The sequence below is a fragment of the Malus domestica genome, chromosome 11 (genome assembly GCF_042453785.1).
Source record: "Malus domestica chromosome 11, GDT2T_hap1".
NCBI classification, from domain to species: Eukaryota; Viridiplantae; Streptophyta; class Magnoliopsida; order Rosales; family Rosaceae; genus Malus; species Malus domestica.
In genome coordinates this window covers 20987654-21059742 of record NC_091671.1, presented here as the reverse complement: position 1 = coordinate 21059742, position 72089 = coordinate 20987654, and the positions used below count along the sequence as shown (strand labels likewise).

The window sequence follows — 72089 nt, the reverse complement described above, 5'->3', positions numbered from 1 at the left end:
AACTTATTAATTCTCAACGCCCCAAATTAACCATGAATTGCATAAATTAATTCTCAGATTTCCCTAGGTTCATTGAATTGAATGGAATACGCATTACAACCAAATTATTCTTATCAAGGACCCTAACTATGGAATACGCATGATAGAGACACATATCAAAGATCATTAAGTTCAATGGAAATCATAAGCATTGACGAGGCATTCATAACTATGGAATACGCATGTTACTCTTGCCAAGGATTTACTTAACACAATCGTGACTAGCGACTTTTACTACTTATGAATATAAGTTCATAACGATTAGGTGAAATTCCCTTATACTCTAGCATCATATTTATGCATGCAAACTAAGTATGCATCCCTAATCAACATACATAAACATGTTATCAATCAAATAGATAAGTAAATCGAATTCATAACTTATGAAACGCAATTAAAAGTAATCAAATCATATTGTAAGCATTAACATGGTTTCGAATCCCCCTCTAGCCAATGGGGGTTTAGTTCCTCATTATTACAAAACAAAGATAAACAAATTTAACCATTGAAAAACAAAGGGAAGAAAGCACCTAAACGTTCCAACGATCCATGTTGGATAGCAAGCGCGTCCAAGGACTTTTCTCCTTCTCCTTGCCGCAACAACAAGGTTGGAATGATGTTGAAGGGTTGGTTATTTGGAGGAATGGATGGGAAGGGGTTTAGATATGTAGGAGAGGCAAGGAAAGGCTTGGAGAATGGTTAATTTATGGATGAATTGAATGAGGTTGCTGCATGGTATTTATAGGGAGAGGATGGACTTGTTTAAGCACAAATTTCTGGTGGAATGGGTAGGTAAACTCACGGCAATGGTGGAGAATTGTTGTTGGGGTAGGTTTTGAGTCATCCACTCACATGTCATGGTGAGTTAAGCATTGCATCATCCACTCACATGTCATGGTGAGTTAAGCATTGCATCATCCACTCAAATTTTTGGTTGCTTTGAAGTAAAAGCCACGGCATTGAGGTTTTTGAGTGAAGTTTTGGCCAATCCTTCTAGAAACCTATCCATTCTTGCACTTTGTATTTGTTTCACCACATTTTTAGCATGTTCCTAGCCTCATTTGACTTCAAATTCGTCCATCCTCATGTCTCCATGTTTGCACCATCCAATCTTGGCCCAAAAATGCTCCAAAATGCTCCAAAATGCATCTTCTTGCATCCTTGGCCCATAGAACCTACAAACACCCAAAAATGGCTTAAACTACTAACATAACTAAGAACTAAAAACATAAATGCACGAAAACAAACATACTAAGTCGCATAAATATGCTCCTATCACACCATCATTCACACCGGCCCATCTTCACGCCAACAACCCCGAAAGGACAGCACTGAAGAGGAAGTCCAAGACGTCTTCCACATCACGATCCAAGAAGGCAAAGAAGACGAAATCCCCGAGGAAGACGTCACTGCCGCACCACCACAACTTGAGGATAAAGGGCAAGCCACGGTTGATGATCTCAATGAGCTCAACTTAGGCACAAAAGAGGAGTCGAATCCTATCTTTGTAAGTGCGCTGCTAAGTGCGGATGAGAGAGAATAGTATTACCAACTGCTACTAGCGTACAAAGACGTTTTTGCTTAGACCTACAAGGAAATGCCAGGCCTTGACCCTGTCATCGTTGTGCATCATCTTGCAGTCAAGCCTGGACAGCTGCTGATAAAGCAAACTCAAAAGTGATATCGATTGGAGCTCATCCCATAAATTAAGACTGAGATTGACAAGCTAATCGAAGCAGGCTTCATTCAAGAGGTGCATACCCCAAGTGGATTTCCAACATCGTCATCGTTCTTAAGAAATCTGGACCAATACGTGTTTGCGTAGACTTTCGGGACCTCAACGATGCTTGCCCGAAGGATGACTTCCCATTGCCAATTATCGAAATCATGGTGGGTGCAACCATTGGCCATGAAGCACTGTCATTCATGGATGGCTCTTCTGGATACAATCAAATTCGCATGGCTCTTGAAGACGATGAACTAACAGCCTTCCGTACTCCAAAAGGTATCTACTGCTACAAGGTGATGCCCTTTGGTCTGAAAAACGCTGGAGCCACATAGCAACGCACAATGCAAAAAATCTTCAATGACATGCTACATAAAAACGTAGAATGTTACGTAGACGATGTTGTGGTCAAGATAAAGAAAAGATCAGATCACTTGAATGATTTGCAAATAGTGTTCGAAAGGTTGCTAAAATACAACCTTAAGATGAACCCGTTAAAGTGCGCATTTGGCGTCACCTCGGGAAAGTTCCTCTGCTTCATTGTCAAGCACCATGGCATTGAAGTGGACCAATCAAAGATCAAGGCCATTCAAAGCATGCCTGAACCAAGAAACCTGCACGAGCTGAAAAGTCTACAAGGACGACTAGCCTTCATCAGATGTTTCATCTTCAACCTTGCAGGGCATTGTCAATCGTTCAATCGACTCATGAAGAAAGATGTTCCGTTCGTATGGGACGAAGTATGCCACAATGCTTTTAAAAGTATAAAAAAGTATTTATCAAGTCCACCTGTCCTGGGGGCACCTGCGCCCAGGAAATCGCTCATATTGTACATCGCCACTAAGGAAAGTTTAGTTGAAGCATTATTGGCACAAAAGAATGAACCCCAGAAAGAGGGCTAGCTCTATTACCTCAGCCGAACTCTCACCGGCACCGAGTTAAACTACTCCTCAATAGAAAAGATGTGCCTCGCCTTGATGTTCATCCAGAAGCTCAGGCATTACATGCACGCTTACATTATCCACCTGGTTGCTAAAGCTGACCCGGTTAAATACGTCATGTCCAAACCAGTCTTGACATGGCGACTAGCTAAATGGGCGTTGCTTCTTAATCAATACAAGATCATCTATGTCCCAGCTAAAGTCGTCAAGGGACAAGCGCTAACAGACTTCCTTGCCGATCATTCAATCCCAACCGATTGGAAAATCTCAGACGACTTGCCTAACGAAGAGGTGTTCTACATCGACATCTTCTAGACATGGACGATGTTCTTCGATGGATCTGCACAAGCAGACGGAGCGGGGGTATAAGTAATATTCATGTCACCACAAAGGCAAATACTACCTTATTCCTTCCAACTAAGTGAACTATGCTCCAATAACGTCGCTGAGTACCAAGCACTGATCATCGGGCTCCAAATGGCGATTAACATTGGAATCATAGCCCTTGAGGTATTTGGTGACTCCAAGCTCATAATTAATCAACTCTTAACTGAATATGAGGTAAGGAAAGATGATTCGACCCATACTTCCGGTTGGCAACTCAACTGCTACAAAAGTTTGAGACTGTGACACTAGAACATGTGCCAAGAAAAGAAAATCAAATGGCAGACGCTCTCGCCAACCTAGCCTCAAGTATGACACCAGGAGAAGAGGAAGCTGCAGACGTGCCAGTTTGCCAAAGATGGGTGATCCCGATCATCACTGAAATGCTATTGGATGATACAAATGTTATCTCAGTACTTCCAATCGACGCTGAAGAGTGGAGACAGCCGCTGATCAACTATTTTGAGCATGGAAAACTTCTAGATGATCCTAGACACCCTCTAAAATACGTCGACGAGCACCTCACTTTCTCTACTACAAAGGAACACTCTACCAACGCTCGTTTAAAGGAGTACTTCTGAGATGCCTAGGTGAGGAAGAAGTTAATCAAGCCATGGAAGAAGCACACTCGGGCGTATGCGAGGCGCATCAGTCTGGACTAAAGCTACTACTGGCCAAGCATGGTGAAGGATTGTCTGGAACACGCCAAAAGATGCCAAGCCTGCCAATTCCATGCCAATTTCATACATCAACCACCTGAACTATTACACCTTACAGTTGCTTCATGGTCGTTCAATGCATGGGGGTCGGACGTCGTATGACCGATTGCACCAAAATCATCTGCAGGAGAAGCTTACATCCTAGCTGCAACATATTACTTCTCTAAGTGGGCTGAAGCCATACCCCTAAGGGAAGTCAAGAAGGAAACTGTCGTCCGCTTCATTAAGGAGCATATCATCCACTGATATGGTGTGCCTTGCTACATCATCACTGACAATGGAAAACAGTTCTCCAACCGACTTGTGGACGAACTCTGCGAGAAATATAAGTTCAAACAACACAAGTCTTCAATGTATCATACTTCAGCTAATGGTCTTGCAGAAACATTCAACAAAACATTGTGCAACCTCCTAAAGAAGGTGATCGGCCGAACAAAGAGAGACTGGCACGAAAGAATAAGCGAAGCACTTTGGGTATATAGGATGACACATAGAACTCCTACCCAAACTACGCCTTATTCTCTCGTATATGGCATGGAAGCTGTTCTACCGCTCGAAAGTCAAATCCCCTCACTAAGGATGGCTATACAAGAAGGCTTGACTGATTAAGAGAATGCAAAGTTACGTCTTCAAGAGCTGGAAACACTGGATGAGAGAAGGCTCGAAGCTCAACAGCACTTAGAGTGTTATCAAGCACGACTCTCCAAGGCTTTCAACAGAAAAGTTCACCCTCGTTCTTTTCAAATGGGAGATCTCGTCCTCGCATTGCGTAGGCCTATTATCACAACTCACGAAACAAAAAGCAAGTTCACATCAAAGTGGGATAGACCTTACGTAATACAAAAAGTCTACACCAATGACACCTACTTAATCATGGCAGAAGACGGCTTGAAGATCGACCCCATCAATGGCAGATTCTTGAAGCGCTACTACCCCTAAATCAAACGCACCATACTCTTGGCCCGCAAGAGCATAAACTGCGTACGGCACACAAAAATGTGTTTGAACTACGTTATGACTTGATCTCTTCTTTGGAAGGGTACGTAGGTAGCTCATGTTGGAAGTATGCCCACAAAGCCACTCATTTGATGTAATAGCTTTTTGGAATACTTAAATGTATTAAACTTTTATATGTTTAATGAAGGGCAAATCTTATTGTTAATCACTATTTATTGTATCATGTGTTTAAGCAATAAGAGAATCCAAGGAATGTATTTGTTCTAAGAGCAAAGTGATCTAAGTAAGTTAAATTATCGAGACCTTTCTCTTATGTTCATTCCTAAAACGTTCCTAGCCATAGGATTGCCAATTGGGCATTGACAATCCGCTAAGGTTAGTATGTGTTGTGTTGACTCAAGCGTGAGTATGACTAGTCTCAAGTCATTTGGTGTTGGACACTAAGACAAACACATAGGTGCTCGAAAGAGTAATCGAGTACACTGAACTACGATCAAAAGAGAGTTCGAACATACATGTCATGTATGAACTCTAAAGTTGCAATATGCAAAGTAGTCCTTTGACATGAGGCATCATCGATGTCTAATGGTTAGGTCCTTGATCTTTGATCCTGTCAACGGCATTCCTTTGGAGTGTCCACGGCATTGTTGGGGTCAAGCTATCTAGTCATGTAGGCATATGAATGCACAACAAGGGATCTCTAACCTTCCATGGTGGAGGGAGAATACTCTAAGATATGATTCTAAAGTCTTTGGCCAAAGCAAATGAATATGACTTAGGAAGTTTGTTCCGAATCATATTCAAGGGAATCATATAGGAAAGTATCACATTGGATAGTAGACATGAAACAAACTATCACTTAAACAATGTGATTAAGAGTATTGTATTAGAGAAGGACCGTATTGCATTGTAGTTGTAACTGGATAGGTTCTCCAACCAATTCTACTTAGCTTGGGTAACCATGATATGCTGCTAGGCGTCACTCATGTTTTGTGGAAGCCCTAATGGTTAGCAAACACTAATCAACAAAAGGGAGAATTGAAATGTGGTTTCAATTCACAATCGATCGTTAAGAGTAACATCGCCCACTGCCTCGCTAATTGGAACCTAATGGATCGTACACCGAGTAAGGATGTATGTGAAGATATCAAATGAAATGGATAAGCAATTAAATGGTTTAATTGAAGAATGGTCAAGATTAATTAATTAGTTAATTAATTATACGAAAGGTTCGTATTGGGCTTATATGTTGGTTTTGGGTTTCGGGGCCCAAAAGCGTTTTGGTCCACAAGGCCCATTATGTTTAAGTTGCATGACAACTAAAACAAAATGGGCAAATTAGCCCAATGACAAAGGATGGCCGGCCATTAGGGTGGATGGGCAAAGTTTGCTTAATTACAAGTTTGCCACTCACCAAAGAAAAGGTTATAAAAGCAACTTTATAGCTATTTTCTAATTAGGGTTCTTCTTGTTGAAATTGGGTGAAACATTTTCTCCATTTTCTTCTAAGGAGGCCGGCCACTAAGGGGAGGGACATCTAGTAATCTCTTCTTTCCTTAGTCATCCATATCATCTTCACAATATACAACCTTGGTGAAGAGACTTAGAGACATCAAGCTTTTGGTGTTTTGGAGAACAAATCCTTTTTCCTCAAATCATCAAAGGAGCACTAAAGGGAGGAAAACACAAGGAGGATTCAAGGAGCTTGGAGGTGACTTGAAGGCCCTCCACTTGGGTGAATCCCTTGTGTAAACAAGGATGAGCTTCAAGGGTAAAGAATCACTTAATCTTTACTTCTCTTTAATATTGTTAAAGAGTTTATTTTGGTTCACCATATACTAGGCTTTGAAAGTCATGGGTTTCATGAATTGTTTTTTGGATGCATGCCTACTTTAAAGTGTTAATAGCTTGCATGTGTATTCAAATGTTCATACTTGTTCTTAGCTAGGACAAATTTTTTCCTTCAAGTGGTATCAGAGCCTAGGCCTAGTGTATGGTGAATCCTTTTGGGTTTTGTGATGTTCATATTTTGTGATTTAAATGTTGTAAATGTTACAAGCTTTGTTCTTGCTTTTGAATATATAAATTTTGCTAGAAAATTTAGCATCTCAAATGTTGTAGATGTATTTCATTTAAGCATGAATATTGGAACTAAAATTTGGTGCCATGAGTTTTGGGAAATTCGGCCAAATCCTTAGGGTGACTTTTTGGGTTCATGTTTGTCTTGTTAAAATGGTTTTAAGGTGACTTTTGGAACCCCTAAGTACCCTAGGATATTAGCCCTCTTTTGAGTGGTGAAAAATTGAGTTTTGGTGAATGAAAACATCCATGGAGCTATTATGAGTTTTTCATGTTTGTTCTTCATGTTCTTGAAGTTCTTGCCAAGAACAAAAAGTTTTGAAGTTTTGATTTAAAGGTTTTATGTTTTTCATAAAGTTTTGGTTTATTAATTTTGTATTATAACTTAAGGGTGAAGAAAGGAAAATGTCATTAATGTTTACAAAACATTTTCTTACATTTTCTTACAAGTCTTTAAAGTTTGCAAAGACTTTCTTCACCAACCAATCCACTTGCTTACGTACTTTAATCAACTTGCAAAAATTTTTTCAAAAATTTAATTTTTTCACTTGTTCACTCCAAATGGCCGGCCACCCCTAATGGGGGTCCTTTTGGGGCCTTTTGTGCAATTAACATAAAGTTTTGATACTTTTGTGTTTTTTGCATTTTGGCCCAAAAGTTTACGTTTTTACGTTTAGGCCCTAAAACTCTAAAGGACAAATTGTTTTGATCCTTTAATGATGTTTTTACATTATTAAAATTTTGGGATCTAGTTGTATTTACATGAAGTTGTGGACTATTGTGTTTATACAAAGTGACCCCAAAAGTTTTTGTATTTGCATTATGGCCCAATTGTTGTGGTCATAGTTTCCTTTTGGCCCAAATAAAATGAGAACAAAATTGTTTTGTCTCTTTAATGAGAATTGGATTTTCATTTCATTTAGTTCCATTTAAATCATTTCTATGGATCCAAAAACCAATTGTTTAAAGTTGTTTTCTTGGTTAATGTGATTGATTAAGAAAAGGATGATTATGAACCAAAGGCCACGATAATTGAGCTATGTGATTGGCCGATATACATTATGAATGTTTGGGTTTTAGTAGTATAGATTTGAATGTAATTTGATTAATTCAATTTGTTGTAAATGGACATAAGTCCATCATTTGATTTGTGTTGTAAAAAGGCATAAGCCCTTCTTATTATTTCATGTATTCCTTTTGTTTATATGTATGCAAAATGGAATAGTTGGGTCCAACGCCCAATAGGAAATAACGGTTTAATTGGATTAAACGCGTAACTAAAATCAACAACTATCTACCTTAAACCCAAGGTCCAACACAAGGCTCGTGTTGGATCAAATCAAACGGTTCATAATCATCCTAAAACCTAATATGACTATATAGTCCATATGAGGATGCAATGCATTCGTTAGTAGTTCCATATAGTCTCGCTTGTTTCAACGAAACAGTGGGAGTATTATATGCTACTAATTCATATTAACTTGGACCAATAGTTGTGATAGGCCCAAGTTCTTTTAATATGATTAAAATGATTTTGATGTAGCCCAAAACTACTCCCTCAAAATGAAGATTTAAGTTGATAAGCGAGAGATGTTTAGAATATCTCTTCGTAGGCCTTCCACCGTGGTGGGCTCCAAGCGTTTGTGACTCATACACCGGCTTCACCCTATCATGGGGGAGTACAAAGTATGTGCTTACATCCAGGAGGAGTCCATAAACATATGATGAGGTTAGTGTAGGCAACGAGGGTAGCCGACATCGTATCATCGTGAGGCTATTCTTGAACCCCTTCACAAACTAAGCATGGTGGGAATAACTTAAACTAAGTGCAATGGTGCCAACATCGTATCATCGTGAGGCAACATTCTCTAGAGGCCAAACGGATGGGTAATTACAAAAGTTGTAAATGAATAATGCGTTATTCTCTCATCATTATTTTTGCTAGCCAAACATCGTATCATCGTGAGGTGGGCTTGGTAATGGTGAGTCTCCCATAACCCGCTAAGAGTTCAATATAACTCTCGAATTCTATTGAGGGATGTGGAATTTGCCAAAAATAGTGGGTGGTACTATTTGATTCAAAGACCCAATCAAATAGTTTTAAACAAACAATCTAATACGATTTCTGTTATGTTATGTAGTGAACGACATGCCTAAAATTATACCCACCATTATACTTGACAAAAGTGGCCTTAAGGGCCAACGTTTCCTTGCTTGGTATCGCCATATTGAGAATGTCTCAAAGGTGAAAGACATATTGTATGTGCTTAAGCAATCCCCTCCTCATGTACCTCCTACGAAACTAGCTTCAAAGGAGGAGTGTCAAAATTATGTAAGACACTATGAGGATGACTTACAAGCCAAATGCTTAATCCTTACTTCACTTAGTAAGGAGCTTATGAAGCTACATAAGCACATGGACACTTCTTGTGCCATGGTTGAAAGTTTGCATAAGATGCATGACATTGAGACTAGTAATGTACGATTCTCAAATGTTTGTAGTTTAATGAATGCCAAGATGGCAAAGGGGACATCGGTTCATAAACATGGACAAAAGGTGGAAAAGATATTTAAAGATCTTAAAAGTTTAGGAACTTCCATCGATGGGAAAATGGCCCAAGACTTTTTCCTTGCATCTCTCTCGGATGATTTCACTAAGTTTATTGTAAACTATAAAGTGAATAGATTCGATCATTCTTTGAAAGAGATGATTGACATGTGCTGTAGATTTGAAAAAGGTTTCAAAATGGACAGTGGGAGTGAGAATGCAAACATAAGGAAAAGGTTGCATAAGAAGAAGGCAAAGAAATCTAAAGGAACATGCTTTCATTGTGGAAAGGATGAACGTTGGAAGAAGAAATACAGGGTGCGCATTGCGAGCCTTATGACAAGAACTTTTGAAGAGACTATTTCTGTCATAGAGAGTTCTTTTACAGTGAGCTCCAATTCCTGGATATTTGATTCAGGCGCTAGTCAACATATCTGTAATACGATGCAGGGACTAGTGGGGAGCAAGTCACTGAGCAATGGGGAGATGATTGTGCGAGTTGGGAACGGCACTAAAATCTCAGCAAAAGCAATAGGCACCTACATGCTTAACCTACCCTCTGGGGAAGTCCTGGAACTTAAAAATTGTTTATATTTTCCTTCATGTATAAAGAATTTGATTTCCATCTCTAAGCTTTTACGAGATGGGCACTCAGTATTGTTTGACAAAATGAGTTGCACTTTATACTTGAACGGTCGTATTATCTCTCATGGTAATATGATAGAGGGACTTTTTCACCTAGAGACGAATAGTGGGTTGCACTGTATTGAAAGCGGGAATACCTCAAAACCCAAAAGGGCTAGAGAAGATGTTAACCAAGAAAAGACGTGGCATCTTAAACTTGGATATGTGAACCTTGATAAGATTCGCAAGATGTCGAAAGACGGATATATCCACCCATTGGGTAATGACCAGATGGGTACTTGTGAATGTTGCTTGAAAGGGAAAATGACCAAATCTCCATTTACTGGAAAAGGAGAGCGTGCCACTGAAATTCTAGGGTTAATCCACACTGACGTATGTGGACCTATGTTTACTACGTCGAGAGGAGGCTTCTCTTACTATATCACATTCACCGACGATCACTCTCGGTTTGGCTATGTGTATCTTATGAAGTACAAGTCAGAATCCTTTGAAAGGTTCAAAGAATTCAAGAATGAAGTTGAGAAGCAAACTGGGAAACAGATAAAGACCCTAAGATCGGATCGAGGGGGTGAATATCTGAGTAATGAGTTCCTAGATTATCTCAAAGAGTGTGGAATAATATCACAGTGGACTCCACCGGGAACTCCACAACTCAATGGAGTTTCTGAAAGGAGAAATCGAACCTTGATGAACATGGTTCGTTCTATGATGAGTTCTGCTGATCTACCAGTAACATTCTTGGGATACGCTCTATATACAGCAGCTTACTTGCTTAATAGAGTACCTTCCAAATCAGTTTCACAAACGCCCTATGAGATATGGCATGGAAGAAAGCCAAGTCTTAAACACATTAAGATTTGGGGTTGTGAAGCATATGTCAAGAAGCTTGAAGCTACTAAGCTTGAAGCGAGATCAGTAAGATGCTATTTTGTGGGATATCCTAAAGAAACTATGGGATATGAGTTCTACCATCCTGACGACCAGAAAGTCTTTGTCGCCAGAACTGCTAAGTTTCTAGAGGACGAATTCGTTCTCAAAGGGACTATAAGCAAACAGATGGAAATTGATGAGATTAATAATGAACCACAAACAAGCACTAGACATATTGACAACCCTGTTCCTGAACCCCTGGCTCCACGTAGATCTGAACGGGTTAGTAAGCCACCTAAGAGGTATGGCTTAGACAATGACTTTGATGAATTGTACCTTCTAGGTGACAATGAAACAAAGGAGGACCCTAGAGACTACACTGAAGCAATGTCCGACATTGATTCAAAGAGATGGCAAGAGGCCATGAAATCCGAGATGGATTCCATGTATCAAAACCAGGTCTGGACTCTTGTAGACCCTCCAGAAGGTATTGTACCTGTTGGAAACAAATGGGTCTTCAAGAGGAAGATAGGCGTTGATGGGAACGTGGAGACTTATAAGGCTAGATTAGTAGCCAAGGGTTACAGGCAAAGAGAAGGGATTGACTATGAAGAAACTTTCTCTCCTGTAGCCATGATTAAGTCCATTCGGATTTTGCTTGCGATAGCTGCGTACCATGATTATGAGATATGGCAAATGGACGTGAAGACGGCCTTTCTGAACGGCTACCTAGAGGAAGAGCTCTATATGACTCAACCCGAGGGTTTCGTGTCCAAGTCTGAAAAGACTAAGGTATGCAAGCTTCAAAGGTCCATTTATGGACTTAAGCAAGCCTCCAGGAGCTGGAACATTCGTTTCGACAATGAGATCAAAACGTTTGGTTTTACTCAAAACGAAGACGACAATTGTGTTTATCAAAAGGTCGTTGGAGATGCAGTTGTATTCCTAGTGTTATATGTAGATGACATATTACTATTCGGGAATGACACTGCAGTACTTTCTTCTATAAAAGTGTGGTTGTCCAAAACCTTCCACATGAAAGATTTGGGAGATGCATCTTATGTACTTGGGATAAAGCTCTATCGTGATAGATCCAGAAAATTAATTGGATTATCCCAATCTATGTACATTGATAAGGTGCTAAGTAGGTTCCAGATGGAACAATCTAAGAAAGGTTTTCTTCCTGTTGGACATGGAATTCACCTTTCTAAATCCATGGAACCTAAAACTCCTGAAGAGATACGGCAAATGAGTTGTATTCCTTATGCTTCAGCCATAGGAAGCCTCATGTATGCCATGATATGCACAAGGCCAGATATTGCATATGCTGTGAGCATTACTAGTCGATATCAATCTAACCCAGGATCAGAACACTGGGGAGCTGTCAAGACGGTCCTTAAGTACTTAAGAAGAACTAAGGACATGTTCCTCGTGTATGGAGGAGCATCAGAGTTGCGAGTGGAAGGCTATACAGACGCAGATTTCCAATCTGACGTCGATGATAGAAGTTCCAACTCCGGATATGTATTCACTCTGAATGGTGGGGCTGTCAGTTGGAAAAGCAAGAAGCAAAGTGTAATTGCTGATTCCACGACAGAGGCTGAATATGTCGCTGCAACTGAAGCCGGCAAAGAAGCGTTCTGGATGAAGAAGTTCATCACTGAACTTGGGGTGGTTCCAACCATTACATCACCAGTAACTTTGTACTGTGATAATAGTGGGGCGATAGCTCAAGCCAAGGAACCCAGGGCACATCAAAAGAACAAGCATATTGACAGACGCTTTAATATCATTAGAAGATATGCTGCCGAGGGGAAAATCAACATCCTCAAAGTTGCTTCAGCCGATAACGTAGCAGATCCACTGACAAAGCCAATGTCTCAGATCCAGCTTGACCGTCATATGGAAAAGATGGGTATTAGATACATGGGAAGGTGGCTTTGAGTGCAAGTGGGAGATTGTTGGAAGTATGCCCACAAAGCCACTCATTTGATGTAATAGCTTTTTGGAATACTTAAATGTATTAAACTTTTATATGTTTAATGAAGGGCAAATCTTATTGTTAATCACTATTTATTGTATCATGTGTTTAAGCAATAAGAGAATCCAAGGAATGTATTTGTTCTAAGAGCAAAGTGATCTAAGTAAGTTAAATTATCGAGACCTTTCTCTTATGTTCATTCCTAAAACGTTCCTAGCCATAGGATTGCCAATTGGGCATTGACAATCCGCTAAGGTTAGTATGTGTTGTGTTGACTCAAGCGTGAGTATGACTAGTCTCAAGTCATTTGGTGTTGGACACTAAGACAAACACATAGGTGCTCGAAAGAGTAATCGAGTACACTGAACTACGATCAAAAGAGAGTTCGAACATACATGTCATGTATGAACTCTAAAGTTGCAATATGCAAAGTAGTCCTTTGACCTGAGGCATCATCGATGTCTAATGGTTAGGTCCTTGATCTTTGATCCTGTCAACGGCATTCCTTTGGAGTGTCCACGGCATTGTTGGGGTCAAGCTATCTAGTCATGTAGGCATATGAATGCACAACAAGGGATCTCTAACCTTCCATGGTGGAGGGAGAATACTCTAAGATATGATTCTAAAGTCTTTGGCCAAAGCAAATGAATATGACTTAGGAAGTTTGTTCCGAATCATATTCAAGGGAATCATATAGGAAAGTATCACATTGGATAGTAGACATGAAACAAACTATCACTTAAACAATGTGATTAAGAGTATTGTATTAGAGAAGGACCGTATTGCATTGTAGTTGTAACTGGATAGGTTCTCCAACCAATTCTACTTAGCTTGGGTAACCATGATATGCTGCTAGGCGTCACTCATGTTTTGTGGAAGCCCTAATGGTTAGCAAACACTAATCAACAAAAGGGAGAATTGAAATGTGGTTTCAATTCACAATCGATCGTTAAGAGTAACATCACCCACTGCCTCGCTAATTGGAACCTAATGGATCGTACACCGAGTAAGGATGTATGTGAAGATATCAAATGAAATGGATAAGCAATTAAATGGTTTAATTGAAGAATGGTCAAGATTAATTAATTAGTTAATTAATTATACGAAAGGTTCGTATTGGGCTTATATGTTGGTTTTGGGTTTCGGGGCCCAAAAGAGTTTTGGTCCACAAGGCCCATTATGTTTAAGTTGCATGACAACTAAAACAAAATGGGCAAATTAGCCCAATGACAAAGGATGGCCGGCCATTAGGGTGGATGGGCAAAGTTTGCTTAATTACAAGTTTGCCACTCACCAAAGAAAAGGTTATAAAAGCAACTTTATAGCTATTTTCTAATTAGGGTTCTTCTTGTTGAAATTGGGTGAAACATTTTCTCCATTTTCTTCTAAGGAGGCCGGCCACTAAGGGGAGGGACATCTAGTAATCTCTACTTTCCTTAGTCATCCATATCATCTTCACAATATACAACCTTGGTGAAGAGACTTAGAGACATCAAGCTTTTGGTGTTTTGGAGAACAAATCCTTTTTCCTCAAATCATCAAAGGAGCACTAAAGGGAGGAAAACACAAGGAGGATTCAAGGAGCTTGGAGGTGACTTGAAGGCCCTCCACTTGGGTGAATCCCTTGTGTAAACAAGGATGAGCTTCAAGGGTAAAGAATCACTTAATCTTTACTTCTCTTTAATATTGTTAAAGAGTTTATTTTGGTTCACCATATACTAGGCTTTGAAAGTCATGGATTTCATGAATTGTTTTTTGGATGCATGCCTACTTTAAAGTGTTAATAGCTTGCATGTGTATTCAAATGTTCATACTTGTTCTTAGCTAGGACAAAATTTATCCTACAGCTCAAACATTCAACTTCGAGTTCAGTCACATGAAAATAAAGAATAAAGATTTTTATAAGGTTTGATTAATGAAGGTCAATGTTATTACAATTTCTTTGTACAAAAAAAAACAACAAAAAAAATAATAATAATAAAATAAAATATTAAAGTGGGGTCTTTCTCCACTTTAAGTGCCGTCCCCAAACCAAAGTGGATGGAATCAATCCTAAATCCAGTTGGTGCTGCAATCAGGACAAATCCTTTTATTGGGCCTGAATCAAACTCCAAACAAGAACCGACTATCTTTCCAAAGTCCATGACCCGGCCCAGGCCTAACCTTGGGTCAAGTCCATCGTCCAGGCCCATCGCAGCCATGCCAAAGGAAGCTTCTGAGAGTGGGTGTGCAGAGAGATTTACGCTCTCTCTGACATAGCAAGGAAGCTCGACCTCGACGACTCCAAGCACGTCATTTGACGAGCTGCCGAGCTTCGCCGTCTCTGCGACATCCAGTTCAACTCCTCTATAATCGGCATCAGTGAGGTTTGCAAAGCTGTGATTTGCATAGAAATCGCTGCCACAAGATCTGGATTTCTATTCAATCGAAGCAGGCCCACCGATGCTCTTCCTCCACAAATTCCCGGAGCTCTGGTACTCCTAGCGCCACCAACTTCTATCTCCACAGCCTATCTTCTTCCTTCTCATTTCTGCCATCTCAGCCGACTGCAGCAAGTAAAGGTAGGATGTCTTGTTTCACTCGCTATCACGCCCGTCATCAGAAAAAGCCATAAACAGTGGCAAACATCATCAACATCGGTGCTGCCCATCCCCAAATCGTCGGAACATGCCCCGAGACCTCCTGCATGCACCACAACTTGACTTGGGCTTCAACCTGTGGATCCAGTAATGGCAGCCATTCCTCTACGACACCTCTTCCCTCTCAGCACCAACACTTCCGCTAGCTTCAGCTTCGGTGAGACCAAGTCCGAGCGTCGATGGTTTATCGACGTATAAGGTGGTGCAACTTCTGAAGTCCTAAGGGTTGGAGCGGGTCAAGGTCTTCGACTCCGACTCCAGGCCCTAGCTGGATCCGACATCAAGGTCACCGTCAACCTTCTTCTCTACTCTACTTCAGTTTTCAAATGCCGAAACTATTCTCTACCACTAAACCCAACCCATAGCCACCTCGCGTCAAGCTTTATGCTCTTTGCCCCGATACGGTGATGAAGGTGGAGAGGCCAGCTGGAGTCGAAGAGTTCAAAAATAACGGTGGCAATGATTGAAGGCTGATGGCTCTCTCTGGGCAGAGAGGAAAGATGTCATGTTCCGGCAACTTGAGTCGAGGCGAGAGTCACCATCTGACATCCTTCAAAACCATCGGCTCATCGAGTCTCCAGCTCCACTACCTCCTCCTACCCTCCATGAAAGCTCTATGTGCCCATCCACTTCTGCTGGTAAATCTCAGTTTGATCACCATGCGTGACACGTCCCGACCCCGATATTCCCCAAATACCTGGATAAACACGTGCTGGCCGACACCTAAGGGTGACGAAAGCCATTTATTGAATACAAGAGTAATGACTAGGAGGAAATAAGCACGAATAATCATTAGAATCTAAAGGTAATAAACAAAGTTTAAGGAAATATCTAGAGTGCACAGAACACGTTCTAAGTCAAGATCACAAAAGGAAATATCATTACAAGATATCACACAAGTGAGTGATAGATTGCTACTGGAAGGGGAATGCCTCGTACGTTGTGTCGTAGTCCTCATTAGCATAATAAGTGGTAGTTTTACTGAAAACCCTAGCATGCCAAAAATATCTCAAAAGACATATCGTGGAAAACAAAATATCAAACGTCTCACAGATCGTCTCATTGCGCGATGTACTACTAGTAAGATCATTGAATAAATATGACTCCCGGCCCTATGCCAGCACCGTGGTCTTTGCGCTCGTAGCCAGAGATTACCAACTCCCGGCCCAATGCCTGCTCCGTGTCCCTTAGCCCGTAGCTAGGGATTATTTCTCCCGGCCTATCTGCCAACACCAGATCCTCGCCCTAGGCGTCATAGTGTCCACTAGGTATGCACAAATAGTTATGTCTCTCATAAATAATCATTTCATAGTATAAAGTCATTCATCGTCTATACTATAAAGGGGGGTTTCTAAAACATGTTCTAGCATCCTATCGTCATCCATCAGATAGTCTACCAGTTCATGGTTTTTTAATAAAAAATACGATATATGTTAAAATATAGCTCAATATAGGCCAACAATTAATTTCTTACAAAAATAACGAGACGATAATCAACATTTCAGTAAACATGCTTAACATAAAAATCAGTTCATAAACTCGTAAGGCATGCATTTCATTTATGCAAATAAACTATAAAATTATGTAAATTTTAGAAGAGGTCCATTTACAGATACTCCGTAGCAGCAAAATTGAGCGGAAAAGGATTAAGGAAATCCCCACTAGCAACTTCACCTAAACACAAAAATGTACAATTTATCAAACTACCCAACTATAGAATTTCAAGGAATGGAAATGGGCCTTGGGTTCGGATCCGGATTAGGGTTTAGGTTTAGGTTAAATAAGGTTAGGACCTATTTGGTTTTGGTTTTTGGATAGGTTTAGGAACAAAAAGGGTGGTTTGGGCTTGAGCCCAAACCCACATAATACTTACACACACGCTAGCATACACACACACACACCTGCATGCACAACACATAAGCACACACCTACACACACATACACACACATATGTGCACCACACACTTACACACCACACACACACACACACCACACACATACGCAAGGCCCAACACACACACGCACGTCCCAATACACACACACACTACCCACACACACACGGCCCAACACACACACACGGCCCAACACACACACACTAACTCAGCCCTAAGCAAGGTACGGCCCACAGGCCAAATAACCCAAAAAAGGATAACTGGGCTGGTCCAAGTAAGGGCTAAGGCCCGTAGGTGTTTTGCGAATGCCTGGTGGCCTGTGGGGTGTCGGGGAAGAACACCGAAGCTGTTACAGCTCCGGTCGACGGCGAACATATAAACCAAGCTCCAAAAATGAAGAGGAAAACACAGCTGAAGTGACAGGAACAGAAATATACCACTGTGAGTCTCAACTGTGGTCGAGAACGGCTGGGTTGATCACAGAACTCGTCGGGTTTTCTCGCCGGGTTCTGAAAAACATAAATATAGTGCATGCACAAATTAGAACCTTCCATTTAGACTAAGAACAACTCAACAAAACAGAAAAGAGCAGTAAGCCTCGCCTGAGTTCGAGTTTCAGAGATTTAAAGCTCTCGGCTTCAATGGCAGAACACACAAAGGTGTTCTAATGATGCATGCAGGATTACAGCTGAGTTCCTCAAGCCCCAAGGATTCTAGATATGTGGTTAATATGTTGGATTTGATTAGTTTTCGAAGAGGAATGAGGCAAAAGCTCTCGGAGTCTAGAGAGAGTGAGAGTTCCCGTGAGACATAGAGAGGTTTGAGATGGAGTACTCGGGAAAAGAGGGAAGAGAAAAGAGCTGAGAACTTGCCACTTAGCAGTTTAGGAGAAATAGGGAATCTAGATCAAAGGTTAGGATTAAATGAGATAAGGGATTAAATTGATAGATTTAAATATGTTTTAGGGAGGAAATAGAAATAAAATTAAAATGTGGGGGTGGGTGTAGCAATGCGGCGGCGACTGCAACACATGCGTTGTATGCGTGAACCAGCTGGCAGTGAGTATGAATGAAGCGAGGGAGTTGCGGGATTACAGCAGCTTCGTCTTCTCCTCTGCATGGCACAATGCCATCTCGTCATCTTTTCCTCTGCATGGCACAGTAACATCTCGGATCATCCTCTCCATTGTATTGTGATTGTATTTGCATTCAAAGCCGATCGCCACAGCATCAGTGAGAGAGAAGACACAGCGAGGTCGACGTCGAGGAATCGGGAGGATAAGGAAGATGCAATGCAGCAGTGGGCAGAAGCACAGTGGCAGAGCATGGCAAAGAAGGTAGTTACAAGACGCACGCTACAGTAGCAAAGAAAACCAAAATGCTATGCAATCGCACTACGCAACCCCGCAGCGATTACGCAAGCAGTTTCTTGCACTGCACAACAACATCACCATCGAGGGAAAATCGTGACCAAAATGCACTACACAACAAAACCCCGTTGCAATCTCTTGCACAGCACCACACGACAAAGTCATCACAGAGGGAAAACTGTGACCAAAAGGTACTACACAACGAATCCTTGCTGCAATCTTTTGCATAGTGCCACACGGTAAAAAGTGACGCACTGCAACAAGCTCCAAGCACTAAGACTCACGGCAACGTCACCACCATGATCAAAGTCGGGGAAGAACTTTAGTGACCGTCATCAAACGACTAGCCGGTCGCAAAGCTCGAACTACTGCAAGCTCTTCACTCTGGCCAGCATGATCAAAGTCGACGAAGAACTCCAGTGACAACCGTCAAACGACTAGCTGGTCGTGAAGCTCGACGCGTTGCACTACCACCAAGCTTGACCCCAGCTCTCCGTCCGTCTTCGTCCTTCCCTTCAAATTCCCCAACCATCATCAAAATTTATACAAAAAAAATATAATAAAAAAATGGGATGGTGGAGCAAAGTGGTGCAGCACCATGTTAAAAGAAAGTAAAAATAATATATATATATATATATATATATATATATATGTAAATGGGGGAATCTTGGTGAACAACACCATGACAAAAGAAAAAAATAAAAAAAAATTATAAAGGTTATGGTGTGTGCTACTATTAGCAAGTCAAGAAAAAAAAAAGGATGGTGGCGACAGAATAATTGAAAAGTAGAAAGTAGGGGAAGGATGGTGCATCAGGCACTAAAAAAAAAGGGAAGTAACACATCTTAGTGAGATATATGCTTTATTTGTACTTGGCACAATACGCTGAATGAAATAAAGGCTATTTATTGATATCACTGAGAAGTTACAAATATGTAATAATAATAATAATAATAAAAGAGAAGAGAAAAGACGGGGCCTTCACAAAGGTTGCTCACGTGAAGCCTCAGCACCCGGCGGAACCCTAGAAGAAGGAGGCATTGAAGATTGATCATGTGGCGCCTCAATACTTGGTCGAACTCCAGATGGTGAAGGCAAAAAGTGCCACTTGAATGTAGCCACAAACTTCTGATGGTCACTTTGAATCCGACAAGCTTCATCTTCATGCTCGTCGAATAATTATTTGCAAGCATGTGCAAATCTCTATTCTCGCGCTTGAGCTGTCTGATATCTTGTTTAAGATTTTCCACCTCGACTGTCAATGATTTAACTTGGCATGCTCGAGCAAGTAGACGTTGGCCCATGTTAGACACAGAGCTTGCACACTGAACACTGAGAGCCCGGGAGTCTTGAACAGCCAACTCATCGGATCGTCTTGAAAGTAGCCTATTATCTCTAAGAGTGAGAATGTTCCTAGCTACAATCGTAGTCGTTGTTGCATCCCTCATCACGGAGTCTTCAACTGTAAGAGGGCCATTAGAAGATAAGAATGATGGGCGCCATATATTACCCTGACGCGGTGCGCTTGTATCGCTCTTGAGACTCAAATCTAAGCAAATTTAGACGGGTATGCCATTTTCAAAAATGGTAAAAGAAAAGCGTTGGATGGAGTAAAATCTCAGAAATACACCGGAGACAATTTTCATGAGCGGGCAATCTTCAAAGTGTGCATGTTGGATGTGATCGATACCTCTATAAAAGGAGAGGCAACACAGCCACCAATTAAAAAAAATCGAAGAGACACCATTCTCTGAATTTCAAAAGCCGGATTTTTATGCGTAAGGTCCGTCAACACTTTTCAGACGCAATCTCAGCTTGTCGGATAACACGTGCAACTTTGTCAAAAATCTCTGACAGAGTTAAAAACACGTGAAGTTCGTTATTCCAACTACCACACTTTTGCCGACAAGCATGGGTGACAAGGCCACATCTGCACCACTACCAACTATTGAGAAATCTCTATATAGGTTGACCTTCATCCTCTATGGCAAGGCACACATCCAAAATACTTTACTATTTTTCCTTACCAAGGATACATCTGCGACCAAACCTCTCAACATACTCAGTTTTCTTCCTCCCTGAAAATACATCTTCAACCAAGTCACACCAGAGCAAACGTATCTCATATCATTAGGGTTGAAAGTAAGAGTATCTCATAGCATGCTTTCTTCTTGTCATTTTCTTTGTTCTTGTTCTTCCCTGCAGAACGAGGAGAAAGAAAGCAATCAGTCGGCACTTACAATCAAGCTTTCAGTCAAGAACCGACTGCCTGGAATCCCTTCCTTGATTGCTTACCTAGCACTGCTCTCCAATACTTATCTTCAACTGTTGAGGTACTTCCGAAAAAGATACTAGATGCCTGGAGAACATATAAGGCAGGTGAAAATGATACATCGAAGCATGTGGAAACAAGCGTAACAAATACATGTGCTGATTCATCCGCTACTTCTTCAAAAGCAAAAGTATCTCATATCATCAGGGCTGAAAGCAAAGGTATCTCATATCATGTTTTTTCCCCGTCTTTCCCTTTGCCCTTGCTCTTACTTGCAAGACAAGGAGAAAGGAAGCAATCAGTCAGAACCTGAAATCAAACTTCCGATCTGGAGCTGATTGCCCAGAACCTTTTCCTGGTTGCTTACCTAGCATCGCTCTTGAGTGCTTATCTTCAACTGTTGACGGGTCTCGAATTTCCTGAGCAAATACTTCAGGACGGTTGATGTGACGTTAGCTCTTTACGCTGAAGCTGCCAAGCATGGATGAGTCGTTGAGAAATGATGCTCTGAATGACCATTTAAAGGTAAAAGGTTGCGCACCACTTCTGTTATGCAAAAGAAACAAGCAGAGAAGAATGCAACACGATGAGCTGGAACAAATCACTGTAGCACGACGCTCTTCCCTGCATAACCGCATAATCCAAATGGAGGAGTCTAAGTCAAATCCTAGCATGTTGTCGTTGCTATAATCAAAGAGCTCAATAAGCTTCAACAGCCTTTCGCTGGCACTGTCGCCGAAGAGCAAAGCCCCGATAGCCCTTGAAGAAATCACAAGTCTAATTCAAGATTAAGTGTCCACCACCCTTGAAGATCATACTGTTAACCGAATTGCTCGGGCATGAATTGGAAAGATTAAACAAAGAAACAAACCATCACCTCCACCTCATGCCTGTTATACATGTGTTTGAATCCTGAAAATCGCTCGTGGTCCTATTTAACTTCAAGATCAAGCCCCAATGGCCTTTAAGAAATCACAAGTCTGATTCAAAATCAAGTGTCCACCACCCTTGAATCAAATTCAGCTCCAGTTAAAAGGAGTAAGTTCAAACCCTTGGAGGAAACCAGAAAACCTTCCAGCCCAGTTCAAGATTAAGCCTATGGAAAATCAACCTTTGGAGGAAACCAGAAAACCCTCCAGCCCAATTCAAGATTAAGCCTTTGGCAAAATCAACAGTTGGAGGAGACCATAAAATCTTCCAGCCAAATTCAAGATCAAGCCCCGATGGCCCTTGAAGAAACTTCCAACCCAATTCAAGATCAAGCCTCGACGACCATTGGATCGACATCTACATTAAGGGACTTCAAAACGCATCTTCTATACGTGACAAGCACATGTATACAACGCACCTTGAAATGGGGGCATTTGTAGACATCAAAATTTCGATGAAATCAATGTTGATCAATAATTAAAATTCCAACGATCATTTGTCACATAAATTTTACACGTAGCATGTAACTCAACGAAAAATCGAAAGTCATCGGAAAAGTCATCAAATAGGACACGTGTCAACACCTGGCAGAAATGATTTATTTCATCTGATTATTAAATCCGAAAATCAAGTTTTGGAATTCTATAAATAAGAAGCCAAGGCATTCATTTAAGGTAGGAATTCATAACCAATTCACATCACACCAAAACCTTGAAGCTTTGAAACTCTAAAGCTCCTAAGAAAATCCCAAAGGATCAAGAAAGCTCACTTCATTCTTCGTCAAATCCTCCTTCAAGATCAAGCCCCAACGGCCCTTGAAGAACTTCCACCAAATCCTCTTTCAAAATCAAGCCTCAACGACCCTTAAAGAGCTTCCACCAATTCAAGATCAAGCCCCGACGGTCCCTTGAAGAAAGCATTCATCGTTCATCACCCGTTCATCCTAAGATCAAGCCTCGAAGAGCCCTTGGAATCCACAAATCTACACATTACGAAGATCGAATCAAAGGCTAAATTTGTAGAAGAGATTGTAACCCCTAAATCATTAATACAAATATTATTTTGTACATGTGTTCTTGTCTCATTCATCTTAGGAATTTCCGTGTTTACAACCACCATACTAACCATCTCCATGAAGCTAAAGAAGCCAATGGGGAAGCGAGCGACATCCCTCACCAATTGACCTAGAAAGGCATAAACCCCCTGGCCAAAACTATAAACTCCCCAACATCCTTGTCTCCAATTGACCTAGAAAGGCATAACCCTTCTGGCCAACAACGGAGGGACCAATCTGTAAATGACAAACAACATATATTATACAATGAAAACCATATATTTTAGTTAAGACTCAGCCATAGAAGTATACTTTTCTTTGTTCTCGTCAGAAAAAAAAAATCTAAAAGCTCTAACCTCTGCACCACCAACAATGCTCAACCTCCCAACTCCCCCACCACTTACAGCAACACGTTCCCTCCTACATTACAAAGCATATATTCAACTAGCAAATGTAGGGAGCCATATAAAGAGAAGAGTGTCATCAATATCCAAAGGCTTCAACAAAGGCTCTTTCAGATTATCCATCACTTCAACATCCACTCCACCACTCGAATTGTTTAAGTCCATCAAACCTAAATTGTAAACAACAATAAGCAATAAACACATCAATAATTGAAGTCCAACACTCTACTTTCCAACATAACTTCGAATCACATACAACATTCATTGTCTTCTTGAAGCATTTGCACACACGCACACAAAAGCAACGAATCACAAAAAGTATTCATTGTTTATGTCGAGACAAATAATTTAGCCCCAAAAAAAGTAAAGTTAAAAAGAAAAAACAATCAAGGTTCATACGTCATATGCTCCGCCATTCACTGACTCTCCCATGTCGCGCGTTTGCTGTTTTCCTGACTCTTCAACTTGCTCTCCGCGGCATGACTCTCCATGTGAAGAACCTTGAGGTCGGCGCTCTTGAGGCAGGGGGAAAGAGCGGAAGACGAGGGAGGCGGAGCTTGGTAAGTTGATGAAGAATTTGACAGGGTGGGTATGTAGGGGAAATAAAAGAAAGGCCTCGACTTTAATCCAATTGGAGTAATGATCTTTCTAAAAATTCGTAATCATTGATTCATTGGTCCGTTAACTCATCAAAATGTGCAGTTATGGTCATTTTCATCAACTCTGTTAATTCTTCCTTCAAAATGAGTTACGTATCACGCACGTGAGGTGGAATTAAGATGCAAATATGGAAAATCAAATGAGAAAAATTGTAGCAATGATTCTTCAACTTTAACTCAATGGGAGCACTTGTCTCTTAACTTTAACCCAATTGTAGCAATGGTCATTCCAACATGACTCATTTTGAAAAATTGCATGCTTTCTTAGCTTGTTGGTTTTTTGGTACTTATTTTGGACTTTAGAAATTTTATTTTGTATAGTTCAAGCTTTAAGTAAGGTAGGACTAGCCCATGCAGCTGTGCTTGGCACGACAGGTTGTGTAGGTCTCTAAGTTCAACATGGACTTGGAACGAGCCAATATGAGTTTTGTGTTAGTCTTACAAATATTGGGTATCAATGATTAGTTTTTTAGGTTTCTATTAATATTTTATAACTCATTATGAGGTAAATCTTTAGTTTTAATTCGGTTGTCTTGCCCAAGTAATAAAGAACAAGTTCATCAATAATCATTTTCTGTTTTATTGAAATTTGGAATACAATTGATATCCATTTACACTACTAGGTGGTGGTAGTGGTCGCTTACTGCTGTCTATAATTCTATCAATCAATTGGTTTCTTCTACAAAATGTCTGGCCATATGCTTTGTTTATTGGATATTTAAATTATTATACTAACATGATTCGATTTGCACCAGATATGGAGTGTTTTAAAGAAAAAGGTACATTTGATCGGGAGAAATGCCAATGAATGATTTGACAGGATAAATTCATCCTTTGTTAAAAAATGAAAGAAAATTTCAGCTACCATTACTTTAGTATAAAGTAGGAAATCTAACAAGGGTAATCCCGAGGGTAAAGTCTAGATCTTCCTCTTCTACGTCCATTCCAACCTTTGTTTGGAAAGCTGTGTGGAAGCTTTACACCCCCCCCCCCCAAAAAAATATGGTGCTTCATGTTGGAAGATGATGCATGATGCACTGGCCACAATGGTGGCACTCTTTAGGCGAAAATCTGCTCCTTCACCACTATGCCTCCTGTGCAATTCTCATGAGGAGTCAATTGAGCACCTCTTTCTTCTATGTCTGTGGGTGGTAACGGTACGGTTTGGTGGAATTTTAAACTACAAAGTTAACCGGAATGAGATCACAACGTGGGCAAATTGGTTTCTTGAAATTATCAACTCCAACGGTAATTCGAATGCTGATTTGGAAACGATAATGTATGATGTTTGATAGGAGCATTTTTATGCGACTTAATTGGCTTGTTCTCATGCATTTATGTTGTTTTTCCTTAGTTAGTTTAGTGTTTAAAGTCATTTTCGTGCAATTTCAGGTTTTATTGTCAAAGTATGCAAAAAGGAGCATTTTGGAGCTTTTAGGAGCAAAATTGGGCTTGGAATGAAGTACATATGCATGGAGCAAGGAGTTTGGACGAATTTGAAGTCAAAACATCAAATGAACATGCTAAAAATCTGGTGAAACAAATACAAGTTGCAAGAAGGGATAGGTTTCTAGAAGGATTGACCAAAATTTCATTCAAACCATGCCTACCCCTCCTTGCCGTGAGATTTGACTCAATTCCACCAGAAAATTGAGTGATTGTTCAACACCTAACCCACTAGGAAATTGAGTAGATGATTCATCCCTAAAAACATATCTTTTCCGTGAGTTTTGACTCAATTCCACCAGAAAATTGAGTGATTGTTCAATGCCTAACTCACCATGACAATTGAGTGGATGATTCAACACCTAACATCCACTTCTTGCCGTGCATTCTTGATTGTTTTCCCACCAGAAAATTGAATTAAACAAGTCCATCCTCTCCCTATAAATACCCATGGCAGCAACCTTATTGAAATCATCCAGAAATTAACCATTCTCCAAGCCTTTCCTTGCCTCTCCTACATATCTAAACCCCTTCCCATCCATTCCTCCAAATAACCAACCCTTCAACATCATTCCAACCTTGTTGTTGCGGCAAGGAGAAGGAGAAAAGTCCTTGGACGCGCTTGCTATCCAACATGGATCGTTGGAACGTTTAGGTGCTTTCTTCCCTTTGTTTTTCAATGGTTAAATTTGTTTATCTTTGTTTTGTAATAATGAGGAACTAAACCCCCCTTGGCTAGGGGGGGATTCGAAACCATGTTAATGCTTGCAATATGATTTGATTACTTTTAATTGCGTTTCATAAGTTATGAATTCGATTTACTTATCTATTTGATTGATAACATGTTTATGTATGTTGATTAGGGATGCATACTTAGTTTGCATGCATAAATATGATGCTAGAGTATAAGGGAATTTCACCTAATCGTTATGAACTTATATTCATAAGTAGTAAAAGTCGCTAGTCACGATTGTGTTAAGTAAATCCTTGGCAAGAGTAACATCCGTATTCCATAGTTATGAATGCCTCGTCAATGCTTATGATTTCCATTGAACTTAATGATCTTTGATATGTGTCTCTATCATGCGTATTCCATAGTTAGGGTCCTTGATAAGAATAATTTGGTTGTAATGCGTATTCCATTCAATTCAATGAGCCTAGGGAAATCTGAGAATTAATTTATGCAATTCATGGTTAATTTGGGGCGTTGAGAATTAATAAGTTATTGAAATGCAATTGGAAATCATTTTGTATGCAAGCAAGACATGTGTGGAGAAGAACCCCTTAGCTAGCCTTCCATTATCCATTCAACCCAAATTTGTTTAAAATCTATTTAAGTTTTTAGTTTATTCGTTTTTACTTTCAACTTCACCAAACTCAAATCCCCCTTTTACTTTCTTGTTTTAAAATCTTTTGTTTACATTTTTAACTTTGTTTCTTTTTGTTTTTGAGTCAGTTTAGAGGTTTTAGCAAGCCCTCCTAATCCCCGGTTTAGAACGATCCCTACTTACATACTTTGCTACAATTGTCAAAAGAGGGTTTAATTTGTGTGTCAAGTAATTCTCACATCAATGTTGCTTTTTCTTGTTGGCATAAATGGAAAGCTAGATGATGTTTCCTTTTCCAACATCAACAAATTATTCCAAGACAGGTGCTTGCAGCCATTTCCACTAATGTTTGTGCTTTCAATGATGCTTCTCGAGTACCCACTATGATTGTTGTGCCAAGTAGGAAAGTCAACCTTGCACTGACCCACTAGATTCCACCGTGCCCTCAGTTTGTTAAAATAAATGTTGACACTAGCTGGGTGGCTGCCACGAACGTAGGGTTTGCTAAGGTCGTAGTGTTGGAAATGTGCCCTAAAGCCAATCATGTGATGATACTTTACGGACATTTCACATGTTAAACTAATCTAGTTTTACATATAAAGGGCAAAGATTATTGTTTGAGCCGTCTCATATAAATGTTATATGCTTAAACGATAAAGTCCAAGGAATATGTGATTGGGAGAATGTAATCTAATGAAGTTAGATTCATGAGACCATTCTTTCGTAGACACATCCTAAACGTTCCTGATCATAGGATTGCCAATTGGGCGTTGACAGTCCGTTAAGATCAGTACGTACTATGTCTTCTCTCAGGGAGAGTGATTAGTCTCGAATCATTGGTGTGTGTGACATCAAGACAAGTACGGTAGGTGCTCAATAGAGAATGAGTTCACTGAACGCGATCAACGAAGAGTTCTCATATTCCATGTCACATGAGAACTCATGGTTGGGATAATGCAAAGTAGTCCTTTGACCTGAGGCATCATAGTTGTCTTGTGGTTAAGTCCTTGATCTTTGATTATGTCAAAGTCACTCCATCAGGAGGGTGTCCACGGCATCGTTGGGGTCAAGCCACTTATCTATGGAGACAAGTGAATGCGCAACAAGGGATCTCTAACCTTCAAACCGTTTGAGGGAGAATACTCTCTGATATGATTTGAATCTCTGGCCAGAGTATGAATGAGATTAGGGAATGCGTTCCGAATCACATTCAAGGTAATCATATAAGCACAAGACACATATTGGATAGTAGACATGAGAAAATAAACTATCAAACCAAACAATGTGGTCAAGAGTATTAGATTAGAGAAAGACCGTATTGCATTTGTAATCTCGAACTGAATAGGTTCTCCACCTCTTCTGATTAGCTTGGATAACCATGATATGCTGCTAGGTGTCACTCATGGTTTGTGGAAGCCCTAAACGTGTGTAATCACTAAAGGGAGAATTGAAAATAGTTTCAATTCACAATCGATGTAAAATGGTTTTAATCGCCCACTACCTCGCTAAAAGGAACCTAATGGATCGCACACCATAAAAGGTAGAGATTGGAGATTAAACGGAAATGAGTAAGAATGATTAAATGGTTTAATCATTTATTTATGGCAAGGATTAATTAATATGTTAATTAATCAAACGAATAAGTTCGTTAAATGACTTCGGGATAGTTTTGGACCTTAAGGCTCAATGGGCTTCGAACGTCAAGCCCATTAACTTAAGTTGTATGACAATTTAATGAATAAAGATTCATTAAAGCCCAAAAGCCCAAAAATCCCTAAATGGCCAGCCATATGGAATGAATTAGGGTTTTGGTTATTTAGGTCACTTAAAGAAGTGACTATATAAATGACTTTATAGCCAAATATTCATTAAGGATTAAAAGGGTTTATTTTTGGGGAAAATTGGTGAGAATTGTCTCTCCATTTTCTCTCTAAAGAGGCCAACACCTTGGAGGGTACATCTAGCAATCCTACTACTCCAAGGTCACTCATTTCTTCTACAATCTAACCTTGGTGAAGAGACTTAGAGGTTCTCAATTTTGGGAACTTGGAGAACCTATTCTTCCATCCAAATCCATGGATCTAAGAAGCAAGGAATGAAGGCCCTATCTCTTTGGGTGATTAGCCTTTGCTTATGCAAAGAGGAATCTACAAAGGTATTAATTTCAACTCACTTTGTTTTGAGTTGATTATTGGTTCACCAATCTACTAGGCTTTGAATTTCATGGTAATGTTTTGTTTTTGAGTGCATACAAGCATGATTCCGCCTTTAATTGTTAATTGCATGCTATATGATGTTGCTCAAATGAACATGTTTTCCCAAAAGATTTCCTTCAAGTGGTATCAGAGCCTAGGTCTAGTAGTTGGTGAATCCTTTTGTGTTTTGTAGTTCATAAGTTTGTGATTTAAAAGTTGTAATTGTTACAAGCTTTATTCTTGCTTCTTTGAAAGTAAATTTTGTTGGAAAATTTGCTATCTCAAATGTTGTAGATGTTGTTCATATGAGCATGAATATTGGAGCTAAAATTTGGTGCCATGCTTTTGGGAAAATTCGGCCAAAACCAAAGGGTGGATTTTTGGGTTCTTGTTTGACTTGTTAAAAGTGTTTTAATGTGTTCTTTGGAACCCCTAAGTACCCTATTTTGGTTAGATGTTATTTCCCTTAAGTAAGAATGGTTTTGGAATGTTTTTGGGTGAAAAAAGTTCATGGAAAAATTTGGGTTTTTCATGGATGTTCTTCATTGTTCTTGATGTTCTTGCCAAGAACAAAAAGGTTTGGTGTTTTGATTCAAAGTTTTGATTTATTTCATAAAGTTTATGTGATTTGTTTTTAAATGATTTATCATGTATTTAAAGTGTTAAATATTTGTATAAATGATGATTGAAATAATTGTGATTGAATTATTTGAAAACTTATCTTACATACACTTGCATGCTTTTGACAAAACTCACAAATCAACACACACACCAACCTTATCCCTCCCCAAAACCAGCCACTCCCTCAAAGGGAGTACTTTTGGGGCTTTTATGCAATTACATAAAGTTTTGATACTTTTGTGTATTTGCACTTTGACCCAAAAGTTTACGTTTTTACGTTTAGGTCCAAAAACGCTAAAGGACAAATTGTTTTGATCCTTTAATGAAGTTTTTGCATTATTAAAAGTTTGGGTTCTAGTTGTATTTACATGAAGTTGTGACTTTTGTGTATTGTACAAAGTGACCCCAAAAGTTTTTGTTATTGCAATATGGCCCAAAAGTTGAGGTTAATTGCATGATGGCCCAAATAGGATGAGAACAAAATTGTTTTGTCTCTTTAAATGAGAATTGGATTTTCATTTTGTTTAGCTCCATTTAAATCAATTTTATGGATACAAAAACCAAATGAAAATGTTGCATTCAATTAATTAGTTAAAGTGTTAATTAATTAAAGGGTGATTATGAACCTAAGCCTAATATAATTGAGCTATGTGAAAGGCGTTTCAAATTTGTTTGAACCATGGGAATGTGTAGATTAGATTTTGGTTGTAATTTGATTTGATCAAATGTTGTAAAAGGGCTTAAGCTCTTCTTTACTTTAAAGTAATTTGTTATATGCAAATGTTGTAATGAGCATAAGCTCACCTTTACTTTGAAGTACTTCTTTCTTGCTTTATATGATATGCATGAAAATGAAGTAGTTGGGTCCAACGCCCATAAGACAACACGCCTTAATGTGATTAAACGCGTAACTAAAATCAATCATCATTCCTAGACCGAGATTCAACACAAGGCTCGTGTTGAATCTAAACAAAGGTTCATAATCATCCTTAGGCCCTAAGGCAACTATATATAGTCCATCAAATGAATGCAAAGTTTATGTTAATAGTATCATATACTCTTGCTTTAAAAATCGTTTTAAAAGCATAGTGGGAGTATTATATACAACTAAAACAATCAAATGGACCAATAGTTGTAAGAGGACCAAAATTGTTTTAATAGAGATTAAAATGAATATTTATATGTGATGAGACCTAAAACCCTCAACCAAATCATTATTAAGTTGATAAGCGTGAGAGTGCTTTGAACACTCTTTCGTGGCCTTCCACCGTGGTAGGCTCCAATCGTGTGTGACTCATACACCGTATTCGTCCAATTCTGGGGTTGCAAAGTATGTGCTTGCATTCAGGAGAAGCCTATACACATATGATGAAGTGAAAGGTAGGCAACGAGTGTGGCCAATATGGAGTTCTTCTGAGGCCATTCTTGAACCCCTACTTGAACTAGCATGGTGGGAATGACTTAACTAAGTGCAATGGTGCCAATATGGAGTTCTTCTGAGGCATCATTCTCTAGAGGCCAAACGAGATGGGTACTTGCATTAGTTGCAAATGAGTAAACGTACTCTCTCATTATTATTGTTGCTAGCCAATATGGAGTTCTTCTGAGGTGGGCTTGGTAATAGTGAGCCTCCCATAACCTACTAGGAGTTTCATCCAAAACTCTCGAATTCCAATGAGGGATATGGAATTTGCCAAAAATAGTGGGTGGTGCTATTTGATTTAAAGACCCTGAATCAAATGGCTTAAAATCAATCAATTTATATTCGTTATGTATTTAATTACCAATATATTTGCAAACGCTATCCAACACTTGACAAATAAAAGCCGAACGTTTAGTTTACGGACTTGGTACTACAAAACCATAGATTGTCTTTAATGGCTTGTAAAAGTACCAAAGTAGTCTCATCCTCACAATCTTCCTATTGATAATGTATCATTAGAAGAATATGTTAGAAAAGGTCTATCATAAAGAGGACAACACTTTTAATGTCATAATTCTTCAATTACAAATTGTTGTATGAAGAAATAGGAGTTGCTTTGAACAACCCTTAGTCAATGCAAACACTTAGTGCTTGTTTCTTTGTTACATGAACAAGGAACTTGAGAAGAAAGCACAAAGGCATGGACACTTTATGTGCCATGATTCTTCACTTACAATTTGTTGTGTGAAGAAATAAGAGTTGCCTTGTACAACTCTTTAAAGTTTGTAATTATGTTTAGAACATAATGGTTGGTTGACAAAAATAGTCCATTAACATGGATTTATAATGATTTTGAATCATTAAGTGTTGAAGTGATAAAACCACTTAATGAGACGGAAACTAGGCAAGGACTTCACCTTTGTTTCCCTATCCTAATCGTTCACTAAGTTTATTGTAAACTATGTAGTGAAAAATAACCACATGCTCTCCAAAATGTTTGATGTGTATAACACAATTGAAAAAGGTTTCAAGAGAGATAGTGGGAGTTTAGGGACCATGACTATTGTAGTCAAAAGGAGAAGTCAGATAAAGAAGATAAATAACTCCAAGGGAACAAACTTTCTTTATGAAATGATGGATATTGGAAGGGGTATTTGCAAGAAATGTCTTGCAAGTGTCAAGAACACACCTTTCGAAGGTGTTGTAAATTGTTCTTGAATAGTTCAAAACAGTTGGTTCTTCTACTTGAATGCTTGATTCTATATTAGTAACTATGTTTTACAAATCGTTGTAAAAGTGTGACTAATAAGAAGTAGAAGATATATGAGTGAAGAAAAGGTGCTTCACATTCGGAAACGTGAATCAAATATAGATCTCTGCGAAAGCAGATGGTACTTACTTCCTCATATGAACTACCAAAGAAATTGGAAAAACATAGATTGTCTTTATATTCCAATTTTAAGGAACTAAATTCCGTCACTATGTGAAATGGATAAATGTTTTGTTTGACAAAACAATGTTCTTTATTAATCAATGATTGGATTATGGTAATCTAATTAATTATCTCTATAGTAGAGATAATATGGTAGTGTTAACTGTTTAGAAAATAATGATGCTTAAAACCCAAAAGGTTGCAAGGTAGTGACTAATCCCAACTAAAGTTGTGATACCTCTAAAACATAAATTACGAGTTGGTCATAGATGGACGCTTTGGATCGTTAGATCCGGATCCAATACCTTCTTGTTAAAATTGTATAGAGGCGAAATGTTCGAATCTTTATTCTTTTGAAAAGAAGAAAGAATCACAAAGTTGTTGAGGCCAATTCACTTAGATGTTAGTGGCACTTGTCCACAAACATAAATACTACTCATGTTGATTGACATTCACCGAAGATCACTCTCGGTTGGACTATAGTTTATTTTGAATAAACACAAGTCCGAATACTTTGCAAAATGTTTCAAAGAATTCAAGTAATGTAAGTTGATGAGTAAGACATCTAAAGTATTTACCTCCTTAGATTTGATCCAAGAAAGGTAACACTTTAGATAAGTTTCCTTGAAAGATATCAAGGAAATAAGCATCATAAGATAATGTATTTCTCCATTAGGAGAAGAACGAACTCGAATAAGTTTTAGTTCGTTAGATATTATCTATTACCCATATATAGGATATATACTTCTAAAACAATATGATTGTCAATGAGAAGATCGTCCAATATTTTCATGACTCCATAAAGATGTAATTGGAAAGAAAGACAAATCTTAAGCATGTTAAAGATTTGGGGTTGTGTGCTAATAAGCAATATTTGTTAGATAACAATCTTGTAGGATATCCTTAAAATAACTTTTGGATATCGCTTCTATAAACCAACTAACAAATGTTGTTTTGTTGGGTAGTTCATTGTAATTCTACAATGTGATTTGCCTAAAAGCAAATGAACGAGAGATAGAACTCGAAGAATGGGTTCTTTGAGAGACAAGATAGTAATCAACAAATATAACAACCTAGTTCCTATACCACAAGCTCCAAGGTAGTCGATAAGGATTTATAAACCGTCTCAGTTGAATGGTTTTGAACTTTATGACTACATTGAGTGCATATACAATATATACTCAAGAAAATGGTAAAGTACCATTTGACTCGAAATAATGAAACCTTCATAGCTAATTGGTAGCTTAAGGTGACTACAATCAAAGAGAATGGTTGACTTTAAAGGAACCATTTTTGACGTAGTCTTAGTTTCAATTAATTCGAAGATTGCTAGCTACAACTAAATGGTGATTCAATGTTTTGACATAATATGGGTTTCCGAAACCATTATTAAGATAGTCTTGATAATATATGTCTAAAACTATAAATCACAAGACATATAAGTTGTAGAGATCCATCCATCATGGATCTTAGCAAGTTAGTGGGAGCTATTTGCATTTTATGAGGAAAAAGGATCAAATCGTTTGATTTCTCATAAAGATGTAAATGAATCTTTTGTTTACTAGTTTTACAAAAGATTAGTGGGAGTTAATCATGTTCCTAAAAATTTAAATATATATGATATATTAATTTTGGAAATGAAAAGAATACTTCTTCGTTAAAGTTATGACTTTAATACATTATATGAAGATAGAATGTATATGGGAGATATAGTCTATATACATGGGATGGAAATCTATAATGATATATTTCATGATATAATTGGATTATATCAATCCCTAATAATAGACAATGGATGCTAGGAAGTTTCTTATATGATGATAAACTTCAATAAGAAGGACGATTCTAGTGAGACTAGCAAGTTGCCCTTCTCAAAGGGAATGTACCCTTTGACTCCCAAAGAAATAATGCGTAAATTGAATCCTTTATGCATACGCAGAAAGGTGATTTATGTATTTCATATTATATGAAAAACATTGATATGAGTTGTACCTAGAACGGTACAAGACGATATCAGTGCAAGCCCAGGATCAGAACCATGGCAACTGTCAAGTGAGTCCTTAAGTATTTAAGAAATACTAAAGGATAAATTCCTCAAAGATCGAGGAAGAATCAAAGTAACGTAATGGAAGCGTAAATGTATTAGATTATGAATCTAATCCATCATTGGATGTTTCTTCATTATGAATGAAGAGATAAACGAATATCTCTTTATTATGACTAAAGAGATATTTGGATGGAAACATTAAAGTAATGACTTTAGTGTGTTCCATTATGAATGCAAGATATATTGCCATATAGAAGTTTACAACAATGTTGTTTGGATGGGAAAGTTCATTTATGAACTCTCTATTCGATTCCAACCAGAAAGTGTATGACACTAATGGGGCGATAGCTCAAGCCTGGGAATCAAGGTCTCATCAAGATCCGAACTCAAATGAGAGACTGAACCACATGATTGAGAATCATGTATAATGGTGACGTCGTTATTCTCAAGGTTGCTTCTATGGATAACACATATGAATATCCACTGTCTAGGCCTACTATTTAGCCATTTATGAAATGACTACAGAAGAGGTATCATCAAGATGACCAAGCTGATTGGCTCTAGTGCAAGTGGGAGATTGTTGGAAATGTGCCCTAAAGCCAATCATGTGATGATACTTTACGGACATTTCACATGTTAAACTAATCTAGTTTTACATATAAAGGGCAAAGATTATTGTTTGAGCCGTCTCATATAAATGTTATATGCTTAAACGATAAAGTCCAAGGAATATGTGATTGGGAGAATGTAATCTAATGAAGTTAGATTCATGAGACCATTCTTTCGTAGACACATCCTAAACGTTCCTGATCATAGGATTGCCAATTGGGCGTTGACAGTCCGTTAAGATCAGTACGTACTATGTCTTCTCTCAGGGAGAGTGATTAGTCTCGAATCATTGGTGTGTGTGACATCAAGACAAGTACGGTAGGTGCTCAATAGAGAATGAGTTCACTGAACGCGATCAACGAAGAGTTCTCATATTCTATGTCACATGAGAACTCATGGTTGGGATAATGCAAAGTAGTCCTTTGACCTGAGGCATCATAGTTGTCTTGTGGTTAAGTCCTTGATCTTTGATTATGTCAAAGTCACTCCATCAGGAGGGTGTCCACGGCATCGTTGGGGTCAAGCCACTTATCTATGGAGACAAGTGAATGCGCAACAAGGGATCTCTAACCTTCAAACCGTTTGAGGGAGAATACTCTCTGATATGATTTGAATCTCTAGCCAGAGTATGAATGAGATTAGGGAATGCGTTCCGAATCACATTCAAGGTAATCATATAAGCACAAGACACATATTGGATAGTAGACATGAGAAAATAAACTATCAAACCAAACAATGTGGTCAAGAGTATTAGATTAGAGAAAGACCGTATTGCATTTGTAATCTCGAACTGAATAGGTTCTCCACCTCTTCTGATTAGCTTGGATAACCATGATATGCTGCTAGGTGTCACTCATGGTTTGTGGAAGCCCTAAACGTGTGTAATCACTAAAGGGAGAATTGAAAATAGTTTCAATTCACAATCGATGTAAAATGGTTTTAATCGCCCACTACCTCGCTAAAAGGAACCTAATGGATCGCACACCATAAAAGGTAGAGATTGGAGATTAAACGGAAATGAGTAAGAATGATTAAATGGTTTAATCATTTATTTATGGCAAGGATTAATTAATATGTTAATTAATCAAACGAATAAGTTCGTTAAATGACTTCGGGATAGTTTTGGACCTTAAGGCCCAATGGGCTTCGAACGTCAAGCCCATTAACTTAAGTTGTATGACAATTTAATGAATAAAGATTCATTAAAGCCCAAAAGCCCAAAAATCCCTAAATGGCCAGCCATATGGAATGAATTAGGGTTTTGGTTATTTAGGTCACTTAAAGAAGTGACTATATAAATGACTTTATAGCCAAATATTCATTAAGGATTAAAAGGGTTTATTTTTGGGGAAAATTGGTGAGAATTGTCTCTCCATTTTCTCTCTAAAGAGGCCAACACATTGGAGGGTACATCTAGCAATCCTACTACTCCAAGGTCACTCATTTCTTCTACAATCTAACCTTGGTGAAGAGACTTAGAGGTTCTCAATTTTGGGAACTTGGAGAACCTATTCTTCCATCCAAATCCATGGATCTAAGAAGCAAGGAATGAAGGCCCTATCTCTTTGGGTGATTAGCCTTTGCTTATGCAAAGAGGAATCTACAAAGGTATTAATTTCAACTCACTTTGTTTTGAGTTGATTATTGGTTCACCAATCTACTAGGCTTTGAATTTCATGGTAATGTTTTGTTTTTGAGTGCATACAAGCATGATTCCGCCTTTAATTGTTAATTGCATGCTATATGATGTTGCTCAAATGAACATGTTTTCCCAAAAGATTTCCTTCACGTAGTGCCGGACTCATCTAGCAGCTTTGTTGCAGCTCGTAGATATAGTCTTAATGCTCCCTATGTTGCTACGACAGAGGTGATGGCCATTCTTCATGGATGCGAGTTAGGTATTGCCTTCGAATTGAATTTTGTTGTTGAATCTGATTGTTTGGAATCAATCTCTTGCCTCAGGAGTAAGATAACAAATGGCACTTGAGAGGCTTTTCTCACTCTGGCGAAGAGCAAGAAACTTGGAGAATCCTTCCAAGACTGTCGTTGATCTTGGATTCTAAGATCAGCCAATATGTCGGTAGACCACTTGGCGTCACGAAGATACTTAGTGATATGTGACTTTACCTGGGTCGATAGACCTCCATCTTCACTTGTTTATATCCTAAACAATGATGGGTTACCTTGCTCTCCTTAAATTTGTACTGGTAGTGTAAGGGGTGACTTTTTTAGCTATGTTTGCAACGTCTGGTTCCCTTTCTCCCTTTTGCATTACCCAGTTTATTATTATGTTGCTTGCCTCATTGTTGGCTTTAATTGTATACTTTTGGCACCTTTACTCTAGTTATGAGAATTTCCAGTTCACCCAAAAATTAAAAAAATTAAAAAAAGTAGGAAATCCAATTGCACTGTTCAACTGAACAGTGTTTTGCACCGGATTTCATTCTATTTACAACTCTGCCACTATTTTGTTTGTTGACCAAAATGCCCACATTTTTTCCGTACTGTTTGGGACGGATTAGGAATCGGGTTTGACGCCTCTCATCTCTCTTCCTCTTTCTCTCCTACGCGTGAGCTCTCTTCTGTCATCTCTCATCCCTCCTCTCTCCTTCTCTACTGGAAAACCCACAATCTTTCATCTTCCTCTGCTCTTCCTTTCTCTCCGCTCCCCATATCTCTTGATGTGAAGCCCACAAACCAAGTAGTGACGGTTGAAAGCCTCAAACATGGAGGGCGCGAAATGGTGGTACAGTGAAGGTCGACAATCGCCTCCGTTGTCAATGAATTTGGCCATCAGAAAGCTTCTTACGGTATGTTGAATTTCTCGAATTTCCCTTTATTTGGGTTTCCTCCATCCTTTTTGCGTTATATTGGGAGTTTATAAATTAGGGTTCTTGGGGATGTGAGAGTCTATCTTCCTAGCGGTGGCGGCGACGGCTGGAAACAACATCAGCAAAATTTTGCAGAAGAAAGGCACCGTCGTTCTTCCTCCTCTCTCTTTCAAGCTCAAGGTAGGTACTTCCTCATTTTTTTTGTTTGCCCATTTTGTCCTTTTTGATTTTGTGATTGCGTTCAAATGGTGTTGAGTTGATGGTCTCAAATGACTCCTTATCATCTTAGGCATCTTCTAGAACTATTGCATGTGAAAATCTGCTTCAGATGGAGTTCGTCGTTTAAATTGGGTTTTATTAAGTTTTTCATGTTTTTGTTCGTTTATGTTTTTTTTTTTTTTTTTTGTTTTTGGAGTATTGTTCATTTAAAATTTATTTTGATGTGATTTCATTTTATCTGAATCATCATTTAATTTATGACATTTTTATGTAATTTTATATGAATTTTAGTAATTTTTCTGAGTTTTGTATAAATCGTCAATTAATTTCTGGGTTGTTATTAATTTTATGTTTTTTTTTAATTGAATTTATTTTCATAAAACTACAAGTGAAATATCTTTAATTAGTCATTAGTCTTCATGTTTTGAACATCGTTTGTACAAGCTATTATATCTCAATGTTCGAATTTTTAACTTTGTCTTTGTTTTGTAGGGATTTCTGCATAGAGAAGAGAATTGTTTTGTTTACGTCTCACTAAAACTGGTAAGTAATAGAGAGCAGTCATACTCCCATGCAGCTATGCTTTGCTATATTACGATAGCAGTACATTAACAAATCTCAGTGGCTCAGATTTCTAACGTTGGCATTTGTATTAATGAATTTCCATTTTCTCTCCCAAAACAATTTGTTAATTGAAATTGTTTTCTTTCGGAACTCCAGGTGAGAAAATATTCCCTAAATTGTATTCAATTTATGTTGCTTCATTTCATTTTCCATTTTAATTTGGAATTGGTTGATATTTTAGGCGGGTATCGCATGTATAACCAGAACAATTATTGTGTTGGATTGGGGTCAAATTGTCCAGCTTTATTTAGCTATTTGGTTGCCTGTGTATTTGTAATCTGAATAATATGAATTAGGGTTTTTCTGTTAGTGTCCTATTAGTGAAGAAAGGATGCTTCTTTTTGTTATCATGCATGTTTAAGCTGTAAGCATTTGAAAAGCTGCTTAATTGAATTGAGATTTCCAGTTTTTGAGCTCAATTTCAGGTCTTGAGCTTTGAATTCGGTTATATGTAGCCAAGCTGAAGCTATCTACGTTGTAGTTTGAAGTATTTGTATTATGTGTTTTTGTTGCGCAGTCTGAGTTGCCCCAATATCTTTTGTATGCAATTTGGTGTACGCAAGTGGTTTTTGATGTTTTGGTGGGTATTGGAAAAAAATATGAAATTGATTTGCACTCAATGCATAGTTAATCTTAAAATATGGTTTATTAAATTGGTTTGATGATATATAGGTGGTAGCAAATTAGCGATGTCAACCCTACAAGGAAGAGGCTGATGAGAGACTTCAAGAGGCTGCAACAAAACCCGCCTGCAAGGATTAGCAGGGTGCCTCAAGATGGCAATGTAATGCTGTCGACGAGGTTAGTTATTTTTGAGGTTCCGGTTAGAAGATGCGACTACGGGATAGAGGTTCAGGGCCGAAGGGGTAGAGGAAGACCTAGGAAAACTTTGAAAGAGACTCTAAGATAAGACTTAAGAGTACTTGGATCTAACAGAGGACATGATAGAGGACATGATACAGAACCGAGCGCAATGGCGTTCTAGGATTCATAGAGCTGACCCCACTTAGTGGGAAAAGGCTTTGTTGTTGTTGCTTCTGCAAACGTGAACTCTTTACATGGATACTGAATTTTATGTGATTTTTAATAGTTATATATCAAACTCTTCTGCACTAAACTCTGTATTACAACAATTATAATTAGAACTTGGATGAAATGGGCTCCATCCAGCAAAACTCCTGCCCTATTAAAAAAATTTAAAAAACTCAAAAGAAATTTGATAATTTCTCATAGCTTAGGCCATTTATCCAAGTCAGAATGAGAAACACAGATGTTTTCTTTATCTTACGCTGTATGTTTGGCTGTAAATCGTATGGGGTAAATTTCTTGGTGACATTTTAAATAGACTGGAAATATGTCTCATGCAAAATTTACGTTGATGTTTATCAATGGAAATAAGTTTTGAAGTAATTACCTTTCTTTATACAAGTTATCTTCACAAAGAAACCTATATTATGGTTTCGCTTTTACTTGCTTTCGCACGGGGGAAGTGTGTGGGCATGTAATTGGCGTGTCATTACTCACTAATTATTTTATCCTTATCTTCTATATTAATATCACCATTCTCACGCGAAGGTTGCCTCTTCCAAGTCGGTATGTGATGGTCTCTAATCCCTTATGTGTGATTTCTCCAATTTGATTCTCTGATGGTTCCTCAAGGAGGGCAGATTTGGGGTTTGTGGTTTTAGGGTTTTATGTCTTGGAAATTTTCTTTATTTTTTGGGTATAAATCTCAGGATTTTGGGGTTTTTACAGTGGTGGGTTTATCAAAATTCAAATTCTTGCATTCACAAATCCATGTAAAACCCTTCAATTTTGTTTTGTTTTTAACTGTGAGGTATGATTTTATAGAAAATAATGGTTGGAATTAACTTTAGTAATCTTGATTTTGGTTTGGTTCAGCTAGGGTTTAGATGAGTCCACCTGCTATGGTGAAGATGGAAGATGCTAAATTTTGCTCAATTTTACTTATGTGTTATTGTGAATTTAATATATATGTAGTTGCCCTGTTTGGCTTTGGGGTTTTGATTTGGTGTTTGTTTGGATTTGGGAATTACCATTGATAGATAGCATTCAAGCAAGATGCATAACTCATACACACATTTTTTTTTCATATTCCTTTTCTGCCATCTCTTATTTAGATTTGTGTAATTGGTTGGCTCAAAGACGGTTTACAAGGTAGGGCTCTATATTCATCTTCAGATTGGTCCATATATTTGTTCAAAATGGAATTTTGGTAATGATCATTTTCCTCAGGCTGACCCCACTTAGTCGGAAAAGGCTTTGTTGTTGTTGATCATTTTCCTCAGCAGTTTTTTGTTTCATCAAAGATTTAGTCCGACAATTGCTCAGGTGACAATGTCCATTGGTGAGATTGGTTGGATTAGCCCACTTTTCTGTTGGTATATATTTACTTATGCGGCTTTCTGCATATATTAGACTTCTCCTGCTGTAATGTAACAGATTTAATAGTTACTTCACTCAATGAATAGCTCTTCAGTATCCATTTTGAAATCAGCATCGTTGACTTTCATATTGATTCACCATCACCTAACAAGGTTTCTTTGGACCCAAAACAAATCATAATTAACTATTCACTAATCTGCTGCTTTATTGTCATTGACTCTTTAGATTGGGAAGCACCATCAATTAGTATGATAGGCGCTTAACAATTTCCTAGGGTGGGAAGCACTTGCTTTTTTTTGTTGTGTAGAAGATTAATACCATGCAACCATGATAGCTATTATAACTAAGAATCAGTATGTTGTAAAGATACCTCAATTATTGAGAACGACATATAAGTTCGGAAGTTGAATTTTGGTTGTGTCAGCAACTTGAGATGATTGTAAAGCCGTACATGTAGTGTTGATGCCTTTTACTACACGCATATTTGTTTCGTTGGATTAAACTTGCAATGTACAGATTTATGCCAAGGAAAAATTAGGGAGCTATCCTGTCCATTTATGCTTATATTTAGTAAGATTCGGGTGATAAAGATTTCTAAGATGTTTTCTGAGTTGTTTGGAGCTGCATTCATTTCTTGGAAGACCACATTAAGAAGCATTTTGTCAATTGATGCCTTATGGAAATTTTTTGATATTTAATCCTTCTTTTGTTTTAGTTTCGTGTTAGCACATGCCGTATTTTGCTTTGCTTGCTGGTTATTTAATGTGCCCTCAAATTTGAGCATCTTTATGTGGAAATGATTCATAGCTGTTGTTGATTATAGCAGCACTTAGTTTTGATTCGTAAACAAACTATATACTTTATCTTTGTCTTGGGTTACAGTATAACGTTTAATGGTTGAATTTGTAAGACGATTTAGTAATATTTTCAGAAACTTACTATTCCTACCAGATGCTCAGGCATCTACTTTTCTACTTTCCTTTTCCTGGGTTTTTCCTCCATGTAGTAGGCTCATTACTTGAAACTATGAATGATATTGATGATACAATACGATCTACAAATGAATGTTTCTTATGGCATGCATATCCATAAATAGCAAGCAAAGTTTGACTTCATTGGTTCTTAGGTACTACAACGTCTTTTTAGTTGCTTTGTGGAAACAATTCATGCATGTTGCGACTAATACATTCAACGCCCGCAGCAAAGCGCGGACACATTTTCTAGTTTATATCTATTACACATATATTGGATATTGCAAATGTCTTGCAACTAGAAACACATGGCTTCTAATAGAGTTTTTATAGTTAAACCACTTTTTCTTTTGCCCATTTTGTCCTGCGTATTCACGCGTCTGTTTTTCCTTTTCAGGTTGGTTTATGGAAAATACATGCTAACTGTTACCATTCCCAAGCCGAAGCAGTAAGATCATTCACGTATTTCAGAATGAATGATAAGATCTTTATGGCTGAAAATTGGAGTAACTTGGTTCCTTTTGTTAAAAAGATGAGCACAAATTGGGGAAGCAGCCAAAAAACCTAACTTAAGCAGTAAATTTATTGAACTCTCTAGAGTAGCAGCCTCACTGGCCTGTAATTTTTTGGCAAAGGCATGTGTATAAGTTTTTAACTTCCTGATATATTGACTGAAATAAGTTTTTGTTCCCATGACTCGCGTTCGTAACCTCGAAGTGTAAAATTTTGAAATGAATTTGGTTGGCTGTAGAAAATAATGTAGTCTTTGCAGATCGAAAACAACAATATGAAAATGGATTTGAAAATATAGAGAACAACAAGAACTACAAATTCTGTCCTCCAGTCCTTCAAATACTTGGTCCTGATTTTATTGAGTGTGACTGCGGCATCTTTCATGTTAATCCTCTCTTCCGGCAATGTTGCAGAGCAAGCTAAAGCTAATCTCATAACAGATGATAAGCAATCCCTCCTGCTCACGAAATCACCATCTTCTTCCTTGCTAAGTATATTGGCATCTACAACTTCATCCATAGCAGCATCTGGATATAATGAATGTGCAACCCATTGCTTTAAATTCATTTCCCCAACAAACATCTCATTTGTTGGCTTCCTTTTTGTAAATGTCTCCATGAGTACAATACCAAAACTATACACATCCCCTCTTGTCGTAACGATTCCTTCCATCCCATACTCTGCAAAATTTGTATGTGAATTTAGTTATATATGATAAAAAGAAAATTATAGCTCATAATTAAGACCAACATATACAAAATTGAAAAAAATACATCACCTGGAGCCATATATCCAATTGTGGCTAGGGTCATGGTTTCCGTCATCGAATCTCCTTCGCTGATAAGTCTTGCGATGCCAAAATCAGCAACATGTGCAACCATATCATCATCTAGTAGTATATTGCTTGGTTTCACATCACAATGAACAACAGGTATCGAGTAACCATGATGAAGATATTCTAGTGCGAATGCAACATCTTTCATTATGTCCAACCTCTGTAGGATATTCATGAAGCGGTTTGGAGAATGCAACCACTTTTCGAGGCTTTCATTAGGCATCAATTGAAGTATCAAGGCTTTGAAATCAAGTTCATCGCAGCAACTTATGATTTTAATAAGATTCCGATGACAAATTTTGCTTAGCACTTCACATTCCTTATCAAAACTCTTGAATGCCCCTTCTAGCTGTAAATTGAAAACCTTGAAGGCAATATCTATCCCATCTGAAAGTGTTCCTCTGTATACTGAGCCAAAACCCCCCTTGCCTAGTAAGTTACTCTCATGAAATCCATTTGTCGCCCTTACAAGTTCTAGGCGTGAAACTCTTCTCCAAAGTACTTGACGCAGCGAGGCAGTTTCTGTTACAACTTCAACATTCCTTTTCCTGCATAGTATTAGAATCAATGCAGTGGCTGCTAAGAGTATCACTGATATGACCCCTGAGATGATATATTTAGCTTTCCTCCAATTTGGCTCAACTTTTGTTCTATTTTTGCACAGTGGAACATGGAGTCGGGAAGCACCGCAAAGTGCACCGTTTGATACAAATGAATCCGCAGAGAAGTTTCCGAAAGGCCCGCCTGTTGGAATTTCTCCTTGGAGTTTGTTGAAAGACAAATTCAGATGCTTGAGATACAAGAGTGCTTCCAATGACTTAGGGATCACTCCAGATAGATTGTTTTTGGACAAATCCAAGAATTCTAGGCTTAGCAAGGTTTTAAATGAACTGGGAATAGGGCCTTCTAAATAATTTTTTGCCAAGGAAAAATTAATCATATTCTGAAGACCCCCAATGTTACCGGGAATGTTTCCGGAGAAATGGTTATTTGATAAATCCATATCCACCACATTTTTCAACTTTCCGATATCTTCTGAGAGTGGTCCAACTAGAGAGTTGGATGACAAGTTTAGGTGCAATATATACTTGACTTCCCACAAGGAAGATGGTATTTTAGAAGTCAACAAATTGGACCTTAACGATAGACTTCTTAGAGCTACTGCCAAAGTACCCAAGCAGGAAGGAATAGAACCAGAGAGCCGATTACCACCCAAACGTAACTCAGCTAGGTTGTTTAGTTGACAGATTTCGTACGGGATATGTCCTCGCAGTTCGTTATCATTCAAATACAAAGCTTGGAGATTTTGTAGCCCTTGTATTGAAGTTGGAATTGCTCCACTCAACTGATTGTTATCCACGTCTAATGCAATCAAGCTACTCAAGTTGCCAATATCAACGGGAATGTTACCCCTGATGTTGGACATGCTTAAATCAACTCTTTGGAGTGACATAGAAAGATTCCCGCGAGAAGCTGGAATTGTGGTGTTTAGTGGATTGTGTGACAAGTATAATTTTGTCAAATCTCTAAGATTAAACAAGCAAGAGAGAGTGCTTGATGCTTGTGGAGTAGAAGCATCAGTCGTCAAATTATTCGAGTACAAGGAACGATACTTGAGGTTTTTCAAGGAACATAGCGTGCTAGGAAGAACCCCGGTAAATGAGTTTGTATTCATGTCTAGTTCCCTGAGCTTGGAAGCATTGGAGAGGTTAGGGAGTAGTCCGGCCGCGAGGTTATTTTTGGCTACACCAAGGAATTCTAGGTTTGGAGCGTAAAGACCTATGTTTGCTGGGAGGCTACCTGAAAGCTGATTTAAAGAAAGCCATATGTGTCTTATCATGGAGTTATTGAAGAGTTTGGATGGGATGATGCCATTGAGATTATTAATCGTCAGTTGCAAATTCTCTAACTGTGGAAGATCACCAATCTCATCCGGTATTGTACCTGTCACAATTTCATCACGTTTACATTAAATTTGTAACTTCAGTTTAACTAAAAACTAAAAACTAAATGATTATCAAACAGTTCTAAATTTATTACCTGTTAAATTATTGCCATTAAGAAAAATCTGGATTAAGTAGATCAAATTGCCAAGACTTTTGGGTATGCTTCCACGGAAATTGTTAGACCCTAATGAGAATTGACGAAGCTCTTTGCATTGCCACAGTTTGGAGGGAATCAGACCGTCAAGCTGGTTTTGAGCCAAAGAAAATTGTCGAACACTAGAAAGATGCTCACACATATTGTCCGGAAGACTGCCACTCATGTTGTTTCCGAACAGAGTGAAAGTAGTCAAAGAAGATATGTTGAGGACGGGGACAAGAGCAGAGCTTTTTAGGGCATTGTCCTGCACAAACAACTCCTCCAACTGACCTAAACTGCCTATCTCGTTCGGAAGTTCTATAAAATCAATCCGTATATATTGTTAAAATCATGTAAACATATATAGTAACAGCTTCTTAGTGGGAGTCCTGTTGTACTGTAGCAAAAGAGGGATAACATTATAAGGACCATGTATTCACCATATACGACATCTTTTTGCTCCAGAATATGAGGGTCTTACATGATAAATATACGATCCTAAGATAGTCTCTCATCTCATTTTTTGCTAAAGTGGAACGAGATTCCTGCTAAGAATGGGCTCATATATATATACGGAACGAAACCTAAGTCATACATTATACCTCGAACTTGTTCTCGTCAAGGTATATGCCTTTCACCATTGTTAAGTTGCCTATTTCTCTGGGTATGCTGCCTGTTAAATATGTGCATGCATTCCAACAAAAGAGAAAGAAAAAAAAAACAAACGATATGATTGTTATACATCATATATATAGATGTTAAAATGTAATGATGAAGCAAGGAACATTAATTTATATTCCTAGGTGGTTGGTAATGGTGGTATATATGTACGTACCCGATAGTTGGTTGTTGCTCAGATCAATTATTTCAAGTGCAGATAAGTTGAAGATAGCAGCGGGTATGAAACCAGAGAAGCGATTACCATACAATGTGAAGATTTGAAGTATAGGGAAGGACCCAAACCACGAAGGAATGGTTCCCATAAAGTTATTGTTTTCAAAGTGAATCGCCTTCAACCGGCGCAAACGAGATAGTTCTTGGGGTAGGGGACCATGAAAACTATTATTTGTAAGGCCCAACGCAACGAGAAATGAGAGGTTGCCTAGATGCGGAGGAATAACTCCGGCAAGACCCATGTACGAGAGATTTAAGGCCGTGACTCTATGGTGGCGAGCACCGCAGGTAACGCCAACCCAATTGCAAACGTCGGAATTGGAGGCAGACGATCAGTTGGCGGTCAAGATGTTTTGAGGGTCACTAGTGATGTGAGCTTTGAAAGCAAGAAGCGCCGACTGATCAGTGTTGAAATTGGTATGAGCTATTGCTAATGCACCTGCAGTTAAGTAATTAGTCATAATCATCATATAGATATAACACAAGCAGTGTATCATCGAAAACATTTTCGATAGTAGGAAATGACTTCTCTCCTCCGTATACACACAGAATATATATACTTTCCTCAATTGTAGTGGTTTTCATCCTTAGACTTGGACTAGTGGAACTCGAACGAAGGCTTCTGTCATTTGGATTTTTACATATCAAACACACACCATTCATTTTTTGCATTAATAGTCAAAGTCCGGCTTCTATGTCGAAGTGAGGAGAAGTAGACCTAGTTTGAGAGTGAGGTGCTTAAAAAAAAGCACCTATGAAAAAAAGCTGTGAGGATTTTAGGTGTTTGGTAAACTGAAAAAAAAGGGCTTATTTTGGAAGCTGCTGTGAGAATAAGCTGAAATCAAAGGAAAAAGTTGAAGCTACTATTTGCAGCTTTGGAAAACTGACTTTTTTTCAAAGCACACGGAGCTACAGTGCTCCTTTAATGAAAATACTCACTATCAGACTGCTTTTTTTTTCCAAAAGCACTTTTACAAAAAAGTTTACCAAACACTCTGCTGATTTATTTCACAGCCGCTTATTCTCACAGCAGCTTTTTTTCAAAGCACAGCAATACCAAAACAGCCCATAGATTAGTCGAACGAAGACTTTTGATTTAGATTTTTATATCAAACACACACCATTCATTTTTTGCTGATAGCTTAGCTAGGTGAGGAGGAATGGTGACTGCCGTGAGACCGATGTAGAGAGATTCAAAGGCACGACTTGAAGGTGGCATACACCGCCATTAACACCAATCCAGTTGCAACTTGCAAGTGAGCAATCAGTGGTAGCAAAGGCCAGGGCCGGTCCTGAGATTTTTGAAGCCCACGTCGACCTCAAAAATTATGCCCTAACTTCATATAAAAAATTATTGTTTTCACACGTAAGACTTCGATAAAATTATACTTAGAAAAGCACTTCAAACTCAATAATTTAGAAATACGGAAAAATTAATTTATTTTATATTGATAGAAATGAACTAAAAAACCCCGGGCTTACAAGTAGATAGATGATGAGTTTTGTTTCCCTTTTATTCGAACTTTTAAAGTGTTTTTATATAACTCATGAGATGTTTTTTCTTATTTACTAACCTTGTCAATATGAGACTAAAAAAATAACAACATACGAGTCTTTAATTTATATGTATAAGCAACATGAGCACTAAATTAAACCTAGTATTGGTAAAGACATACATCCATTAATTTCTCGAAGGCTAATGCTAGGGATACCAAATTTGTAAACCAAATTTTGTAAGCAGTATGATGTGATTCTTGATGATTGGATTATTACTTAAGTATTGATTAACGTGCTTATTTGTTATTAGTGACACGTCATATGGTTTGCAAATTTGGTAAAAAAAGTTTGGTATGTGCATTACTCTTTGTTGAAGGCTAGACTTGAATTGGAATGAATGTCTAAAAACTATAACCCACATAGCTACTAGCTAGTAATTAAAAAGGAATTAACACCAAACAAAAATTCGTAAAAACTGGAAATAATAAAAATAAGCACATAACATTTCAAAATCAAGACCTTTTGTTAATTTTAAAGAACAAAAACCATTACTTTTGATTAAACTTCTTGATCATTTAACCAAAATTTAAAAATTTATACTCTTACGAAGAGAAATTCATAAAAACTGAAAAAAAAAAAAAAACGAACATTGCTTCTGATTAAATTTCTTAATCATTTAACCAAATTTAAAAAATTATACTCTTATGAAGAGAAATTCGTAAAAACTGGAAAATAAAAAAACGAACATAACGTTTTGAACTAAGGAATTCCTCATTAATTTTAAACATCACAAACCATCACTTCTAGTTAAACTTCTTGATCATTTGACCAAATTTTATAAATTTATACCCATATGAAATGAAATTCGTAAAAATTGGAAAGTAAATAAACACAAAATGATTTGAACCCAAGACATCCTTGTTAATTTTAAGCAACATAAACCAATTCTAGTTAAACTTTTTGGTCATTTGATTGAATTTTATAAATTTATACTCTTATAAAAATATTTATGAATGTACCACCCTAATAATTTTGGTGCCCGCAATTATTTTCGGCCCCGACGATCGCCCAGCCCGCACTGGACCTGGGCTGGCCCAGGCAAAGGCTTGTCGTTGGAGACGCTCTGAATATGCAAAGGCTTCTTATATGACTACAATAAGAGATAAGAACATACCACGCTTAGAGATGAAGCAGCCATAGTTGCACCTGCAAGCCACAGTGGTGATCGAATTCCACTGAAGGGGAACAAAACTCTTGTCGCCACTGGCATGCCGAGGATAGTGTAGCCCAGGGCCCAGACATAATTGAATCGAACTCTAGACATGGTCTTTCTAGAGAGATCAATGGCTGTAACTACATCTTCCAAGTTGCTCTTCATCAGAACTATATTAGCGGCTTCTATGGCTATGTCGGTTCCAGCACCAATTGCCATGCCAACATCTGCTACAACCAAAGCCGGAGAGTCATTGATTTCATCTCCCACCACCATTACCACCGCCATTCCTTTCATTTTTTTTGGTAAACTGGAACTACACCAGGGCAAACAAACCCGGCACTTTCTTACACGATACGGTGACATGACATGAAAATAACACGAAAATAACAGGTTTCGGGTCAATACGATAACTAATCGGGTTATTATCAGGTGACCTGTTTCGACCCGTTAAAAAAAATAAATTATAATTTTAAAGTTTAATTACTAAAAAAATTATTATAAAATACAATAGCCATAGTGTATATATTGGTATATTCTATATTAAATATATATTTTTGTATTATTATTCTATATAAGTTAAAAAAATTAAGTTTGATTCATTTATTTTTATTATGAGAGTTTCTTATTATCATTAATAGGATAAATTTGACTTAACATGTTGTTGTCCAAAATTAAAATCAACTAGTATAGTATTAGTATAGGCAATAAGACATCCCTACAAGTATGAAAAATGTGAAAAAATATATAAACACTCGTTGTCATAGCCCGTCCCGAAATACATTATAGATGTCATGAATTGACTATTTTACCCATGGACGTGAGTGTGGTGGTGTGTGATATGCATGTTAGTGGTGGTCCCAACGTACATTTTTTCCTTAATTTTTGGACCAAATTAGAACTTAGTTTTTGTGGTTTTGGTTGGTGACCCACGTGGACCACTCACACACACACAAACTCTTCCTCTCTCTTCTCTCCCGTGCTCTCTCTCCTTCGGACTCACTCTCTCTCCTTTCTCTTGTACGGACGAACAACAAATCTAGCAGAAAGCTTGCAGATCGAGGGTTTAAAGGACACCATCGTGTTCATGAGGTTTATACGAGTCGAATGGTACCATTTTTAGGTAAGAACTCCTTCGAAAACCCTAGTTTCTCTCAAACTCCGATTTAGGTACTATTCATGCAAACGTAAAATCACGGGTTTTTTGGGATTTCAAGCTTATAGGTAGCTTAAGGAGGTCCTCACGAGGTTAGGAGTGGTTCGTTGGAAGAATTTGGACGTCGGAGTATCGAGAACGACGAGTTTTAAGTTTGGCCGGATTATCGTGGATTTTTCCGGCGAGATCCCGTGAGATTTAAGTCCTAAAACTGGTAAGGGTTTGTTCTACTAGTCTTAAGCTTCATTTTGGTATATAATTCATGAAATTTGATTGAGAAATGGACGAGAAATGAAGGTTTAAAGAATTTCCCAGTTTTCGGCGCCGGCGATGGTCGCTGGAGTTCTGAGGTAGGGGATGACGGAATATTTCATCAACTTTGACGGAATATTCCTAACGGCGTTGGTTAGTTTAACGAAATATTCCTAACGGGGGTTAAGGGATTCCGTTAGGGTCCCTACGTGTGGGTGGTGCGTGTTGTCGTGCCTTGACCAGCACGTGGCGGCGTGTGAGTGGGCTTTTGGTTTTCAGTATATACTTATATACTTGATATTTTCCCAGAAAACTACGTTTAAATGAAGTATGCCTTGAATTGCCATGCATATAAATTTATATTCTCTATATGAGTTGATATATGATGCATAATATATAATTATGGTGTTGTGGACGCTCAAGTAAGTACCAGGTGAGTTATGTTTGGTTATGTGATGTATCAATGATGTGATATGTGATTGAGAAACATTGAGCTCATAAACCTGCACCCCGGTGTTAATGATTAGCCAGAGATAGGGCACAAGCCTGTATATAATGTCACCTCCCTCATCATATGCTCATATTGGATCCAATTTAGGTGCACAATCCTGTCGTACAGACCATCATAGGTGGTTCCGACTCGTAGGTGACTAGTGATTTATCGTCCAGCTATCATGAGAGAGTAGTGTTGAGCATAACTATATTACACCCAGTCTTGTCGTACAGACCTCTTCTTAGTGGTTTCGACTTATGTGCAGTGTAATGCCGTATAGGTCATGGTAGTGACTCCGGCTAGATTGACTAATGAGCTATGAATTTAGCCGTACAGACTTATGCAGGGGTTCCGGCTAATATATTATTTTCCATGAATTTATTCTCTCCTGAATTACTTATTCTGTTATATCTTGGCATGGCGTACTTACGGTTATGAATATGTGAAGCATGATTTGAATTGAGATATTTACATATATACTTATGCATATGTTTATATTCTATTTCTGGGAAAATTATACATGTTTTACGGCGAGGGGTTAGAACTTTTGAGACATGAAATGGTTTTGTAAAACATTTGTTTTTGCCCACTCACACTTTCTGTTTTGTGCCCCTCCAGGTTTCAGGTAAGCTTGTTGTTGGTGGCGTACGAGGATTTTGACGGTTCTGACATATTAAAATAATTGTAGGACATCTTATGGTACTGTATGATTAGTACTTGTCCTACTGGACTGCACCTAGACTTTCTACGCTCTGATTAGGTGTATTTAAACTTGTATTTCACTCTTAACACTTCCTGTTTATTAGTGCACATTAGTAGCTTCCGGTTTTTATTTATTCGTATATTCTTTATCCTTATTGCTTACGCACTGTGCAAATGGCTACATCACCCTCACGTGACGGCCAGCATGCCTCGATCTCGGTCGGGGTGTGTCACTCGTGATTCATCATTCCTCCACGAGTAGACAATGGTTACACTTACATTATCGTTTAGATTTTTAAAACCCCCCAAACCACCATGAATAGTGTTTTTTATTTGAGTGTAAAAGTAATAAAATTAATAATAATTATTGTAGAAGTGTAAGAAATGTAAAAAAATATATACAATCACTCGTAGTGACAAGCTTTACAACTTTCGTGAAGGGGTCAACTTCGAAATCCGACACTATAATCCATAAACCTTAAATTTGTATTTAATCGTCGATTGTCGTTTAGGCTTTATTCTTTATATTGAATTTCATTTTAAATTTTGCTTTTTTTAAAACATGATCTTCTGGGGGATGTAGGAAGATGAACTGTTCGGATCTTCGATATCACGTCCCGTTATTTACGGTTAATTGAAATATGAGTCGATGTTATATAGTTTGTAGAGACTTTATAAACACCAAGCAATATTTTCACTAACGGTAAAACTCTGAACATAATATCAACGATCTGAACCGTTCATCTTCCTGTATCCTCTAATAGATCATGTTTTCAAAAAATAAAATTTGGTGAGAAAAATTAAGCATAAATGTAAACAACAATCGACGGTTAAATTTTGATCTATGATTTATATGATTATAATGGCACATTTCAAAGTTAAGCCCTTCACGAAAGTTGTAAAGCTTGTCATTACGAGCGTTTATATATTTTTTCTATATTTTTCACACTTCTACATTAATTCAAAAACTATTAAAGACTTTACTTAAACAATAACCATATGATAAATGAGAAGAGAGTGCTAATGTAGAAAGCCTCACTGAAAATATCATCAATATAACTCTTGAAGACAATATATCAAGCCAAAGTTCCAATACCGTTTCCCATAGTGATTGATGAAAATTGAAGAGTTTGATTGTAAGAAAATGTGCAAGGTTCCAAACCTTGAAACATAACTCCCTTAATTTTGCAAATCTTTTGAACATTGGATATTTTGTAATGTTCTAATGTTTATTTTATTTTATTATGCTCTTACTTTGGGTATGTAAATATGTAATACTTGAAAGACAAATGCGTTTTTACGTTTTGAATATAATAATATGGTATGTATATACTTATTTAGTATTATGTTGTTCATTTGATTATTTATTGGTTTAAAATATATTTTCCTTAATTGGTAACGGGTCGGGACATATTACTTGTTAATATTATCAGGTCGATTTTGGGTCGAGTCATTTTACCCGTTTATTTTAACGGGTGTTACACAACACGACCCGTTAAGATATCGGGTATGACACGAAAACGACACGAACACGGGAAACACGACATGAATGCCAGGTCTAAGGGCAAAGCCAAAGAACAAAGGGAAAGGCCACAACTAGGACTAACGCAGTTACAAACCAAAAAAGAGAGCCAATAGTAAAGTGAAACAAGGCCAGCGAACGACACAAGCAATAGCTTTAAGTCACCCTAACTCCCTCCATCAAAGACTCGACTTAATGTGGGCAAGGTAGACCATCCTTGTTCAGAATATGTACAATTGAAGATGAGGGTCTGTCATTCCTTTCATTTGCATCCAAATCCAATTTAACAAGTCATAAAAAGCTATGTTTGATAGATTGTTGATAGGATTTTTACCTGCAAAAGTAGGGGTAAAAACACTTAAAAACACTTGCAAGAGAACAAGGTAATTATAGTATAAACGGCTCAAGCATGATCGTTTCCATAGGGATTGAATGAATAATTTGTATTTAAAACCAACTCTTAATTAATTATTTGAAAGAAAAAAAAAGTTTAGAAAAGGTTGATTTTATGACCTAAAATATTAAAAATGTTGTAGGCCTAATTTACTAATATGTAATTAGGGCTAGGGAGAGAGGGGCCGGCACAAAAATAGATATGTGTTTGTGAGGGTGTGTGTTATATCTAGGGAAGGTTAAATCATTACCCAAATAGGATTACAACTCTAACAAGATAATATCTAACCCTAGGGAATATTCTAAGATATCTAGATACACTAGGATTTACACAATCATATTCCTAATCTAATAGGACTGCAACAAAAAACGAATTTAACTAAAAATAATTAAATAAATTGGCAAAGCAAATAAAAGAAAAAGGAAAGGGATCCTCTTCGGATCCCTTCCTCCTAATCTTAGGGATCCACCAATCCGGACCATTGAAATTTGATCCAACAACTACAAACAGGGGCCCACTTTAAAAGTTATAATAACTTTAGCCGTTGGATTAAATTTCAATGGCCCGGATTGGTGGATCCCTAGGATTAGGAGGAAGGGATCCAGAGAGGATCCCTTTTCCAGAGAAAATAGTTTTGAAAATCAATTTCAGCACTAGGTTCCGCCATCACCTTTACAATCCTACGTAATTCTCTCAATTACTTATGAATTATCCATGCATATTTTGAAGGTTAGGTTTTCCTAATATATATCGTACTTAGAACCTCCAACATAGAATGTATATCTGACATGCAACTTGTCTGGACGTTCGAGTCAAGTATGCACATGAAAGATGTGACAACCCGTCCCCAATTTTACGATTTTATGAATTTTAAAAGCATGAATTGACGAAAATGCTCTAGAGACGAGGGTGTTGACTTTTGTTGACCAGCGTATTGGGAGACGTATGAAACATCCTTTTAACGTTTTCCCGAAGTACTCAACGTTACAAACGTGCGGGCGTATAAAGAATCGAAATTGGAGCTATGGTTAAAATTTTACGAAACATCGAATACCGAGAGAAACGGATAATTCTGTGTTAGAGGTATTGTAATATGTTGCTTTGTGACACATCTAGGGCCCACGCCCTATACCTCCACCACTCCCTCGTGCCTTTTCTTCCCATTTTTCGGATCTCGTCAACTCTCCCTTCTTCTTGGGTCACTTCCCATTTGTCAATCATGCACCCAATCAGATTTCTTCACCCACACTTACACTTAAGCAATCAAAACTCTTCATTTCCTCTCTCTCTTCTTCCTTTTCTCTCTGTAAACCGAGACCTCTCTCTCATTCTCTGCAAACATACTCATACACTTGCTTGATCATCATCAAACTTACCATCTTAACGAATACCAGCCTTCGAACCTGAGACATAATGGAAGCAAAACTTCAACACTTGTACACCAGGTCAGGAAAAAGACCAGCCATTACCTCCATTTGCCATTTTCATGGCAACCTTCCACCATACACAACCAAGGTAACTTTGGAACCCTTGGATCTCAAATCTCTCTAGTTTCAATCCCCTAATGTTGTTCTAGTCGTAATTAGGGGGTTTATGGGTGGTTTAAATTGCAGATCGAATCTCGGGGAAGAGTGTTCCCCGGATTTTGGAAGAAGAAATCGTGGCCGTCGAGCCATATTCAGATCTATTTTTCGTTCATGTTCGGCCTCCGTTGAGCCTTGATTTTGGTATGATCTTGTTCTCCTCATCACAAGCTTCAACTACATAGGTAGAACATTAGAAATGGTTAAGTTTCAAACTAGAAATCAACCTTCAAAGTTGGGATGAAAAATCTTGGTTTCTGGAAATTTTTTACCATGGCCATTTGGCCACTTTCAGGCCAAATTCCTGGACAACATGACTACATTTGAACTTTCTGTGAATATGGATTGATTCATTACATTCCTAGCTTTAATTTGGTCTTTATAGAATTGTTTTTGGTTGAGAATCGAGCTCGTTAGGAGCTCTGGAAGTTGGACCGTCAACCTGCAAAACGCAAGAACTCGTGAGGAAGGCGAGTACAGCTGTACTCGCAGGTGTGTGGGCGAGCATGGTCTCACGTGGGTCATCAGAGCGTGGGGCACATGGCGGTGTGTCCGGCCTATGGCCAGCGTGTGGTCGACATGTGTGGGTCCGTGACATCGAGTAGATCGATTTCGTATATTCAAACCCTATGTTTGAGCAATATACGGAGGCTTTATATAAGTGTCCGTATATGTGTTATTAAACTAATTGAATTAGTTCCATAAACGTTTTAAATGAATTATGCATGTTATGCCATGATTTTTATATTTCAAAATCCTATATTATGTTTTGGGTTTTTACTCAATATCATGGCATACCCATATGCATTTTACATGCACATGATTGTTGTGAACGGTTTGAAATGCTAAGGTGAGCGCGGGACGTGTAAGTAAGTTTAGGTAAGGTTATGTGATTGATTTAATGATTAAGACTTATTGGCATGCATGTCTATAGTCTGCTCATCATTGCTACACCCCTGGTGAGTGCTCAACCCGAGGCCAGGCTAGCCTTCACGTGTATGTTCACACCTCGGCACCGCACACTCGCCTTGGATCTAAGTAGGTGTTAGCTTGTCGTACAGACCACAATAGGTGGTTCAGACTCGATGGTAACTGCGCCTAGTGTAATCTTCACGTGATCGTAGCACTATAGTGTTATTATCACACCTAGCTTGTCGTACAGACTGCACTAGGCAGTTCCGACTCGATGTGTTAGCATAGACGGATGAGCTATAGGTGCAGTCGTACAAGTCACATTAGGTGACTCCGACTGACATGTTAGTATAGATTACAGCACATAATCATATCTATATTGTTGTTGAGAATATCTGTTGTGGCATACTTTTAGACTTACATTTGGCATGCACTTGATTTTCATACTTATATAGTATGTTTTACGGAAACTATACTTGTTTTACAACGAGGGGTTACTATGTTCGAAGATAAAGGTTTTTCTTACAAATGTTGTTTTGTTGACCCACTCAACTTTGTTTTTCACCCATCCAGGTTTAGTAGATGTGTTTACGTGTAAACAAGGATTCTGGCAAATCTTAGAAGATGGTTATCTTCATTGGTATAACCCTCATCCTATTTACTATACTGTCTTATGCTCTGACATCACGTGTGAAATGAGTTCAATCCTGCTCACTCACGCACTCTTTTGATTAGGCACTTTTAGGTTTAAATTTATTCACATCTTTTTTCCACTACACTACACTTTATGGCTTCGTCATCATCCAGGTGTTGGCCAGCACAACTCGATTCAGAGTCTAAGTGGACATTCCGGGTCGGGGTGTGTCAAAAGACTTATTAAGTTCTGTGAAAACTCTTTGAAAAACCATGCAACCTTTAAGACGTGGTGTTCATCCTAAGTGAAATTATAATTATTAACCACAAGAAGCCAACGCCAATTTCAAGGAACCTTCCGACTGAAATTGCATCAAATCACTTTTCAAAATATCCTAATAGTTGTGAATCACTAAACCCCAGTTTGGGGTTGAGGTGATTTAAAAAAAAAAGGTGCGATGAAGCTTTTTTTTCAAAGTTTCAGATGAAAAAAAGCTAAAAATGGGAAGCTGCAAAAAGCAGCTTCAGAAAACAGCTTCTTGTCAAAACACGGAGCTACAATAATTATTTTAATGAAATTTTCAAATTGCCAATGTTTCCCTCGTTTCTCTCTGCCTTCTCTCTTGCACGCCCTCCTGAAATCACAGAACATTCACGCCCTCTTCTCTCTCGCATGCCCTCCTGAAATTGCAGAACATTCAACACGCCCTCTTCTCCTCTGTTGCCTGCAGCTGCACCTCTTCTCCTTCTCCTCTTTTTCCTCTATCTCCGTCGGTCCCAGCGCCAGCTGTCGCCTTCCCTCATTCCTCTGGTAAGCTTCTTTTCTCTAAAATGTTGTTATTTATTTGTTTGGATTTTTTAATTTGGGGATGGGGAGAGTGAAAGAGGGGTGGGAAGAGTGAAGGGATGAGTGTATGGGTGTCGGGAAAACTAGGGATGGAGAAAACAATTGGGGAAAAAATTGGGGAAAAAATTAGGGTTTGTGGAGGAAACAAGAAAATTTGAGAGAAAAGAAAAAATGATTACTTCTCTATTCATGTTCCCTGAATCTTGTTTTGGATTAAAGAGTTATTTGTGTTTTTGTTGTGCTTGGCTGGGGAGAATGTGTATGCTATATGTGAATGTTTAGATTCGATGAACACCCATATAATAAACACTTAAAATTAAATTGCGTAAGTTTTAGGGCTAATTAACATGTTCTTATCATTCATCACCAATTCTGATATGAAATATATCATGGACTCGGAGACTTGAATTTTGGTCTTTTGTCTGCCATTAATGGTAGATATTCCTCATCTCATTCCAAACACTCTTTTTGTAACAGTGTAGAGTGCTCTGTGTTCAAATTATTTGGTGAAATTTGCATCTGGGTTTTGATTGGATTTGTGGGTTTGCGGTTTTTTATTCAATTGGGTTTCTTGTTTGCTATTTTCTGTTAATTTTTTGGGGTTTTACTGTTTTGTTTCGAGTGATTTTTCAATTTTTGTTCAATTGGGGTTTTTGTTTGATTGCAGAGTAGAAAATCATTGGGAGAGTTGAATGAGTATTTGGAATTGAAGAGGGTCTCACAGGCTCTCTATTTCTATTCTTCTGTAGACATCGAAATTTCGGTGAAATAAATACAAAAACAACAACAAAGCCTTTTCCCACTAAGTGGGGTCGGCTATATGAATCCTAGAACGCAATTGCGCTCGGTTTTGCACATGTCCAAACCCATTTTGTGTACGTGTTGATGCTTCACCGCCCAACATTCTGTGCCATACATCATCGTCGGCCTTATTGCCATCCTATAAAATTTTCCCTTAAGCTTCAATGGCCTATGACAGTCACACAACACGCCGGATGCACTCTTCCACTTCATCCATCCAGCTTGTATTCTATGGTTGAGATCTCCATCTAATTCTCCGTTCTTTTGCAAGATAGATCCTAGGTAGCGAAAACGGTCGCTCTTTGGTATTACCTGATCTCCGATCCTCGCCCCTAACTCATTTTGGCCTCCATTTGCACTGAGTTTGCACTCCATATATTCTGTCTTTGATCGGCTTAGGCGAAGACCTTTAGATTCCAACACTTCTCTCCAAAGGTTAAGCTTCGCATTTACCCCTCCTGAGTTTCATCTATCAACACTATATCATTTGCGAGAAGCATACACCAAGGAATATCATCTTGAATATGTCTTGTTAACTCATCCATTACCAACGCAAAAGGGTAAGGACTTAAGGATTGTTGATGCACAAAATCAGTGAGGACTTTGGTACAACAGAAAGTATTAAGTTATTGCTCTGGTCATTAGTGTGGATAAGTATGTAAAAGGATAAAGACAGGAAAGCAAACATAATTGTGAAGGGTTTACACAAGTACATAGGTTCAAGCTCTCCTTTAGTGAGTACAAATGACATTAGGAAATATTGTGGGAGAATGATCTCGTAATCACGAAACTTCTAAGTACCGAAGTGTGGTATCGTCTTCACTTGCCTTATCTGTCTCATAGGTAGATGTGGCATCTTCTCTGGAAGTACTCTTCCTCCATCCAGGGGTGGTATCTTTAACTGGTGGAGATGCACAAGGTAATGTATCAATTTCACTTGAAGCTTACTTGTAGTTTCAGGCTTGGTCAAGCGCGATACAAAACATGTAGTAGGAGTCCCCCAAGTCGCCGAGCTAAGGGATCTGCTGAAAGAGGTGACAGATAAGGTAAGCAATTAGAGCTCCAAGCAATCAGTCCCAGATCAGAAGTTTGATTTCGAGTTCCGGCTGATTGTTCTCATTCTCCCTATCTTGCAGGCAGCATGAAGGATAAAGAGAAGAAAAGGAGAATAGATGATATGAGATACTTTTGCTTTTGAAGAAGTAACTTTCCACAGGCTTATTCTTGAACTAGGCTGGAGGGTTTTCTAGTTTCCTCCAGAGTATAAGGCCGACTGAAGAATTTGAGGGTCAAAACAAGTCCATCAAATCTAGAGTACGTTCGACCCTGCTGATATGGGATATTTTTGTTGTTGACAAAGTAGTGGATGTATCGGCACGCGTTCTGTTACGCTTGTCTCCACATGATTCCTTGTATCCTTCTTACTTTCCCTATTGGTTCCTCAGGCAGATGTGGTATCTTCTCTAGAAGCATAAGATGTTGAAGATGAGTACTCAAGAGCAATGCCAGGTAAGTAATCAGGTAAGGGGTTCCAGGCAGTCAGTTCCTAACTGGAAGCTTGATTCCAAGTGCTGACTGATTGCTCTCTTTCTTCTTGTCTTGTAGGTAAGAATAAGGCCAAAGGAAAAGACAGGGAAAAAGCATGATATGGGATACTTTTCCTTTTAACCCTGATGATATGAGATATTCTTGCTCTGGTGTAGCTTGTTTGCAGAGGTATTATCGGGGTGAAAGAAAGCTGAGTATTTCGAGAGGCTTCGTTGGAAGTGCCCTCTCAGATATGAGGAAGGGTTAAGCATTTTTGTAGGTCTGCCTGTCCGTTGAGGATGGAGGTCGACATATATAGGAGTCTCCCTAACAACAAGTAGTAATGCTATTCATTTACCCTGTTTGGTCATAGCACGGTAGTGGGAGCTGCCAGCTTCACGTGTGTCAGAGCACTTTGAAAAAGTGGTCTGTGGTATCTGGAAAGCTGATGTTGCGTGTGAAGATTACAGACAAGCTTTATCCAAGGAGATCTGGCTCTCGAAGTTGAGAAAACGGTGCCTCTTCGGTTTTCGAACAAGTAATCCTGTCGGGGATCTGGCTCTCGAAATTCGGAGAATGGTGCCTCTTCGATTTTTGAGAGAGTAATCCTGCTGGGAGTCTGGCTCTCGAGATTCGGAGAGTGGTGTCTCTTCGATTTTTGAGAAATTAATCATGTTGGGAGTCTGGCTCTCGAGATTCGGAGAACGGTGCCTCTTCGATTTTGGAGCAAGCAATCTTGTTGGGAGTGTTTTCTCGAATGTGAGTAAAGGTAGGGCATGTTTGCTAGTCTACCTTGCCACGGAGCACAGAGGTTGACACACAGGGACTTTCCAATTATCCAGCAGTGGTGCTGTTCCTTTACCCTTGTGGGTAATAATATGATAGCTAGACCTCCAAAATTTATGTGTCTAAACTTTGTTAGTGCTGTTTCTTTGCTATTCTTTTACCCTTCTTGGTCATAGCGATGTAGTGGGAGCTGCAAGCTTCACGTGTCTAAACTTTGTCAGAGATCTTTGGCAAAGTTATCTGTGGTACCCCTGAGCTGATGGTGCGTGTGAAAAGTGGATGATTGAACAGTAAGATTCACATGCTTTCTACTTCACCAGAAATCTTCAACAGAGTGCCCGTAATTTCAGCAAAGCTAAGTGTGCATTTGACAGGTGCTGACAAGGCTGAAAAAAGCAGGTGCCTTTTCGATTTCTAAGATCGGCCCTCATGGTCTCTGAGCAGCCCAGCTTTTGAGAAAGCAAGCCTCTTCGATTTCTGAGATCGGTCTTCGTGGTCTTTGAGCAGCTTAGCATTTGAGAAAGCAAACGCCTCTTCGATTTCTAAGATCGGCCCTCGTGGTTTCTGAGCAGCCCATCTTTTGAGAAAGCAAACGCCTCTTCGATTTCTGGGCAGACGCCTCTTCGATTTCTAAAGCTCCGTCGAGTGCAGATTGTTATAGAGGCTGGCATTAAGTTTCAAAACACACTTGAATCTTCACCAGTAGAAGCTCCCTTCTTGCACTTCTAAGATCTTGATTTGTCCGACCTCTTCTCTCTTCAACACCTTTGAAAATATCTGGCCCCTCCGACCATGGTTTTGACTTGAACCTTGTTGAAGAGGCAGCCACGCCTTCTCCAGACAACATATGGCGCCCATCCTTCTTATCCCTTACTAGTCCTCTTACCGTTGGGGATTCCGTGATGAAGAATGATATGACCGCTGCGGTGGTGGCTAGGAACCTTCTCACTCCCAAATATAACAGACTACTTTCCAAACGGTCTGATGAATTGGCTGTTAAGGATTCTCTGGCTTTGAGTATTCAGTGTGCAGGTTCTGTGTCTAATATGGCCCAACGCCTATTTGCTCGAACCCGCCAAGTTGAATCATTGGCGGCTGAAGTGATGAGTCTCAAACAGGAGATTAGAGGGCTCAAGCATGAGAATAAACAGTTGCACCGGCTCGCACATAACTATGCTACAAACATGAAGAGGAAGCTTGACTAGATGAAGGAATCTGATGGTCAGGTTTTACTTGATCATCAGCGGTTTGTGGGTTTGTTTCAAATGCATTTATTGCCTTCGTCTTCTGAAGCTGTACCGCATAATGAAGCTCCAAATGATCAACCTCCGATGCCTCCTCCTTCTAGGGTTCTGTCCAGTACTGAGGCTCCGAATGATCCCCCTCCGATGCCTTCTCTTTCTGGGGCTCTACCGACTGCTAAGACTTCTCATAAGCAACCTTTGTGAAGGCTCCCTCTTGTTTGTTTATTTTGACTCATGTATATGTACATATTTGTAACTTATCAGAGATATCAATAAATAAGCTTTGCTTTATTTCCAACGTATTGTATTAAATACACCAAAGCCTTATTCACTGAGTGGGGTCGGCTATATGAATCTTAGAACGCCATTGTGCTCGGTCATGTGTCATGTCCTCCATTAGATCCAAATACTCTAAGTATTTTCTTATAGTCTCTTCCAAAGTTTTCCTAGGTCTTCCTCTACCCCTTCGGCCTTGAACCTCTGTCCCATAGTCGCATCTTCTAACCGGAGCGTTAGTAGGCCTTCTTTGCACATGTCCAAACCACCGTAACCGATTTTCTCTCAACTTTCCTACAATTTCGGCTACTCCTACTTTACCTCGGATATCCTCATTCCTAATCTTATCCTTTCTCGTGTGCCCACACATCCAACGAAGCATCCTCATCTCCGCTACACCCATTTTGTGTACGTGTTGATGCTTCACCGCCCAACATTCTGTGCCATACAGCATCGCTGGCCTTATTGCCGTCCTATAAAATTTTCCCTTGAGCTTCAGTGGCATACGGCGGTCACACAACACGCCGGATGCACTCTTCCACTTCATTCATCCAGCTTGTATTCTATGGTTAAGATCTCCATCTAATTCTCCGTTTTTTTGCAAAATAGATCTTAAGTAGCGAAAACGATCGCTCTTTGGTATTTCCTGATCTCCGATCCTCACCCCTAACTCATTTTGGCCTCCATTTGCACTGAACTTGCACTCCATATATTCTGTCTTTAATCGGCTTAGGCGAAGACCTTTAGATTCCAACACTTCTCTCCAAAGGTTAAGCTTCGCATTTACCTCTTCCTGAGTTTCATCTATCAACACTATATCGTCTGCGAAAAGCATACACCAAGGAATATCATCTTGAATATGTCCTGTTAACTCATCCATTACCAACGCAAAAAGGTAAGGACTTAAGGATGAGCCTTGATGTAATCCTACAGTTATGGGAAAGCTTTCGGTTTGTCCTTCATAAGTTCTTACGGCAGTCTTTGCTCCTTCATACATATCCTTTATAGCTTGGATATATGCTACTCGTACTCCTTTCTTCTCTAAAATCCTCCAAAGAATGTCTATTGGGTCCCTATCATACGCTTTTTCCAAATCTATAAAGGCCATGTGTAAATCCTTTTTCCCATCTCTATATCTTTCCATCAATCTTCGTAAGAGATAGATTGCCTCCATGGTTGAGCGCCCTGGCATGAACCCGAATTGGTTATCCGAAACCCGTGTCTCTTGCCTCAATCTATGCTCAATGACTCTCTCCCAGAGCTTCATTGTATGACTCATTAGCTTAATACCCATATAGTTCATGCAATTTTGTACGTCGCCCTTATTCTTGTAGATAGGCACCAAAGTGCTCTTTCGCCACTCATTTGGCATCTTCTTCGTTTTCAAAATCCTATTGAAAAGGTCAGTGAGCCATGCTATATCTGTCTCTCCCAAGACTTTCCACACTTCGATCGGTATATCGTCTGGGTCCACTGCTTTTCTATGCTTCATCTTCTTCAAAGCTACAACCACTTCTTCTTTCCTGATTCGACGATAAAAGGAGTAGTTTCTACACTCTTCTGAGTTACTCAACTCCCCTAAAGAAGTACTCCTTTCATGTCCTTCATTGAAAAGATTATGAAAATAACCTCTCCATCTGTCTTTGACCGCGTTCTTTGTAGCAAGAACATTTCCATCCTCATCCTTGATGCACCTCACTTGGTTTAGGTCTCTTGTATTCTTTTCCCTTGCTCTAGCTAGTTTATAGATATCCAACTCTCCTTCTTTGGTATCTAGTCGCTTATACATATCGTCATAAGCCGCTAACTTAGCTTCTCTCACAGCTTTCTTCGCCTCTTGCTTCGCTTTTCTATACCTTTCACCATTTTCATCGGTCCTGTCCTTGTATAAGGCTTTACAACATTCCTTCTTAGCCTTCACCTTTGTTTGTACCTCCTCATTCCACCACCAAGATTCCTTTTGGTATGGAGCAAAGCCCTTGGACTCTCCTAATACATCTTTTGCTACTTTTCGGATACAACTAGCCATGGAATCCCACCTTTGGCTAGCTTCCCCCTCTCTATCCCACCCATACTGGGTGATTACTTTCTCTTTGAAAATGACTTGTTTTTCTCCTTTTAGATTCCACCATCTAGTCCTTGGGCACTTCCAAGTCTTGTTCTTTTTTCTCACTCTTTTGATATGTACATCCATCACCAACAAGCGATGTTGATTAGCCAAGCTCTCTCCCGGTATAACTTTGCAATCCTTACAAGTTATACGATCCCCTTTCCTCTTTAGAAGAAAATTTATTTGTGTTTTTGACGATCCACTCTTGTAGGTGATCACATGTTCTTCTCTCTTATTAAAGAAGGTGTTGGCTAAGAAGAGATCATATGCCATTGCAAAATCCAAGATAGCTTCCCCATCCTCGTTTCTCTCCCTAAAACCATGGCCACCATGAAAACCTCCATAGTTGCCTGTCTCTCTGCCCACGTGTCTATTTAAATCTCCTCCTATAAATAACTTCTCCGTCTGGGCAATTCCTTGCACCAAGTCTCCAAGGTCTTCCCAAAATTTCTCCTTCGAACTCGTATCCAACCCTACTTGAGGTGCGTACGCACTAATCACATTGATGAGTTCTTGTCCTATTACAATCTTGATTGCCATGATTCTATCTCCTACCCTTTTGACATCTACAATATCTTGTGTCAAGGTCTTGTCCACGATGATGCCAACACCGTTTCTCGTTCTATTTGTGCCCGAATACCAAAGTTTAAACCCTGAGTTTTCTAGATCCTTTGCCTTAAGTCCAACCCATTTAGTTTCTTGTAGGCACATAATATTTATCCTTATCCTCACCATAACTTCCACTACTTCCATAGATTTTCCCGTTAAGGTTCCTATATTCCACGTTCCTAAACACATTCTGCTCTCTTGAACTCTACCCTTCTGTCCTAACTTCTTCACCCTCCCTCATCCAATAGAATCAAAGTACTTCTTTTGTGTGTCATGTGTAAAGTTGATAGGAGCATATGCTCCCAAACAACTTTGAGTGGAGTCGTTCGAAAAGAAGTTTCTATGGCCCCCTTGCTCATTTAACACTGCATCCGGGTGCCGATGGAGATACAGCGACCCTTACTCACTTATCACTGTGCTCGGGCCACACAGCGCGCCACTTACGGGTGACGCCCTAGCTTTAGTGCGATTTCGTTCTGGATTCATTTTCATAAGGATTCGACGTAACTATGGAGTGCCGGCTGTCGACTACCTGACGCCCTCCCCCTCCTCCTTTACCCGGGCTTGGGACCGGCAATGTAAGATAAACTTACACAGCCGGAGTTTTCGGTGAAATAAATGTAGATCAAAAATTAAAATTCCAACGTTCACCTGTCACATAAATTTTACACGTAGCATGTAACTCAACGAAAAATCGAAAATCATTAGAAAAGTCATCAAGTAGGACATGTTTCAACACCTGGCAGAAATGATTTATTTCATCTGATTATTTAAACCCAAAAATCAAGTTTTGAAATTCTATAAATAGGAAGCCAAGGCATTCATTTTGAGGGACCAATTCACATCACACCAAAGCCTTGAAGCTTTGAAACTCCAAAGCTCCCAAGCAAATCCTGAAGGATCAAGAAAGCTCTCTTCGTTCTTCGTCAAATCCTCATTCAAGATCAAGCGCTAACGGCCCTTAAAGAACTTCCACCAATTCAAGATCAATCCCCGACGACCCTTGAAGAAAGTGTTCATTGTTCATCATTCGTTCATCCTAAGATCAAGCCCCAACGACCATTTGGATCAACAACATCAACAAATCCACACCCGTTCTTCAAGATCAAGCCCAAAAGCCCTTGAAGATCCATTCATCCCCGTTCTTTAAGATCAAGCCCAAAAGCTCTTGAAGATCCATTAATCCATCAACCTTCGAGATCAATCCCCGAAGGCCCTTGAAGAAACTTCCCTCAACCTTCAAGATTAAGCCCCTAAGGCCCTTGAAGAAACTTCCAATCGTTCATCTAAGATCAAGCCTCGACGGCCCTTGGATCAACAAAATATCCACAAGTCTACATCTTACGAAGATCGAATCAGAGGCTAAATTTGTAGAAGAGATTGTAACCCCCAAATCATTAATACAAAATATTATTTTGTACATGTGTTCTTGTCTCTTTTGTTTCAGGAATTTCCTTGTTTACATCTTCCTTTTAGGAAATGTTTAGATTAATTTTTCTTAGGACAATTGGTGTGATGTTACCATTTGAGATCTGCCACTTTGCTTAGAGGCTAATGCTTTTGACTTGCTCTTTAATTTGGATAGAAAGAAGCAATTTTTAACATCTGGGTGTTGTTTAATTTTGATTTGGAAGATAACCCAGTTGCTAGTTGGACTTGATAATTGCTGTGAATTTTCCTTTTGGATAAAAATAGGCAATGGCATCTGGGTTTTCTTCTATTTTTGATTTGGAAGTTACCCACTTCCTAGTTAACTGGATAATTGTTATAAATTTTCATCTTTGATTGCTTAAATTTTATTGATATTTAGCAGAAAACTTCTATTCTGCCATGGAAAGTCATTGTTTAGCTTGATTAACTGATTTTCTTTCCTTTTCGTTTTTTGCTCCCCTAGAATTTATTCGATAATCAATTTGATCAATAAAAATGTTGATTTTGTTATGGTTGTGCCTCCTTGATGCAGGGTGGTTGTGTATGGTTGAGCTTGAAAATTCTTGGAGGCTGGTGATGACGGATTCACTTTCGTGGGATTCGCCGGAAGGGGGCGGCTTGTCCATGGTTGAGAAGTTGCGTATGAGGTGTTCTAGAGAGAAAAAAAAGTCGATAAAAATATGGGGGTTGGTGGTCAATGTTCAGTGGTGTTCATGTAAGATACGATACAGAGGAACATTTGATACAAATACGAGTATAGTTTTCTGATAAGAAATAATGATTGTACATACTAATACAAGTCGCAATGATGTGTCTTTCTTCTAAAATATTGCACCTTGTTTACGTATCTACTACAATCTACTTTCCTTTCGATTTCCTTTCTACAAATCTTCATACAAATTGGTGCAGAAACATACATGATTAAATGATGACTTGTTAGAAATTCCAAACGTCCGGTTAAAGAATTAAGGTTGGGTCGAAAACCAAAAGAACAAAGTATATTAAGTAATTGACCTTTATTGGTCAAACAATTAAATTACTAGCATATTTAGTATTATGCCATTTTTGGTCATTTTATACAGTCATAGTTATTTTACATAAAAATTTACCAAACACTGTAACACTGCTTTTTTTTCCAAAAGCACTTTTACAAAAAAGTTTACCAAACACTCTGCTGCTTTATTTCACAGCTGCTCAACACAGCCGAAACAACTTTTTTTGAAAGCACATCAATACCAAACCAGCTCTAAGACACTTAGATAGTTTAATTATGGTGATTAATAATTCAAAACATATGCATGCATAATATCATTAGTAAATTGAAAAGAAACTACATATTCTTACTAAGACTTGTGGCCTAACCCGAGTAAAAGAGGCTAGTTACGAACAATCATAAAACAAAATATTATTAAGAATAGAGATAGAAAACACCTAGAAAATAAACTTCAACCATCAAAGTTATCTAAGTTGGATTCTCCATAGTAGTGCGTTCCCAACCCTAATGGCTAAATAACCTTATTTATACTACTACAAAATAAAACCCTACCTAGAAAAGGTCTTAGAATAAAACTAGAAAACAAAACAAATTAAGATAAATTAGGAAACAATCTTCTAGTCAAACATAGAGAAATCCGCCATCTAACAAATGGGCCATGATAGCTTGTTTTAAAAATTAGAACAATCTGAACACATATCTAGAAGGGGCCAATCCAAAATAGACCAGGGCTCCAAAACTTGCAATCGAGCCCAAAATGTCACTTTTCCAGTACCGTGCACTGCTCCTTAATTCTATCGCCAGAAAATAACCACTTGGTGGAAAATATGATATTTTGACACAAAGGAAGTCGAAAGTCCTCCACTTAGAATTACTTCAAAATTCATTTAATCACACTTTTCCCTAGAGGAAGTCGAAAGCCCTATGTTGAAAATACAATTCAAAGTATCAAAATTATTCGAAAATAATAACCAAAATAAACTAGGATTAGAGTAAAATATGTAATATAATATGGACTCATCAATTGTAATCACATATCAAGTCAGATACAAACTTGATACAGAAAAATGAGTTTGAAGATTTCTATAAGATTAGTTTACTCTAGATAAGTCATTTGAAATATAATTTAGTAATCCTCAATCTGCGTTCAAAACCAGAATAATATTACTTGTGGAGCTAGTTAGTTTGTAATCCATTCACACCACCCCTGTAACTATTATATAATCGTACCTGTAATTCTTTGATTCTATCAGCTTTCCCTACTGGATCTGTCTCAGCATACACCTTATCAATGGCAACCTCCTTCCCAATGGCTGCCGCTGTAGCCAAGTTATCGCCAGTAACCATGATGCTTGTAATGTTCGTCGAGTGAAGAACTCCTCCATTAAGTAATTGGAGAAGAGCACAGCATTGCCTACTACGGGTTTCCCAACCGTCCGAGTCCTGTTTTATCAAAAACAACCGTTTTCACCTGCAGGGATCAAACACGTCCGTAAACGTCCGGACACCAACAAAGTGTCAAATGCTAAGAAACGCATCAACCTTCATGACTTAGGTACCGTTTCTTCAGCTTCTAATTTTGGAAAGAACAAAAACCCCAAAAAGAACGAAACAATTATTAGCCTTGTTAAAAAAAAGGAGTTAGGGTAAAGAGAACTCTCCTTCAGTGAGAGCTGTCATCTACAAGAAATGGTGACATGGACAAGCTGCATACAGCCATCAATCGTCCAGAACCAAGGGGTCATATGAAACAGATTCCAACTATGAAATAAATCAAATAATAGTTGCATGTTCAATCCCAATATGTAGAAAGAACATCCTCCATACCCAATGACATAGATTGCGTTTAGGTTTATGTCTAGAGCCTAAACATTGATCGAACCGAGGCAGAGCGTATTACTGGTCAGGAATGAAGTGCATAACTGGTTATAATACCGAACACCAACATAATCTATGCTAGCATAGGTGATCAGACCAGACCAGTACGAGGAGAGCAACTGCATAACGAAGGAAAGACAAGAAAAACAACTACACTTGCACCCTCAAGACATATATAGATGGTATCTAATCAGTAAATGTTTTTTCCCAATCCCAAAACAAACAGGTTTTCAACGTCCTCGGAAGGAAAAGTAAGTGGGAACAAGCATAATGAAGCAACTAAACATACCAGCAAAAAGAACATGAAAATAAAACGCATGAAAACCAGATTTTATATTAAAAAGGGAAGGAGTGAGAGTAATAAGAGTAACCGAGAAGATGAGGAATGAGACTAGCATCAGAAGAACCGTTGCAGGAATACAAGGAGAGAGAGCTGTGAACGAGCGGGTAAACCAGCGTGTTGTCTCAGCAATCGACAGAGGAATCCCCAAGAATGTAGAATGCAGGGGGCGCATTTGGGTGGTCATTCTGCACTGTCGAAACCTCTGGCAATCTCCCGTGAGCTATAACGACGAAACCCATCACCGAAAGGGCAAGAAGATGAACCAGAATTGACTCTTTTGGCAAATTTGCGCTAGCCAACCCTGTCATCTTTGCTTTGTTTCTTGTGCTCAATGTCTTGCTGATCTTCTGCGCTGCTTAAATTCTTGAATTGAATTGAATTGTTGCCTCTGTAAAAATCTATAAGTTGAGTTGAGAAAACGACTGTTGGTGGTGTGTAGGTGGAAAGGGATAAGCAAATGAGGGATTGGTTTGGCGATAGGCATGAAAAAAATGCCCAGTGAAAAGGGAGGTCGGCTGCTACCCAAGTTTTTCAGCTGCAGGCACTGGGTTTGGATTTTTTGTCAAAATTTTTCTTTTGACTTATTTATTTTTTTTTTATTTTTGTCCAATATACATCGTTCTTAGTTGTTTTAAAAAAAATATGTATTGTTTTTTTACGAATGATATTATCTACACTGAAGAGATGGGGGAGGGGGTTAAGTCTCCCAATAGGTTAGGAGTAATGTGGTTTAAATCCGTCCTTAATGAGAATCGAATCTAAGATCTTTCACTTACAAGTGAAACGAAATACAATAGTATTTTTTTTTAGTACATCAATATTTTTTACACTAAGGGGAGGGGGTTCAGATAAGCCACACAATGAGCAACCTAATTTTGTATCGAATTCGCCATCCACGAGATTCGAACCTAAGATCTCTCACATCTAAGTAAAAATGAATACCACAAGACCGTAGTATTAAGTGACTAAAAAAAATATGCTGGATATACTTGGTTGTTAGAAAAAAAATCCATTGAGGATTTGTGTGTCATCTAGAAAGTAATTGGGTCCCAATTTGTCACACCCTAGCTTTCTATAGCATTTTTTTTGGAAGAGATCATCTCCGGATCTTTCATTAAATCCACCAAATTCATTAATCCAGGCTTTTGAAATTTGATCCAACGACTGCAAACAAGGGACTTTTTTAAAAGTTATAATAATTTTAGCCGTTGTATCAAATTTCAAAGGCCCAATTTAATAGATTGGGGTGACTTTGGTGGGAGACATCTTGAGAGGATCTCTTCCCCATTTTTTCACTCGATAATTTCGTCGAAATTAAGGGGTGTAGTCAATTTTGATTTCAGAAGATTTTAATAGACTTTTTGTAGGTGACAGATTTTAAAGGATTTTAATAGACTTTACCATTCCATATGGATTTTGACAGATTTTACATGGATTCCTATTACAGATTTGTATGGATTCTTTCTTGTATTTCTTATGATTTTGTAAAAGTTGAGAATCACACTAAAAGCATTTTTAATGAAATCCAACGGCTGGGATTAACATCTCCAATTCTATGCAATTGAAACCCTAAGGCTTCGTTTGGCAGCTCGGACTGTACTGACTATTTCTGTCGGATAGGATAAATAGCCACCGGATAGTACTGACTAAATTAGTCGGGCGTTTGGTGCAGTATTGGACTAATAACCGTATTATTTATACTGTGTTTGGTATTATACGGGAGGAATCAAACTTAAAATAAAATTTAAAAAAAAAAACAGAAATCCTCTCTTTTGTTCCCAGATCTCTCCGCCGCAAACCCCCCAAAATCCCTCCCTCTCTATCCTTTCTTCTTCCTCCCCGTCTGCTCCTTGAATGAAACCCCACCACAAAGGCAGCAACAAGAAAGCTATCAAAACCCACCTTTCAAATTCTCATCGTTTTTTTCCCAATCCTTCTCTTTTTTATTTTTTTTAGCTACAAAGTAGCCCAGCAAAAGTACTGAGGATGACTGGTTCGCTGGAAGAATTGAGGAGGAAGAAGAAACGGGAAGAACACCAATCCTTCTCTTTTTTCCCAATCCTTATCTTTTTTATTTTTTTCCCAATCCTTCGATCTCTTTCTTCCCCGTATTCTTCTTCTTCTTCTTCTTCAAATTCCATCGTTTTTTTTTTTAGTTTCTGCTTTGCAGGTTCGCCGGCAAAGGAATTGGGTTTTGGGATTTGTGGGAAAGAGCGGGAAGAACAAAGGGAGGGGAAACGAAGAAGAAGATGTTCACCTCTGTTGACTGCGTGGTGGTGGGCGGTGGAATCAGTGGGCTCTG

At 38.6% G+C, this 72089-nt stretch overlaps 2 protein-coding genes and 3 long non-coding RNA genes across 6 annotated transcripts; 2 read left to right on the top strand and 3 right to left on the bottom strand.

Annotated features, from left to right (window-relative positions):
* The first annotated feature begins 37761 nt into the window (after window positions 1-37761).
* Window positions 37762-42956, top strand: LOC103448164 (uncharacterized). Of its 2 annotated transcripts, none has more exons than XR_011572623.1 (5): window positions 37762-38019; window positions 38099-38220; window positions 38752-38802; window positions 39556-39684; window positions 42658-42956. It is a non-coding gene; the product is annotated as an uncharacterized lncRNA (long non-coding RNA). The 2 variants fall into 2 exon arrangements; XR_011572622.1 differs by having other exon boundaries at window positions 37763-38019; window positions 39556-41251.
* A 128-nt stretch (window positions 42957-43084) lies between these two features.
* On the bottom strand, window positions 43085-45874 carry LOC114819757 (probable LRR receptor-like serine/threonine-protein kinase At3g47570). The gene is made up of 4 exons (XM_070808438.1): window positions 45649-45874; window positions 43552-45552; window positions 43143-43453; window positions 43085-43093 (listed from the first exon to the last, which is right to left on the bottom strand). The coding sequence occupies exons 1-4, from the start codon at window positions 45872-45874 to the stop codon at window positions 43085-43087; spliced, it is 2547 nt and encodes an 848-aa protein (XP_070664539.1).
* LOC103427894 (piriformospora indica-insensitive protein 2-like) lies at window positions 45863-47092 on the bottom strand. The gene is made up of 3 exons (XM_070807373.1): window positions 46526-47092; window positions 46293-46363; window positions 45863-46008 (listed from the first exon to the last, which is right to left on the bottom strand). Exons 1-3 carry the CDS (start codon window positions 46824-46826, stop codon window positions 45991-45993), a joined length of 390 nt encoding a protein of 129 aa, XP_070663474.1. The 5' UTR covers window positions 46827-47092; the 3' UTR covers window positions 45863-45990.
* Window positions 47093-55124: 8032 nt separating this feature from the next.
* Window positions 55125-67423, top strand: LOC139189111 (uncharacterized). Its single transcript, XR_011572640.1, has 2 exons — window positions 55125-55328; window positions 67105-67423. It is a non-coding gene; the product is annotated as an uncharacterized lncRNA (long non-coding RNA).
* Window positions 67424-67573: 150 nt separating this feature from the next.
* On the bottom strand, window positions 67574-70333 carry LOC114819581 (uncharacterized). The gene is made up of 2 exons (XR_003766873.2): window positions 69816-70333; window positions 67574-69037 (listed from the first exon to the last, which is right to left on the bottom strand). It is a non-coding gene; the product is annotated as an uncharacterized lncRNA (long non-coding RNA).
* Between the last annotated feature and the right edge of the window lie 1756 nt (window positions 70334-72089).

Coding starts and splice junctions, on each gene's coding strand:
- LOC114819757 (XM_070808438.1), bottom strand. CDS start 45,874: ATGAGTGGCAGTCTTCCGGACAATATGTGTGAGCATCTTTCTAGTGTT. Junction 45,553..45,648: donor TAATGGCAATAATTTAACAG/GTAATAAATTTA, acceptor AAATTGTGACAG/GTACAATACCGGATGAGATT. Junction 43,454..43,551: donor AATTGGATATATGGCTCCAG/GTGATGTATTTT, acceptor CAAATTTTGCAG/AGTATGGGATGGAAGGAATC.
- LOC103427894 (XM_070807373.1), bottom strand. CDS start 46,826: ATGGGTCTTGCCGGAGTTATTCCTCCGCATCTAGGCAACCTCTCATTT. Junction 46,364..46,525: donor GAGCAACAACCAACTATCGG/GTACGTACATAT, acceptor CATATTTAACAG/GCAGCATACCCAGAGAAATA.